Here is a 70,820-nt window from a genome sequence, read left to right on the forward strand (position 1 = left end):
ACTAGACTAGAATTCATATACGTTCCCTGATGAAGTTGGTTTTTGGTGATTATCATATGTGAGCTATGACTGCACAAATATTTACTGCAACTGCATGTCACATTTAATTACAGGGAGAAAATACACAATCAGGCAGAGGAGGGCGGTTTCACCCTCATGATTACTGAAGGACAAGTGGATTTTATGAGCTGAGCAGCAGCCAGTTTGCAAAAACTCATTGACCACAAGTGAATTGGCAAGCCAGTAAAGAATAATTGCTTGTTTTTCAGGAGGTTGCATTTCTTTGTTCAGTTTTATCACCTTCAAGTCTGCACGCGTAGCAGCTCTACCTGCACAGCCTTTGGGGTGGTGCTCGCCTCTCACATACGACTGGCCTATGTGTAACTGCTGCTCACATGGACCCTGCAGGACCGAGGAGTATTTGGCTGTGAAAATTCTGTCTTTTGCTAGTCACTGTCACAGTGCAGACTTCCTAAAGGTCACGTTCCCAACGGCATCACAGAGGCTCCCAGGCTTGGTCCTCTGGAGGAGCATGAGAACTGCAACAGAGACCTTGAAGTAAGGGTAGGGAGCAGGGTGCCAGGGTGGCGCGCCATAGTGGCACACCACAGTGCCCGTGATACTGCTTAATTAGTTGCAATAGTTCTCATTAACTGGAGGTTTTACAGGGTTTTGGTGAGATCCTTCTGCTGTGGAAGAGGGTTCCCTGTATTGACCCACTGACTCCAGCGTGCACAAAGAACTGTAAAAGCAGAACAATCCTGAGATCCCATTAACTGACTGATGTTGAATTTAGAGCAGGCAGTGAGAACCTCGCCGGCAGCGGTAATCTGCCCAAAAGGTGATGAGGCAGAGAGCTGCTGTGAACCTCAGAGCTGAGGTTCTGCAGAGTAAGTACGTGCCCCCACACAGGAGGGTCTGGTTGCTCTTGGCTCAGCCTGTTTGCACGATCTTGGTCCCATCAGCTCTCACCTCTTACTCCAGTATGAAAAGTAACACGGATTAGCATCACGTGGGCAGTTTTTCTAAGGACAGCCCCTCTGCTTCCAGGGCTGCACACCAGGACTTACGGAGGGCTTTGCTGGAGAAGAACATTCCCAAACGAGACAGTCTCCATCTCTCTCAAAGAGGTCTCCTGTGGGCTGCTGGCAGGAGGGGGTGCTGTGCAACCATCTGTGTAGGGGTCCTTGCTTGCCAGGAGAAGCCAGTGGCTGGGGTTCCTCTGTAAGGCTGCTGCTCCTGTGCCTGTACCTTCTGGCTCTGAAGAGCAGGGTGGTTTGGAGAGGTGCTTTGCTGCCTAAGGGCAGTTTGTTTAAGGAAGCCAACTGATCTCCTGCAGCAGTAGTTTGCTGGATGACTTTGGGTGGTCACCCAGCTTCCCCATTCAGCTGCTTTTGTGTGAGGTGGTGATGACAGCACCCAGCTAGTGATGGAGGGCTGTGCAAGGTGATGACTGTTGACTGATGGTAACAGTGGGGTGTGATACTACCAGCATTTTGTTGTTGTTTGATTTCTCACCATATCGTTTGAGATGATTCCAGCGGTGCGGTGTGTTGTACTGTCCACTGTAGCCCGATTACAGGCCACTGTGCCCTGGCAGAACTGCCTTCCCCTCTCGTAGTTCACGATTTATAGCTGCTGCCATGCGTGCTTCAGTGCGTGGGGCACGGGTGGGGTGGAATGGCTGCAGTCACCTGCTCCCGGTAACACTCACCTCTTCTTTAGGGAGGAAAGCTTGTGCTGCAAAGGCCTCAGGTGGGCCAGGATAGCTGCTCTTTTGAGGTGAAATTCTGTTTAGCGCACGCAGCATAAAGCTACTGAGACCCAGTATGTCCATATTTCTTTCAGATGACAGCAATTTGATGGTTGCAACCCAACAGTGGTTAGCATGCCTTTTCTCCCTTTCGGTTGGTTTATAGGGAATTAGTGTTACAAAACTCACTGAAAGATCTTATGGAAGGGGATTGTGTTATTCAAAGTCATTAAGTAAATTGATTTTACACAGCCATACTCTCATAGCATACCTGCTCAAACGGTCTGACCGGGATTGCTTGTGCACAACATGGAGGACAAGTCAAATCCTCGCTTCATCTCCTGGGTTCTTCTTGATTATCAATGATGAACTAAGTTTCTGGACAAATCCTTTATATCCTTTAGGATATCTTTTATATTCTGTTGCTATTGTCTTGCTGTTAGCCCGTTGGGCTATCAGAAGGAGGACTGGCATATGTGATTTGCTGCAACCGCTGCCACTGTCCTGCTGTCAGTGCGGGACCTTCTGTTCAGGAGCCGATTGTGCTGTGGTCTCGCCAGTGTGGGGCCTCCAGGGCTCGACAGCAGCAACGCATTCCTCCATTTGATGAAATTGCATCCCCCGCTATTCATGTAGGCCTCTCTTAATTGTTGTTCTGGTGCTTTCACACACACATATTTCCAGTCATACAGCATTTATACCAATCTTAATATTTCTGTTAAAAACTATGCAGATTCATGTGGAAATTCAATTTTTCCATTTTTTCCTCATAGTGTTGCAGCAGCTCCCGTAGTGCTTACAGGCAGACTCAGGGGTTTAATCCTACATAGCTGCAGTGACAGGACCTGCTAAGCTCAGTCTCCACCAGCAGTTTAGCAGCACCAGTGCAGCCAGAGGATGTAAAAGCAATGCATTTTTTTCCCCAGAGTTAAAGCTCTTACGGAGAAAACAATAGCTTCTTAAAAAGGCTGTCATTGCTTGACCAGCTGATGTATAACTCCAGACTAATTGAATAGCAGACTTTCAGCTGGGTTGGAAAGCTTTTAAAAAACCGAAGGCCTTTGCATTGGAGTGAACTAAAGCTATTAGCCCCTAATTAAAACATGAGGTTTCATCTTTACCTTTCTAGAGATCACAGAAATCTATGTATTTTTCAGGCTGTAAGCCAGAAATCAAACATTCATCACGTAATTGCAGTAAGTGTGTGCTAATACTTCTCATTAAGTGTGATTTATGAATTCCAGAAGAGCCTAAGAGGTAAATATATAAAATTATTCTGAAGTCTGCAAAAATGAAGGCATTCATTTCTTTGGATGACTGTTCAGCAGGAAGGATTTAGGCAAACATGAACATTACAGCTTTCAACATTCAGTAAAGACACTGTGTTTGAACATCTGTACCTTTGCAATTCCCTCAAATGGTGTGGTTTCATCTAGTGTCACTGTTGATCTTCCAACAAAGACAACGCTTCAGCTGTCAGCAGGTACAGCAGCATGCCTTGGTGGAAGGCCCGTTTTGCTGGGCCTCGGAAGAGGTATCACCTTCACTGGCTCTTCTGCTTGTTTGCTGGGTGACCTTGAGTAACTTCCCATCTCGTTCCTGAATGCGTTTTTTGTTAAACACTTTGCAATCTATCCGTAGGAAATGGTGTGTTACAAAAATGTAATACCGCTATTATGCAGCTAACCACTCTCCGATCCTGCAGTCAGGACATGAGCATCGAAGAAGGAGGAATGTAATAAATGTTAGTAGAGGCTCACAGCAATGGGGATGAAGAGGAAACTGCTAGGTTGTGAAATGTAGCTACTTACTTTGTTGCAGGGGAATGAAAGATTTACACTGGTGTTTGACCTTAACGAATTATACCCCGCATAGGAGTGTCTAACAGGATGCAAATGTTTTGTATTCCTTATTTCCTGCTCAGCCTCAGTGAGCAGGAGTGATTTAGGGTGAAATTAAATCTTTCCCGTGCTCTGGCATGCTGCTTTGGAGTAGAGCACTCTCAGATATTCCCTTGTACGTGTAATCTGAAGACAGCATGAAGGGTTTGCTATTTTTGTATCAGTCAATAAGATATGATGAATAATCTATGTAATTTGGGGTCAAAACTGATTTAACAATACAAAAGCTTTGAAGGTCTTATTTTTACCTCGCCCCGCTGCAGCTCCCTGAGCAGCTCCATGTATTGAGACGTTATTACAAAGTAATCGGACAATCACGCAGCTGAGTCAGAATCAGCCCCTGAACACTTACAGAGGTAGGAGGGTTCCCAATGAGAGAGATCATGGAGCCGGGGCAGGGGTGTGTGTAGCTCTGACCGTACCTCCCCAGGCACCAGCGTTCCCTTGGAGCTGGAGGAGATGCGCCTCTCCTGCTGAAGCATGTGAGCCAGTGGTAAAGCCTATCCTGGCTGCAGAACTGTAGGTAAGCACATTCTCCTTATATTTGTATGTGTTTCCAACTTAATTTTTTGTTCTCGCCCAGCTAACTGTGCCAATGGACAGTTTTCGGCCCTCTCCCTGGCAGGCAATTATATTTGATAGTAATGGAAGCTTTCTGCAAGAATAAAGGCAGGCCCGGGCAGCTCTGAGTTTTAACTGCCGTCTGCATTTACTCAAACCTCTCTGGCTCTAAGAATCCTACTCTTTCAGGCCAAAATGAGGGGGGCATCTAATTTCTCTACCTTGCCCTTCCAGGTTAATTTTAAGTCCTACATAACCAGATTTTCCAAAATCCTAAATTAAAGACTTGCTCCTTTTAAAGCAGTGAAGGATACAAAAGATGCAACAGCTGGGCTTGGGAGAGATGGAGTGCAAGAGCAAATGTTTCACAGTACTCAGGAAAGCAGGGGACAGGGCAAAACAGTTCAGCAAATACTGTGTTAAAGTGGAAGACTTCCTGGAGTATCAGTAGGAATCAGCTGCCTGCTCTGTGCCTGTCCACAAGCTAAAGTTCACGCAGCAGACTTTCGACCAAACTGCAGTTTATTAATTGCTTATGCAGGAACAAAGTCAGTAACAAAATGCTAAATAGGGTGCTGGCGAGGCAGGCCTTTGGATCTGATTTTGTTCCAAGCCCCATAAAAGGGACTTGCTTGCTTTTTCCCAGCCATTCTCTCCAGGAATCTGTGTATAAAAATATTTGTTCCATAACCACAGCGAACAGCCTCCCATCGCCTGGCAGCTGCCTGCATACTTGAGGCTTTCTGCCGTCTCTGAAGTTCAACTCTGCAGGAGCCTGTGCTGCTGCTGGGTCTAATCCTAATTTTGGGCTTTCATGTCCCCAGCCCAGCCCCGTGGGACTGGGGCTGCTGACAATGGCAGCAGCACATCCCCCATGAGTATAGGGCGAAGATTAGCCTTCACATTGTGCAACTAATGATAAGTAGCAATGAGGATAATAAGGAGCACTCTTGTAGTGCTTTACGTCTTCAAAGTGCTCTGCTGATACCAACTAATTAAGCTGCCACGCAGCCTTGTGACAAAGGTATGGATTTCTACCGTGCATAATTTAACTGTACTGTATTGTTATGCAATAAAACAAAATTGGATGGTGTCTTCAGATAGCAATCAGGAAATCAATTACTAGCTGCTTACACCCCAACAACTGAGCCAGCTTCAAAGCTGCCCCGTCTTTTGGTTAGCCTTGGTGCATCTTTGGGAACCTCAAACATTCATGCAAAGCAGCACGGCGCCAAGCGTTTAACAAAGTGGCTCCAGTGTTTTGCAGCAGCTCAGTTTCCATCCGTGCATACGGCCTCCACCATCTCCTAACCCTGCCCAGAGGACGCAGTCCCAGTGCCATCGAGTTAAATGCGGGCACTGCTGTGCTTAACTGAAGAGCCCCAGTTTCTGTGCTGCTGGCACCGTGTTGTACTTACAGTATCGTACTGGTGTATACTGGTCGCAAAGGAAGACAAGGTCACACTGGGTGCATGTGCTGTGCTGACATGTCAAGGAACAGAGCGGATGCTCTGCTTTAACTGCAAGGTTTCAAAGCCTTTCCAGGCAGTGAAGCCACCTGCCTGCAGCACTGCAGCGCCTGCCATCAGCTGCTAGCATTGATGTGAGCCAGCGGCCAGTAGAACGGTAGGTATTAGTTAGTATTGGTAAATGCCCCCAGAAGAAAGATAAACCTGATTATATGGTCACAGTGCTGGGCTCCGAGTGACCTATCTTCTCTCAGCAAAGAGCTTGAGGTCACTGTGGACAGATTTCTGACAATACAAGCTCAGTGCTCAGCAGCAAGTCGGAAGGCAACGAGAAGGTTAGGACGAACGGGGAAGGAAACTGAGAAGGCAGCAGTAAACGTTGTTATGTCACTGAATGAATCCAGGTCGCAACCACATGTGGAATAGTCTGTGCAGTCTGCTCGATCCACTCTGGTTAGTCCTTTTTGAGCCAAAAAGGGCATTGTAGACCTAGGAAGGATACAGAGAAGGATAACACGGTATGGGAGGGCATCTGTGTAAAGAGAGATGGGCTAGTTTAAAACTGGTCAACCAAGAAAAGACACTAATGGGGAGAGCTTTGGTCGTGGCTGTAAACGGCACAGAGATGAACAGGAGGAACAATACCGTGGCTGAGAAGGCAGGGTGCACCCACTGGACTGGCGGAGGTGAAGGGAAGTGCTTGTTCACGCAGTGTAACAGTGAATTGTGGAGCTAATTGGCACAGGGTGCTTTAGGTGCCAAAACAAAAATGTGTTCAGAAAGCGATTGGGCAGGTTGATGGTAGTGAGGACTATTAAACACACCGGTCCAGAATCAGCCACTGCCTAGAGAAGTTTCTCACCATGGGCTGACAAGAGACTAAACCAGTGGAAGTATCGCTCCATACATGCCTCTTACACGCTGTCCCTCATGATTTTGGGGTAGGTGAACTCTGGCTCTGGTTTATTAAGACTGCTTTCATATGTCACCCCAAACATATGCAGCACACAGTTTCTGCAGTGTTGTGCCAAAATATTTACTGCTATTGCAAGTAAAATGTGTCGTATGTGCTGCCAAAGCAATCGCGTTCTGAAAACAGCGCAGCACACTTCGTATTGTAGAAAAGGGTTTTCCTGTGACAGGGGAAGACCTGCCCATTTGCCTTTGTGCCTCTTATCCCGCTCAGGAGTGGAGCCTTCCTCCCTGAACACTTTCCCGTGTTCAAACAAGTGATTAAGCAGAGGTAGGAAACCTAACCTCTCTCGGTCAGTCAGTTGCAATCAGTTATTTCATAGTCTCGAAATTGCAGTATCAGCTTAAAAATCAAACCAAATGTCTTTATTGCTTGCACCAAGCAGAAAACGTCTCCATGCCACCAGAATCCAAATCACTAGACAGTATTTTTAAAGCAGGAAAGCTCCTTTATTCACACTCACATACAGTGGCAGTTGTATTAAGATACGGTCATGAAAGTGCTTTGTTTTGCAAAAGGGAAAGTTGTTTTACAGAGAGATTACATGGGTCATATGCTGATTGAAAAGTTCTTCACGTTTTCTTTTTGCATGTTTAAGTTCTCACAGAACTAATTTAAAGTTTATCTAAAAAAAAAAAAAAAAAGCTCCTCCTCTTCCCCTGTCTTGCTGTTCCTCCCGAACTGCAGCCAGCAAACCCTCGGCTCGCAGAGGTACCTGTTGTGCCGGGCTGGTTCAGCTGGGAGGGACGCCCTGCCCTCTGCACTGTGCGTCAGGCAGCTCCGGTGTGCTCCACATCGCAGCGTGCATCCCACCGGCATAGCTGGGCGAGCCGGGCCCAGGAAAACCCAGCCTCCAAAACACAGGAGACAAATTCTGGTGGGGGAGGATGGGCAGGGAGGAGAAAGCTCAAGTGCTGCTGGGTGGGAGGCAGAGCTGTACTGGAGATGGATATGCCTGCAGTGCTCCAAACAGCTGTTAACACCACATCTGGTTCTGGAGCTGCCTGTGAAAGCTTGCATCTGGGGAGCTGCATCGCTGGTGCTTGGGTAATAACCGGCTCCTCTGCCTGCTTCCAGCACAGGACCCTTCCCCCATCTCCCAAGGGGAAGAAGAGTTGCAATCCTGGGAGCTCCCCCTGTGCTTCATGGATTACCCAGATGGTTCTCCTGAGTGGTGAGGGTGCTGAAATGGGGCGGGGGTGGGGGTGGGGGGTGGGGTGGAAGCTGTATGGAGGAGTAACCCTATTTTTACCAGTCTGTCTCTAACTTGTAAGGTTTAAACCAACAAACATATCCTTTAGAATCCCTTCTGTGACACAACCATACGCTGGGCTTTGGCTATGGCATATCCCTGAGGAGAGAGAGGATGTCAGCTGGCATGAGGGATGCTTGCTTAGTGATGGCCAGGGTGCTTGCAGCGCTGCTGCTCCAGAAAGGGCTCTCTTTGGGCTCCAGGGCCGTGCTGTGAGGGGCTGCCCTTGCGCGGGGGCTACACCAGCTGCATTACAGACCCCATTTTTATGAAGGTAACATACCTCTCTAACTGCTGTGTTACAGGGACAGCAGTGGTACTGCTGAAGTCTTGAAATAGTAAAGTGTGACAGTCTCCATTTGTCATCCTCCCCAGATTAACACTGTAGCTCTTTACCAGTGGATTTTGTAGAACCGCTCATTGTTAAGGCTGTTTCCTTGCAAACAGATGGCTGCAGGGTGTGACGTCCCGAATGCCTGTTGGGACCCAGCACAGATACAGGGGCTTGCTCAGCCTGCTGGCTTGCGGGTGTTGTATCTGTCTTGAACGTGGTACTAGGAGAATGAACAAATGTGGCTGCAGCCTGACACCCTGTGGGACAAGTCCTCCCCTGGCCACGGGACGGGTATGACTGACACCAGCCTGCTTCTGTTGAGGTTTGGGGGGTAAGGCGTATCCCCTGCCTGAACAGCAGCAGAAAGCTCTGCAGCAGAGGCCTTTGCATGGTTAATGCACAGCGTTGCTCCTCCCTCTGTTCCGCTGGGGTGATTCGGTAAAGTCAGCTGTGTTAGGAGTGTGTCAGGGAGAGCAGCTGGATCCTGCTAAGCCAGTGAAAAACAGCCTCTCCTCTGAGAGGAGACACCCCTGCAACTGGTGTGAGGCTCCCTCCTGCTGCCAGAGCTGTGCAGGGGGAAGATGCTTGGGCAGCTCCCCCACTTCTGTGGCTCCAGCCATAGAGGCTGGACTGCAGTGCTTGCTCTGGGTACCGCTGGGGAGCAGGGCTGGGCTGCAAAGGGCGTGCAAAATCTTACAGGAGTGTATGAAAACCCTTTGGACTAAGAAAGCCACGCACAGTGAAACCTCGCTGGGCTGCCTGGCTCTTAGAGGCTGGTCAGTAAACAAGCGTGCTCAAGGCCATTTTTTGGAAGGAGCTAGAGACTCAGTTTGGTTTGCTTGAAACTTGCTGCTGAGCAAACGCTCGTCGAGTCAGAGACTTTGATGGAAACCAGGTAGTTGTGACCTGGGTGCTGGTGGCTCTGGTTTGTGGGTTTGGTTTGCTGGCTCACACCACGGTATCTGAGCCAGTTGTGCCACTTGAGCTGTCAGGACAGTTGAGGACGACTGTAAGGGGCGCTCCCGTAAGTGCTGCTCTCCTGGCGTGCACTCCCAGGCACAGAGCTCGTTCCGCGGCAGTGTGCCGCACACAGGGTGATGGAACAGACGAGAGGAAACGGCACCTTCTCAAGTTGCACCAGGGGAGGTTTAAGCTTGGATATTAGGAAAAATTCCTTCACCAAAAGGGTTATCAAGCGCTGGAACAGGCTGCCCTGGGAAGTGGTGGAGTCACCATCCCTAGGGGTATTTAAAAGACGTGTAAATGTGGCACTTAGGGACATGGTTTAGTGGTGGACTTGGCAGTGTTAGGTTTGAAGTTGGACTCAATGATCTTAAAGGTCTTTTCCAACCTAAATGATTCTATGATTCTGTGTGCAGCTCAGGCAGGCTGTCGAGAGGTTTCCCCCAGCACAGATGCTCGCACTTGCTGCCTTCTCGCAGCTGGACCATGCTCTGTAAGGTGGTCATCGCAGGCTAATGGCTATGTGGGGATGTGATGTGTGTTAGGGGACATGGTTCCTCCTGCAGGCTTCAACGGGAGGGGGAACAAATCCGCGGAGAGGCCTCGGTGTCACACATACTTTTCCCTCTGGTGTCTCTGGAAGTTCCTTTGTATATGAAACCATTAAGGGTCTGGTTTTACCTCATGTGTAACTCTTCTGATAAAAACCACATGTGACTTTTTTTTCTTGTTGCTGTCTGTGAGAGGAAAAGAGGCCTGTCTGGCCTTGAGTTAATGCTTTTCCCTTCTCAAAGGGCCCTCTCCAGAACAAAACTGGAGACCTGGTTACCTAGGACATGGAGAAGGGCCATAATATTCTGTAATATTCTGAGCGGGTCCAGAAGAGGGCCACAAAAATGATCAGGGGGTTGGAACACCTCTCCTATGAAGAAAGGCTGAGAGAGTTGGGGTTGTTCAGCCTAGAGAAGAGAAGGCTTCGGGGACACCTTATTGCAGCCTGTCAGTACTTAAAGGGGGCTTATAAAAAAGATGGCAGCAAACTTTTTAGCAGGGCCTGTTGTGACAGGACAAGGGGGAATGGCTTTAAACTAAAGGGGGGTAGATGTAGACTAGATATAAGGAAGAAATTTTCTACGCTGAGGGTGGTGGAGCACTGGCACAGGTTGCCCCGAGAGGTGGTGGGTGCCCCATCCCTGGAAACATTCAAGGTCAGGTTGGATGGGGCTCTGAGCAACCCGATCTAGTTGAAGATGTCCCTGCCCACGGCAGGGGGGTTGGACTAGATGGCCTTTAGAGGTCCCTTCCAACCCAAACTATTCTATTATTCAAATCCTGTTTTTTCTAAGGTTCTCACGAAAACACATTGGGTTTAGGACAAAAAAGGCGAGGCTAGACAAAGCTCAAACAGGGGTGCAGCGCTCCCTTGCTGCGTGGGGCAACAGCATCACTGCTGGACAGCAAGATCATGGGCAGCAGGATCGCTGCCAGCAGTGGATGCTCTGCCCCAGGGTGGTTTGACCATGCAAGAGAGGGCAGTGCACAAGAGCGCTCTGCTAAAGCAAAACCTCGTTATCTGGCTCCCCTCCTCTTTTTTCTCTGCCCTTCCTACAATAGCAAACTGCAGAGGTTGTGTAACTTGCTCTGGGCCGTGAACCTCTCGATAAGAGGTTTACGGAAAACCTGCCTATGGTTTATTTTCATTTCTGGGCCTTACTGGAAATGAAGTCAAATGCCAACTTCAAAGGGCATTTGAACGCTCAGTGTTCGTCCGTACTCGATACCGCCTCCCTGCCTGCCTCGTCTCCTCCAGCTCCCGCCTCAGGACTGCAGCACTGACTGCTGTGTCTGTTCAGAGGTTTTACGAACAAGTGCACGGGCAGGAGAGGCGCTTTCCTATACATGTGCACGGCACTGGGATGTCTCCTGCCTGTGACATGCAATGTAAAGCAGACCTGGCTGTGTGTTGCCCCCCCCCCCAGTGCTTTATGCCATAGTGTGTAGCCTGTGCTTCCCTGGAGCACAGCGCACCTCCCCAGGTGCTCTGGAGAGCATCTCCAGCTCTTGGGTCTCAGGCAAGGGTTTCTTGGAGCTGTTTTGCCATATTGTGTCCACCATGGAAGTGACAGTAGTGTAACGTTCTTCCTGCCAACACGGCCTGGAGCAGAAAGAGTCAGAAACAGAAGCCTGTATTTTTCATTGGAGATGCATTGCTTTAAAGCTCAGCAGTAGTCGGGACCATCTGTGCTCCTCAGTTCCTCCTGCTAACCAAAAATCCCAGGCTGAGGAACATGAGAACTGCCTTGCAGCAGTAGTGAGCCGGAAGAGGCTGTGGGCTGTGGCAGAGCCAGAACTCCTGCTTGGATAAAAACTAAGTGTTTGAGTAACTGGGAGCAAGAATCTGACCGTGAAGCTGGCTCGTTTCACCCTGCTGCCTCCGAATGCTTGTGAACTGCTCAGTCAGCACCATGCTCTGGAGTTGGTGGCGTGCCTTGGCTGTGCCTCAGGACAGCGGAGCACACATGTTTCTTTGAACCTCTTTGATCCTTTCTTTTCAGTGTATTCACAGAGCAAATCTCCCTGTTACCTTTCCTTTGGCTTTTGTGACTGGCTGCTACAGTAGTGCTGTCTTCTTCCTCACCTTCCTACTGACTTTGGAGAGCAGAAGAGGATTGCCTCACTGCATGGCCCTTAACTCTGTTTTCCTGTCTCTTTGCTGGAGAATCCCCAGCAGTTTCAGCAGGTCTGATGCTAACATTCAAGTTTTGCTTTCCGTGTTCGATGCACTAGTGTTCTTGCTCCTGACAGCTACGGGGGCTGTCCTCTCGTTCTTGTGTGCCCAGCTGAAAAGGAACCATGTTGCCGAGGGCCAAAAAAACTCTTGCGTTTTTCTGAAAGTGCCTGGGCTCCAGTTTCTGCTCGAGGGAGCAGAAGGAGCAATTTTCAGCCAGTCTGATTTCCTGAACCGGTGCACCCCGGGGTCAGGTAGTGCCAAGGCTGGTGTGCAGCAGGGGTGGCTGCACGGTGCTGTGCCCTTTGGGCCATCACACCTTCAGGCAGGGGCTGAGCAAGGAACCCCTTCTGGCAATTGATCCCCACACATCATGTCTGGGAGCCTTTCAGGAGGAGGATGTGACCCCACAAAATCCCCAGCCTGCAGATGTTTTTCCAAAGTGAGCATTCAAGCTACCGCTCTTCCTAGTAGCACGGGTTTGCAAACTTTAATGAATCCCTGGTAAGGCATTTGTTTAGCTCAAAAAAGAAAAAACCCAAACCATCAGGAAATGCCCCATTAATGCACTGGAGATAGAATCAGGCTGGAAAACTCCAGGCTGGACTGTAACAGCACAGCCTGTGATGTAAAACCCATGTGTTCAGCAGGCCAGAAGCCAGGAGCCCCAGGCTCTAATCCCAGTGCTGAGCTCCCCAGCTCGGCTAATAAAACTACAGGAAGGGGGGGGAAAGGCTTTGTTTAAATTTCCCCATGTTTTCCTGGGCAGGCTCATTTTACCGTATGCATTAACAGTTTAAGGGTCACTAGGTTACTTGGGGCTTCCATGTGAAATGTCTTCTCGAACCTGTGACAGCCCCAGCCTTTCTGGGTCTCCCCGTTTGGCTGCAGCCGCGGCACAATACCCTGACGCTGCCTGCATGGCTGCAGAGCTGGGAGCAACACCGAGCGACTGGCTAGCAACAGGGAAAGCTCTGGGGGAAGGCACTGTAACGCACACAAGGCAGCGTGCATGTAAGAAGCCTCTGGAAGTGCAAGCGCTCATGTGCACCTCCTCAGCTCCAAAACGCCACGTTTCAAAATAGCAGTGTGTGTATGTGATGCAAGTCGCCCTTATTCTCAGTTATTCACAAGTGTCGCAGCTTTTCCAGCCTTGACTCTTCTCCATACCTACCTCCTGTAAGGAACGGGGATGTACCAGTTACTGGAAGGTGTGTGCGTTTCCAGAAAGGCCATCAGCTACAGCATGCACAGAAAAAAGGGGCTGGGTTGTTTTTGGTGGAGTTTGTTTGGTTTTTGTGTTGGTTTTTTTCCTGCTGTGATTAAGAAAAGCTCTTGCTCAACAAGAAGGCATTTGTTAGAGATAGGCCTGTCCTTCATTAGTGGATAAAACCAGTTTAAAGCTCTTTCGGGGCTGATAATAGTAAGAAAGACCTTTGGACACATAAGAGAAAGAAAAGCTGATCTCTCAGAGAACTAAGGAGTAGGTTCAAAACTGGAATACATTTCTGGAGCCAGTTACTAGGAAGAAACCGGGAGTTTTGCCTCGAGCAGGGAACTGGAACGCCAGCTATGGACACAGATTCAGCGCTGGGCTATTTTTGGCTTGTGAACTGTTCTAATGGCTGTTTATTTTTAAGGTCATTTTCTGTTTGCATAGCATGTACACCCTTCTGGTGGGTGGGAGGCATTATAAAAACAATCACTGCTGCACAGAGTTATGAACTAACCTTGGAGAGGGATGGAAAAAACAGAACTCAGTGTACTTATTGCTTTAAAACCCAAAACCATCTGCTTAGGTCATAAGGTTTGTTGAGCCACTCTAAGCTGTGCCCCCACCGGAAAAATACCGTTTCAATTAATACAGACTACTGCAGGGGATTGCAAAAGACTTGGGAAAACTCAGTCGGATGATAACACGGTATAAATAGAAAGGAAGTATCAGATTTGGCAATTTTTTTTTCACTTGTGCTTACCTTCAAGCAGTAAATAGAAACCCAGGGCATTCACCCCACGGCTGAGGAGTCAGAACTCATGCTGGCCAGCCGGGCCTGAATCCCAGCTCTTGTTTAAGACTCTTGTTAAATAACAACACGCTTTATTGTCATATTTTCCTGGCTTCTTCCTGTTGGCCATATCTTTATTCACACACAGTCAAGTGATACAAATTCATTGGAACAGTGGCAGTTTACAGAAGACAGTAAGAATGATTACTTTGAACTGAAATTTAAAAAACCCTAAGTCTGGCTATCTGGCAGGCAATGCACTGTTTGGAACAGGTCATGGTAAGGAAACGGTTTATAACATTGGCAGTGTACTCCCAGCCATGTTCCTTTTCAAGAGCATAAGATACACAATACAAAAATATACTAAAAGTAATAACGGCGTTTGTAGAAATGTCTGCTGCAAAACTATTGCTGTTGTCTGATTTTCAGTATATTTACTCCCACGCTATATTATGATAGAATACTTGAATAAACATGGTTTATTTCTAACTTAATTTGAACTTTAAAGTTGATCTCAAGTTAACTGTAAAGTCTTGGGCTCCAATCCTGGAAGTACATAAAGGAACTTAACTTTGGACTCGTGAGACTGATTGATAGACATGAGGTGAGCCCACAAGTCAGTATTCAATGCCTTGGGCTCCTGCTCGGGAGGGAAGTGGAAGTTGAAGTGCTGTACTTCATAGGATCTTAATTTGGGGCACTGTCCTGCACTTTTCAAGACTTTTAACAAGTCTTCCCTGGGCTATCCTTTTACCTCATAGGCTTGAGTTCATCAGGTTGCTGGTAATCTGGTGGAACTGCCTGTTTTTGAGATCTGGGGCTCTGCAGTTAGTTAACTGCAGTTAGTTAACTGCAGTAAGTCTCTCCCTCCTTATCTCACTCCTCTGTATAATTTTACCTGTCCCTTTCCCCTCTCCTTCCTCCCTCCTGGCCCGGTACTACCAAAGTGGCCTCTTTCCATGCGAGAGAACTGGATGCTCCAGCGCTTTGCTAAGGCTGCTCACGCCAAGCCTCATATGAGCTGCCTGCAATCGGAACATCATTTCCTTAGTGTTTCCAAAGTTGAGAGACCTGGGTGTAGAAACGGAAACCCGTGCTGACCTTACCGTGCAGGGATGAGTGGCTATCCCCTCCGGCTGGCATGCTTGCAATGAGAATCTCTGACGTAGATGCAATGCTCATGGAAAACGGCATCCGGAGTGCCCCTCGCCATGACAGAGGAATGCACCACTAGCAGGCAAGCATGTTTAACGCCAGGATTTCTTGCTCCTTTTTCTCCCAAGAGCCGATCTCAAAGCATTTGAGAAAAGAAGTTAGTATTGCTCTGTTTTTGCAGACGGGAAGACTAAGGCATCGAAGGGTGAGCTCATTTGGCCAAGGCTGATCCGCAGGTCTCTGCCCCAGTCCGTGCTCTTCACTGAGCTGTTGCTCTCTGTGCTCTCATCGTATGAGACATTCTCAGAGGGGTAACACCATCTCTGCTCCCCACGCAGACGCCACACACAGGGGCCAAGATCCACCTTCCTAGGCACGGCCTCCAGAGAAAACATCAAGAGGACATGCATTGGAGGCCAGAAATTGGCTTCCCAATGTCTAAATGCCACCGACTCCCAAGGAGGTCAGCTATGGAAAGATGACCAGGATACTTCTGAGGTATAAAACTCTGTGTCTGCTGGCCACTGGTCAGCTTTGTCGTCGTCAGACTTGTCGCTGTCATCGCCGCTGGAGGGTTCGTAGCCTGGGATGGCAGAGCGTATCGGCTCCGGCTGTCTGCAATCTGCCTCCACCTCCTTCTTCTTTTCTGCCAGCAGCTGCCTGTAGCACAGGTTGCAGACCCTCAGGGGCTTGGGGGACAGCCGGGGCATCAGGAACCTCTGCCTGGAGCAGTCTGCGCAGACGACAAAGCCGCACTTGCGGCAGTGGTGCCTTCGGGTGAGCGTGGAGAACTTGGTCTGCGTGCAGCGCATGCAGATGTCTGTCGCCTTGTCTGGGATCCAGGGGGCCGCATGCTCCGTGGAGGGCTGCCGGCCCGTCTTTGTCAGCAGGTGCCTGATGCACTCCTCCAGATGGCTGATCCACTCCTTCCTCTCCGTGAGGGAGGCCGCGGAAACCACAAAGGACTTCTTGGAGGTTTTAATCATCCAGCGGTTCTTCATCTGCAAGGTGTCTGGCAGCATCTCCAAAGTGACATCTTCAAGGGGAATGATGTGCTGGGAATTGTACTTCCTTTTGTTGATGACTATGCTGCCGTAGACGAGGATGTCGTTGAAAAGGAAGAATATGCGAGGCTTTGGTTTCTTGCGGCATTCTTTGGTTAAAATCCCTTCTCCTAGAAGGACCCTTCCCGGCACGGCTAAGGGCTGTCCAGAAGCCCCAAAGCAGTTTTCCACAGCAGCAATGCGCTGGCTGTTGATCTCAGTGTTTGCAAGATGGTCCACCATCTCCAGCTCGCTCTGAAGAGAGGAAAATAAAGAGGGAAATGGTGAAGCTGCAAACATCTGCACCAGGGTGAGGCTGAGTAGCAAATGTATGCACAGGCGAGACATTCCTAACGCAACCTGAGGTTACAAGTAATCTCTTTACCACTCCTCACTTTAGTTTGTTACCTTTTTAAATTAAATTTTCAAACTTTCTGACCCCACTTTGCAACAGCTGGGTCTGTACTGGGATAGTTCAGTTTGCAGCAATGGAAGCCCTTGAAGGCAGAGCCAGCTCTTCCGTTACAGCTGTGCTTTTTACCTGTATAACTGCCTTCCCATAGTAAAGGAAGCCAGTTGGTCTGAGCCCGCTCTTACGCCGGTGTAAGTACTTGCTCAGGAGCTACCATACTGTGACAGCTGAAGGGTACCGGGACCCCCCCTTTCTGTCTCTCTTGGTACTGGCAGCCTGGAGTGCAGCTGCAGCAGGGAGCTGACTGATGCTGGGCTGGATGCAGGCTCAGGGAGGAGATCTGTGGTCTTGGGAGCAAGCCTGCTGTTTCTGACTGCACACCCGCTTTCTTGAGGATTAGTTACAGACACACGCACCCCACAATGCCATTTTCAGCCAGAGCTGAGGCAGGAATAAAACAGAGTGTGGTACTGCCTGTTCCTGCTGGTCCTGTGTGACAAAAAGGGGGGGAAAAAAAAAAAGAAAAAAGCACCTGCTCTGTGAATAAACCCACAAAAGCCAAGCCCTTCCTCCATTACCCCAGCTACGCCGGGGCTGCCAGTGCTTCCAGTTACAAGACACATCATTCTGAAAATAGTCTGATCTCTGCTGAAAGGGAGGTGGAAGGCAGCACGCTCATCCCTCCCCACACCTCCGTGCCCTCCTTCTCATACAAGCTGGGGTTTCGATAGTCTGTTGGGGTTTTTTTTAATAGAAAAACCTAGATAAGGGTAACTCTGAAGCAAAAGCAAATCTTTTGCTATTGGTAGTTTGCAGTAAGGAAAGCGCTCCATGCTGTGAGTTCAACTTTTCATTGCACCTCGCCGCTCCTGCGCTGAAGGGTGCTGCCCGAGGCCGGCCGGCCACAGGAACGTGAGTCATTTCCTCCTCCAGCGAGGTAGCTCAGCCATCACGAGGCAGCTCTGAGATCACAGGGATGTGTGTCGCCCTGGTTGCTGTTAGCGGTTCATCGAATCACTAATGCAGAACCGCTCTTCACCATTTTCCCTGTCTTCCTTGTCCAGAGTCCCTGTAGCCATGGAGGCTGGAGGGGAAAGGGAAGAGGAGGAGGACAACATGCCTGGTCCTGTGTGTTTGGGACAACGATGATTTACATTATTCCCTTGCCCTTCACCCCAAATCACCCCTTTGGTTTGCTAGAAGGGAAACCACAGAGCTGCTGCTCAAGGCTGCTGCATGCTGTTTATATCTCTCCTGAGCTATTTAACAAAAACTGGTCAATTCCTCTGAGTCCCCAGAATTTTCTAATCTAGAGTAGGCCAGGGTGTCCTGCACAAAGCTAAGATGCTGGTTTAGTCCTGGGAGACCTGAACGAAGCGACCTACCCTGCAGAAATAGCTTTCACCAAGAAGCGTTGCATGGCCAGTGCTCCTGAAGAGCTGGTTTCTGTGACAGCAGGTATGGGGATTTCCTGCTCACCATGAAGACAGCACCTTCAGCAGCTGGGGCCTTGCCTGAGCCTGCAAGAATGCCAGCATGGCGTCCACCAGCCCTGTCTGCTCCATGGCAAGAGTTACCTCCCAAGAGTTGTTGGGATCATCTCGATGCTAATGTGGTAAGGTGAACACAAGCTGACAAGGTACTACAAGAGGACAAACCCAGGGTCTCTTTCAAATTAGAGGGAGGATCCCAAGACCTCCAACTTCCTTCTGGAAGGATGTGTATCTTCAGGGCCTCGAAGCACCGGAATGGATTTGATGGAGTTGGACAGTGTTAAGCATATCCACTCGTGTGTGTTCTCAAGCGTGGAGGGCAATTTACAATTAACTGCCATACTCCGACTGGGGGCCATGGTGCAGCCAGACAGGGGGAATCCAGGGGCCTGACGCCATCAGCAGTGGCTGAACTAATGCCCGAACCAACCTGCCATTTCAGTACGGACACGCAGAAGTTGTGCGAAGGGATTTATTACTTGTCCTCAGGAGAGGAGAAAGACTCTGTTCCCCTCCTTGATCTGTCAGCCCGAGTGAACCTATGCATGGAAGGGAGCTGCTCTGCTGCAGGACATACATTCAAATATATTCTGAATTACAACAATGCAGCATGTGTTTTTTTCTCTCCCTCTTACATACACAAATTAGGCTGAAGAACAAACAGGCAGGGCAAACCATGGTCCACAACTGAACTCCAAACTCCCTGACTATGAATACCCGGAGTCTCACCTATCCTGGGATGTGATCTCTCAGGGTTTCCTACAAACAAATCCTTGGATGAGGAGCTTTTGAGTGAAAGAGCAAGATGAGCACACAAAATAATAAAGGAAAAAGAAAAACTGAAATTACAGCTTGGGAAGTTTGGTGTGGAAAGACTGTGAATGCAACAAAATACTGTGAAGAATTTTTGGCACCAGCAACACCAAGTGGGATAAACCAAAGCAGTTAATTCTGCTCCCACCAGTCTCGCTTCCTCATGCTTCTGGGTTATGGAGCCCCAGCTCTTAGCCTGCTTCTTTTATTTTACGTATTTTAGAAGCATGGTCCAACCTCTCAAGCGAGTATAGTACTTGACACAACTCTACTTCTAGGGATCTCCGTGTACCAGATCCCAGTGGACATGAAAATGTTTTGTCAGATATAAAGACCGTGCCTGTAAAGAGCCAGGAAACACAAGCCCATTTTCAAAGAGAAGTGCAAGCCCTGCTGCCATGAAAGCTTTAGCTGTTGTATTGATTTGGGCCTCTGCATAGGCCAGAAAGTTCTTGGACTTGCTGCGTGGAGCAAAGGGAGAAGGACAGGGGATGGGCACAATCCTGCAACATGAAAGAAATGAAAGTGAGCTCTCATTTCACATCACACTTCCACCTGCAGGGTATGTCCTTATTCCTCCACCCTCTCGTTTGTTACCTAGTTAAAATGCCATGAAATATACCAAATACCAAAGAAAAGCTAACTCTGTTCTGGGAAAACTTCCCTGCTAAGACTAAAAGTGTCATCTGCTGCTCTACCCCAGGGTATTTCCCGAAGGAGTTTTCCCGGGGAAGCAAAAGCAGAGCGTTTTTCTTCCATCTCTCTCCCCCCTCAGGTGTAAATGACTGGAGAACAGCACATACACATACTAAGCAGTAAAAAAATAGTAGGGCTGGGATTCACATTGCCTACCTTTAGACTTGGACAACTAACTCTATCCCTCTACGCACCCCCTTTTCAGTTAGGGGGGGGAGAAACAGCCATCTGCAGAGGGTGACTTGTCTCATCCCACCACATGCGAGATCAATCCTGCCCTGAGCTCTAGATAGCGCTCAGCTTGAGTAACCACATACAAACCAATTTCATGTTAATATCGTGACTTAATTATCGCAAATAATACTCAATTGGGCTTTGGAATGGAAGTACTATATGAATTTGGTAAATAAAGATAGCTGCTGAGTGTTATTATGGTCTCTTACTGGGAGCCTCTCCCTTGGGAACAACAGTGATGAGATATAAAAATGAGGCTATAAATTCTAATCTATTTCATTCATTTTGGTAAATATTTTTTTTCCTGTTTGTTCAAATTCGCTCTGTCAGGTCAGCAGGGTGACAGTGCTTATTGCTAAGTGATATGTATGCACGTGTACCGCGTGCAGCAGAAGCTTACACAGTTGAAACGAGGGGGGAAGATGCACTTTACTGGCATGATACTTTTCACGGGAGTTTTTGGTATGGCAAAGTTTGGACTTGTTTTGGTGAAGATCTGTTTGCTCTGCATGTGATCAAATATTATGCAGTGAATATATAACTCAGTGAATACGACTGATACTGAAAAGAAAAATAAACCTATTTTTTTTTCTGCACTCAGCTCCAGAAGTAAGCAAGCCACATCTTTTAACAATGAGTGCTTGTTCACTTGTGATTATAAACAGCCATGTTGATGCATGCCAGGCAGAGCATTTCAACTTAAGCTTCTGGGTCAGCGAGTCTGGGGTATGTTTTTCAAGTCTGTATGTATCTATGGCTTAGGCGTAGCTATGTAATGAGCTGTTCTACCAGATTCTTCCATTCTTGCTGTCAAACGGAACTGACAGTCTTGGTATCCATTGCATACCTCATGCATACCACATGCAAGGGATGGTCCATGAGTATTGGCATGCTGAGAGCGGATCTGACTGCTGGGGTCTGCCAGCAGAAAATGCCCTGAGCCTCATCTCTCTGCAGCTCTCTCTTACTCCCTCTTTCTGCTTTGCTCAGCTGAGAAGTCTCTCCTGGAGTTAGGGCTGGCATAAACTCTTCCTCACCAAGCAGAGTAAGCAGGACGCAGCCACCTTTTATCCAGAGCAGGCATTTAGAGCAAGAAAAACATAGTTCCTCTCCTTTTCTTGCCCGAGGGGATTTCAGCTTGCCTCTCCCTCCTTCCCAGCATGCTGTAACTACTGGGCGACTGGGGGCAAGGAGGGCAGGCTCTGGCAACCCCCCTCCAGCTGTGCCCATGAGGAACCTGATTCAGTACATGCATGTTTTGGAAATGACTGTCACATTAGGCCTTTGACTGAGAAATGCCACCAGTGCCTGTGGTATATGGACTAGCTGAGTTACTGAGCTGCTTGTTTCTGTTGCTTGGCATGCCCAGGACTTTCGGCGTGTAGGGCCAGAGCGAGGGGACAGCTGAGAGGTGGCTTTTGAGGAGCTCAGACTGATGCTACCAAAACCAGCAGCTGGTAGCCTGAGCTCAGTTGTGGCTCTTGCACATGCCACCCCAGCTCAGAGGCACCCAAGCAGCTTTGTACGGAAGGAAGGAAAACTTGAAACTCAAGGAAGAGCCTCACCCCCTCCCTCTCCCCCGCTCTCTGTCCACGCACACATCCTCAGGCAGTGCAGCAAGGCAGTGCTCCACGGGCACCTCCTGCTCCCCACTCTGCCGCTCATCAGCATCAACCTGGTGAGTGGCCATAAGGAAGAGACCTCCATAAGGAACTCTCAGGTGTTGGAGCTGGAGGCGATAGGACTAACTAGGACCAGCATTTGGTTAGGCCACCCATTACAGGCTCAGGCTGGACAAGTACTCGTGACAAATGACATACACAGGCTTGCCAGTGAGGGTGGATCACCAAAGAAAAGGATCACCAAACCACCGAGGAAAGAGATGAATTCTCCGTCCCTCCCAAAGCCTGAAAGCCCAAGTGCCTTTTAGAAGAGATGTATGGCAAAGGTGGGGGATTCCTCCTACAACCCCACAATGGGATCAGTTTCTGTGGTTTTGGTACACAGTCAAACTTGGTAACTTAAGAGTCCCTTCTGAAAAAAATAAATAAATCGTCACTCTAACCGGCGCTTAGGCCATGCACAGACATCAGGGTGCTGCAGAGCAGCAGGCGGTGATTCGGTCCAGACCGGCTCCCCCGTGAGCAGGGCACCACGCACGCGTGACGGGAGACCCGCGGGTGGGCGCAGGTCCCAGGCGGGCAGGGCACACCGCGGGCCCCGCAGGGCCGAGCCCTCCCGGCGGCGAGCACGGCCTCCCCCACCCCTCTCTCCTACAGCGGGCGGAGCAGCGGAGCGCAGCCGCCGGACCGCTCCCCTCCCGCCGGCACCTCCCGCCGCACCGGCCCGGCCCGGCGGCAGAAACCTTCGACTCTTCCAAAACTCTCCCCCTCCGCACAAGCTGCCGGCCCAGCAGCCGCGCCGAGCCGCCCCGCCACGCCGCTCGGCCCCATACCTCCGTCGGAAGGGCCTCGACCGCCTCCGGCGAACGCTCCGGCGAACGCTCCCCCGCCGCCCCGCGCCAGGCGGCTCCGCTCCGCCGCCGGGCCGGGCCGGGTCGGGCTGCGCTCCCGCGGCCCCGCCCGCCCCCGCGCCCGACGGCCAATGGGCACCGCTCGGGCTCAGCGCGCCGCGGGGGGCCGCGCCCCCTCGCTGGGCAGCGGCCAATGGCGGAGCGGAGCAGGCGGCCAAGGGCGGGGGCGGGGCGGGGCGCCGCCAGGGGCGCCAGAGCGCGGCTCCTCGCTGCGGTGTTGGGCGGGGCGGGGCGGGCGGCTGCGCGGAGGAAGGGCCGGAGCGGGCGGGAGCTGCCGCCGCTCCTCGCGCCGTTCCCCGTTAGCCGTTCCCCGTTAGCCGTTCCCCGGGGCTGCTTCGCGGCTGCCTCGCGGCGCCCGCGGCCTTCAGCGTTTGTGAGCGGGCTGGTCCGGGCCATGCGGCCCTTCAGGCGCCTTCGGGCCTTTCCTGCCGCCTCTCCTCAGGCGATGCCCTGTCAGCGCCGGGGCTGGGCCCCCTGGGGATGCTCCAGGGGCGCCTTTTTGCCGTGGCTGTGCCTCCCCGGCGGCTGCGTGTGCCAGGGGCCGCTGAGCACCCCTCGCCTGTGCCGCTGCCGTGAGGGTGGTGGGACGGGTGAGCTGAGGCCGTCGGCGCCCCTCGGCACCTGCTGCGGGCGCCCCGGGCCGGAGGCGTGGGTGAGCTGAGCTTTGGCCCTTGCCTGGCACTGTAAAACAACCCTGAGCTACCCGGGCCTGCGCTGATCTATAATTCAGGTGCTTGCTCACTTTCTGTAATAGCTTTTCTATTTTTAATGGGAACTGATGGACCTGTCAGGGTATTAGAAATGTTTTTTTTTTCCAGGTTTTCGTTTTCTTTGGTAATAATAATGTGGGCTGGGAAGCTCGTGGTGCGCTTTAGAGCTAAAGTGCTTGGGCAGTCATGAGAGTTTCCACAAGACCTTATTTCTTCATACTTTGTGTCAGATGAGCAGATGAACGAGGACATGGACTAAGTTAATTGTGGTACGTGGCTCCCTGGCAGTGTATGAGAGAGGGTTACAGAGAGGGCTGTTGGGTTGTCAACAGACTTCTGAAAACCTGGGAGAAGAGAGCTCACCACAGAGGGCAGGCTGCTGGGCTGAGCAGTGTTTTTCAGGTTGTCGCTAGGGCTTTAGTGTGGGGTCTTTTCTGTCCTTGTGGGAGAGCAGGAGTGAGTGCTCTGTCAGTGGAAGGAGGGGCAGAGCCTTTGCAGACCAGTTCTCGCAACTGGGAGCTGTTTTGTGTTGAGCCCGGACACTAGCAGTCTCCGTCCTGGCTGCCTCGCAAGCAGTCTTCTAGGTCTGGGGAGATCTGCCTAGCTTAGAAATTCATCCTTGACAAAATGCTTTTTTACGTAAAGCTAACTGTAAATATACAAAGCACTGAACTAAATATGTCAGAGTTTGTCTTAGCTGCCAGAATAATAATCTAACCAGCCATAGATTATTACTCTTAAATTTTTTTTTTTTCCCCCATGTGCTAAAATTATTCTGAATTTGCTCTCATGTTATCCTAATCATAGTCTTTATCACTGAGATGTAGTACTTTGATTTATTTTTCTTGTTGTTTCTCAATACACTCACCTGGGCTGTAATTATTACATGTTGGCCATACGTAGCATTGGGTTATCCAAACAGCCTGGAATTTGAAGGTTGTTTCTACTTTCTCCCTCTTCAGTCAGAAATGGAGGCGTGTTTAGGCAACTGCTGCACGAGGCGAGGGAAGCCTCGAGGTACACACTGGGCGTGCAGTCAGTATTAGCCGGTCGCACTTGAGAGCTGACTTTCGGTTGGTTGGTTGTTTTGGAAGCTGTTACATCCTTGTTTGAATGCCTTATTGAGACACAAACTCAGAGTTTAACCAGTAATCTTCAGATAGGCAGACTCAGGAGCTCTTTTTTCCTGGCTGTGAAAGTGAAACATTTGTGGGACCACTTGAAAAAGCTGCAGCCCAAATAACCAGCTTTTAAAGTCTCTTTACCTTGCTCCAGTTGCTTTATCTGATCTATTGCCTCTGGCATTTTTTCCAGAACCACTTGTTTCTCAGTAGCAGAAATATCTTGCCCAACTGGGATACAATAATTTCAAAGCAAGTAAAGGAAACTGCAGCTGCTCAGCTGAGTCAGCCAAAGGTAAGCTCTGCAGGGGAGAAAATGGCTTTTTATTATCTTCTAGTGGCAGAATTACAACAACAGCCTGCAGGAAAATATTAGATTATAATAGTAACAAAAACCTGTGTTAAATTCTGAGCGCAGTGTATGTTTAGTGCATGTTTAAAAAAACCAAAAAAACAACAGGCATTTGATAAAATTATTTTGAATAAAACTCAATACTCAGTTTGGGATGTTAGGAACCCACTGTGATCATAGGACTGACAGTGGTTTTAACTAATTGACTACCTGGGGTATTTCATCAGTGGACGAGACAGCTTTTAACTGTGGAGATTTTATTGAATTGAGCTTGGAATACTCCTATTACTTAATGAGTGAATAAGTCAACGTGTGTTCATTATACGGGTTACTTGTAAGCATGAATAACCTCTGTCCTATGCTCTGTGAGGGTACGGTGTGCGTGGAGGGATGATCGTTTGTCTGATCTGGCTTCCGGTGGATTCAGTAATCGGCCTATTTTAGAAACGTATGAACTGCTGTGATTGATTTGTGTCTCTGAAGCCCTACCAGCATCATTTGTGTGCTTTAGAAATGAGGTGCTTCCAAGTCTGACAGTGCAGAAATCGGAGCCCTGCTCGGCTCTGTCAGTGCAGACTGAAACTTCAGAATGTCAGTTTCCAAAATAGCCACATGTGTTGAAACCGCTGCCAGACAAACCCATTTCAGAGGGTCATTGTGTCCTTGGGGTTTCTCTTGGCCCACGTGCGGGAAGTTACCCACTTTTTGAATTGTTCCTAGGAGCCTGGCTGCAAAATGATTGTCGGAGTGACAGAAGTATTCCTGAAATCAACCTTGAGACCTGCTGGCTCCTCTGCCTTTCGCTTAAGGAAGCAATACACAGCCAATGTGCTTTTGTTTTTACAACGGCATTGCTGTGCTTTGCATGTGTGCAGCACTTTATTCTAAGGATCTTGAAGTGCAGCATAAATTCTAATAACCGTGTGAGAATTTGTACCCTCCTCACAGAGAGTAAAACTGAAACTTGGAGAGTTACATATGGTCATACGCAGCTTGATCACTGAAATAGGAAGAGTGGGTTATTTGCTATTGTTTTCAGCAGCAACAGGCTCTGTCTCAGAGTGAATCACTTGGGAGGCTGAGGAACAGCCCCCGGAGCTCCTGACTCATAGCCCCGTGTGCCTCACTGCAGGGTCATGTCCCAGCTCAGAAATCTTGGTGATCATTGCAAAAGCTGTCGTGTGCAAGGAAGCACAAAACCACTCACGCTTGCAGATTCTAAAGCTGCAAGTTTGCATCATAAGAGCCTTCGTGTTTGCTGTGCGTTGCCCTTCCCTGCTCAGACCTTCAGCCCTGTTTTCTTGGTTATGTGTGTGCAGTGCTGTGCATGGCCTTTAGGTAGAGTTGGAACTGAAGTCTTGAACAACCAATAATGACCAAGCAGGTAAACAGCAGAGGCTAAATTTAAATGCTGTGTATAAATTCGTAATAATTATTTGCTCTTGGTTGGGCTCTAGGGAAGAGAAAGAAGGGGGTGTGTTCTCCCCAGTAAAAACGACGCGTGTGGTTTTCAGCACTACAAGAAGGGTTTCAAACCCATGTTATCTTCAGGCTGTATGCTGGTGTTTGTGTTAAGCTTTGGCACTTGTCTGTGGACCTCAGTGCTGTGAAGGCATAAGGTATTTTGCTTGTTCCTTCTTAATTTTCAGTGATAAATAGCAGTGGTGAAACATACAGTGGGAGAGAGAAATGCTAGGGCTTTCCCTGCTAAGCCAATTTCGGTTTTAATAACTTGTTCTCTTCACAGTGGTCTGTAACTGTAATCACAGAAGTGGTTAGAAGATCTGATCCAAAGCTTGGTAAGAGTTTTTATTCCTGTTTTGGATCAGCATGTAATATGTAGCTCCATTTGTATCCCTCTTCTTAACTGTAAAATATTCAGGGTCTTTTGTCACTGAAATGTTCTTTACATGATGTCGTCAGTGTGTACCATTCTGCATGATAGAGTATACTGTGAGCAGGAGACATGATGAAACTTAAAACCATGAGCAAACCAGGCACAGTGGACCTCTGGCGCTGGGTGTATGAAGCGGTGAGTGGGAAGCTGCTGCTGCCAGGACTGTGGATGCGCCTCACCTTGCGGTGCAGAAACACCTCCACTGTCCCACACTGGCAGCCCTTTCCCTGCCTCCTGGAGCACCAACACCATGTGCCCTGTGACAGCTCTGTGGCTTCTCCCATATGGGCTGTTGGGTTGAAGGTAGCAAGGGCATTTTGTAGCTGAAAAGTGAGCAGGTCCAAGCAAGGAAGGAGTTGCATTGTTTCAATCAAAAAGTTGTGGTTGGTTGGTTTTTTTAATCCAGGCTACCTAGTCTCAGTTTTTTCAGGTTGTGTCATTAACCCATGCTTTCTTTCATCCTTAACAGCATGAGCTTCATGTTCATTTTCTGAGTGGATTGATCAAATGGGTCGATCGCCCTGAGTCTTCAGGTTGCACCCAAGAGCTGCCCAGTACGGGGACATACAACAGGGAAAGCTCAAAAGAAGTTTGTTCTCTTCAGAGGAGTGGGACAGGTGAGTATGCACTGACAAACAAGCAGTAGGTTTTGGCATGCTGCCAGACCACTATTTCTGAGTAGCATTCCCCAGTAATGGGAGCAGGTTCTAGTCGAAATATGAAAGGGGAAGGTGAGAAAGAGGTGAGGTAAAAGAGTATGAAATGCCAGAACTGTGAGAAGGTGCAGGTATTCAGTGCAGAGAGGGGTGTAATATTAGAGGAAAAACGTATGAAACTAATGTGGAAAAAAGAGATGTGTCTAAAAAAGCTGCTGAAAGCATTTTGCAGCATGCTGTGAGAGAGTACTGCATCTTTTGGGCTCAGCCTTCCTTCCAGAATAACATCATTCTGTGTGTGTTCTTCATCTGAAGTCTTTTCCTACTATTGCTATTCTATTTAAACAGTGATCTCATATTCAGAGTGTGCTTTTATTGCACAAGATAAATCATGGTGAACTATTAGGTATTACAAACACTAAACTTAGGTAGATTAGGCATTTCAAATATTAAAGTGGGGAACAAGAGTGTGATAATCATCAGTTAATTTAAAAAGATGTAAATGTGTTCACCTATGATTGACTGATTAGTCAAAGACACGTAAAAGAGTTTCATTCATAAACCCTGCTTTGCCCATGGATATAGCTTCTATTTATGTGAAGAACATGCTTTGGTCTCTTTCCTTTGGAACTGCTGCCCAGGCTGAGTGTGTGTGTCGCTCAGAAAGGAAAAATTATCTCTTTGTAAGGGACCCGTGCCTTGCCCCACATCAATGCCTTTTGTGCAGGAAGGCATCTGCTGCAATTGCCTGGGGAAGTTTTAGGCATCGAGTGCATATTGCAGAGAGCTCTGTGAAAGGGGAAGGAGGGGGAAAAAAAAAAAGGAAATCCTTGTTTCCTTTCGTGTTCTTCAAAATAAGGGAAAACAGAAAGGTGGTGTGGGTTTTTTTTCAAGGTGTTCTGCTGACATCCTGGAAACCGAGAGCAAACCTCAGCTTGGCTGGGATCCCCATCCATTGGCATGCTGGATCTTTAAATGGAGAGGTGCTGAGCCGAAGGAGGAACCATGGGGATTTCTTACCAGGTGGAAGAGGTTTATTGGCTTTTAGAGAGTGTATTGCTGCCTGGGCTGTGCAGGGTATGAGATGTGACATAGGCTAGGGCGCAGAGGATGTGTGAAGGATCACACCTTAATTTGTGAAGTGTAAAAATTATTGCCTGCTTGAGAAACCAGAGGGATTTTGTGTAATAGGAGGTGTGTGGTGGGCTGTTGAGGGACACCTGGAGGAGGAGGAGTTGAGGATTCTGCTCTGTACTTCAGCTCAAGCTGTGAAAAATTGGGAGTGGAAGGGACCCGCAAGAGTTAATGTTTTCCTGAGATTTCTCTCTTACTGGTATACTGAAATATGCAGGAAGCTTTGTTTTTTGTTTTGTTGTTGGTTTTTTTTCTTTTTTTTGTCTTTTGTTAGAATGAAATATTTCTTTTCTAACCTCAACCCTGAAGAGCAGCTGGGGGGAGGCAGGGGAGGGCACTGCAGTTTGGCTCTGTACCATTTGAGCTGTTTGAATTCATTAGCTTGGGAGCCCCCACAAATGCCTCAGGCCGTGTACCTCCTCATGCACCCAACTTGGGAGAATCTCTTACCGCTACTGCATGCATTAGCCTTCGTTAATACAATTAGCATAATAGTGATTAGGATTCATTATTCCCTACAAAAAGATAAAGCCAGCAATACATATCTCAGAATCAAATTCCTCAGCGCCTTGTCTTGGGATTGCTTTATTTTGGAGTTGTTTGCTCTTTATATCCTTCCATCTCCTAGAAAAAAGAAAGCCACTTAATTGTAAAACTATTTGGGTCAAAGAAATGCACTGAGATGATCTTTCACGCATGCTAAATAGGTGAATTGATCTATGGGACCCACACAGCTCAGCCAGCCACTCAACAGTCGAAACTGCGAACTTCATCTTCTTCAAGCACAAAAGCTACTTAGTTTCCCCCTGTTGAAGACTTTTTATAATAGCAATAAGACAACTCTAGAGAGAACCATCTAATATTAACTCCAGGGAGTAATCATCTAATCACAATCTGGGGGTGATTTGAAGCACTCATCTGGACCAAATGCCTCACAACACCCCAGGAGTGGTTTTATTGCATGATAGCAGTACCCCATTGAGCCTTATTGCTTAATTAAAAACAAATTCCCAAGTAATTTTTTTGCCTTTCCATAAAAACACAGTAGTACATAGCATGTATAAAACATCCATTAAATGATGGTAGATGCAAATTTACATTGTGAGATACGATCCGTTTCTTTACCACTTGGGGTTGAAGTTAAATGTAAAACCATTTCCTATAATCTGTGCACTGCTGTGTTTAGAGAGGAATAAATATGGGAAAGAGAGGTTCATTGTAGGATGCCTTGTTTTTATTAAGTGATATGTTTGGTCTCCTTACAAAAGAGTTCAAGTTCTCGTCCATCTTGCAGACACAATAGTCTATCAACAGCGTGGCCTTTTCTGCTTCCTCCTGGAGATTTCCTCAGCTTGCCGTCGTTTCAGTTCAAGAGGAATCCTGTATTTCTGTCTGGGATTTCCATTTCTCTCTGAGCAGAGAGAGCACGAACAGTGCAGGTGACATATTTGGAATACATCTAGCATACTATACAAGTGCTGCCCGGGTGTCCTTTGTGGGTTTTGTAGTCTAATGTGGATTAAGCCTGGTAGGTGCATGGTACAGCCACTTCTGGTGGTTTTGCTGCACAGTTGACCTCTGCCTGCACTGGGTGCATGGCTGAGATGTCTCCACCTCCTGCAGTTTGACTGGGACCACTGCTACAGCTGTGGCTGCTCTGCAAGGGACCCAGACTATGGATAGGAAGAGTATGCAAGTCCTTTTTGTTCACGTTGAGGGTTTGTCCTGCCTCAGCGTCCCAACCCAGAGCTCCCTTACACCTTTACGGAGTGCTTTCATAGCCCCAAAGTGATTCCCAAACGTAGTGCTCCCCTGAGGACTTTGAGTATTCTTCATATATTACAGGAAAAGGAAGCAAATCCAAGTTTTTAAGTGATTGTCCAAAAATCGTACAGGAAATGCTAGAGACACTGCTCAGAATCCTGGCAACCAAAGCTATAATTGGGCTTTCAGCTGCAGCACTGAAGTAAATGGGGGGGGGGGGGAAAGGATCGCATGACATTTTCTTCAGATTTGTCGCCCGGGGTGCCTTTAATTGGTGGATATAAGCTTGCAAGTACAATATTTTAAATAAAAGCTGAGAATTAGTAGTAACTATTACTCTAGTTGTTCCACATGCTGAAGCCTTCTTGTGGTACCTACAAGCTCTGGATAGAGGATGACACTTGGGTCAATCTCACCTGCTGTGGGCTCCACTCAGTGTTACACACACCCTTCTGGTTTTCCCCATCAAATAGTGGTTCCCCAAGGACTGGTGGGAGCTGAAGCCACATGTGGATATCTACTGCTGATAGCAGGTTGCAGCATTCAGGGTTATAGAGGCAGCATGCTTTGTCCCATAGTTAGATTTTGTAAAAAAATAAATGATTTTTTGTTTGGTGAACCACTTTGCTAGAATGTTTTGCTGATTTCGTTTTTGATGTCCCATTAGAGAGATGTTAAGTGTTGTGGTGGAGGATTTGTTATAAAGAGGTTATGGCATTGTACTAAGGAAATGAATGAGAGTAAAACTAGTCACCTGCTTCTGCTGCCTGAGATCAGTCTGAAAGAGTAGCAAAAAGAATAATTAAGTCTGTATTTAAAACAGTTCTGTAGTAACTTGGGACATTGCCACATCAGGAAAGGACATGAAAGGACCTGATAGTGTTCTTGAACAATAAACATTTTTACCTGAAAGATCTCTGCTGGCTTTATTAGGAATGCCATTATCTTGCTTTGATCTGACTCTCTAGGACTGGCTGCTCATACAGCTGACAAGGAGCAAGTAGCCAACAAAGGAAAGCCCTAATAGGCTTTAATACCTTTAGTGAAGAGTTTCTCTTCCCCTCAGATGTATGTCACTTTACAAAGGCTCTTTTCTTCTTAATGTATCATGGAGGTGGCTGTATGCAGTAGGACAAGCGCACACTCTGTTGGCTAAGGGCCAGGGTTTAGCAGACTTGCTGTCAGACTTGACCGGCCCTGTCCCACCGCTCAGCGTGGAGCTGCGGGGGGTTCAGCAATGCTCCTTGCCTGCCCTGCCTGTGGAGCAGTTGCCACTGACACTGCTACAGCCTGGATGCATCTGCAGGGTAGTGGATGGGAGCTGCCCAGAGCAGGGCCTGAGGGAGCAGCCATGGCATAGCATCTCCCACTGTTTTTTGGGGGTTTGGGTTTGTTTTTTTTTTTTTTTTGGCATGCCTCGGTTGCATCAAATGCGTGGCTTACTCTGAGTGACTGCAGCAGTGCTGAAGGGTTTGCAGTGTACAAACCTAGCCTATTCTCTTATCTGAGCACACATTTTTAAGCTTTAGGACACAGAGTAAACATGATATTATATCTATATTTATTTGGCCTTTTAACAAGATGAGGAGTTAAGAGTCTTACGTTGATGGTTCTGGGACATGTATGATTTTCCTTTAATATCCTTTCATGAAGGAAATGAAAAGTGTGATATTTTAGCAGTTGGAAATGCCTGGCTTATTTTGGTTCTGTTTCCTGATTTCATTTTGACATGGTAGGCAATTCAGAAAATATATTTGCAGTAAGGAAAATTCAGTTGTTATGGAAACATCTGAGAAAGGCAGCTGACATAGGGTAAGGCATGCACCAGATTAGCAGTACGCATAGATGCAGTAAAAAGGCAGGTTCATGTAAGGTAAGAGAGCAGTTTCTAGGCACTGTCTGCTTCATGGGTGTTTTTTCTGGCAGAAGAGGAGAAAAAAAAAATCACTTTAAAACTGTGAGTGTATGGCTCCATCTTCTGGTACCAAAGCAAAATGTGTTGCTCTGGGTATAGAAGGAGGTGAGATTTCTATAGCTTTTTTATGTTAGCTGCAACAAAAGCAACAACAAAAACAACAGCAACAATAATAATAAATTAAAATACCTGTGCCAAGCCACAAGTTACTTAATGTAGTTTTCCTGAAGCTACAAACCATTCTGCTGCATGGGAAGAAAACTGTCTTTTGAAACATTCTCATAGGTGTATAGCCCCAAAAGTGGCTTCTCTTCCAAAGCACGACACCACTCTCCTACACGAAAACAATGTTTGACCAGAGCGTGGACTGTACCAGCGAAGCCTGATGCCTGTGTAGGTGCTAATATTGTCTCCTGCTTGTAGCTGTAGGATGTTTTTTCTTTGTTTCCCCCTTCCCAACAATATCTTTGGCAAAGTAGCTAAAATTCATGATAGATCTTCACGGAAACGCTAGCTGGGTTGAAGTAGGAATGAACGGTTCTTTGAGGTAGACTACCAGAAATCAAAAGAAAATAAAGCTTTTTTATCACTTTGCCAAAGAGTGAATGTTGTTACAGTGCATATTGCGCATGCTTAATTGAGCTTGATTACTCAATCTGTTCACCTTAGTAACTCATTTTGTTTTAAACAGAAGTAATTATCTTGATGCAATGCTGTCCTAACGCTGTTGCTCACAAGTCGTTGCACATAGGAGGTATTGCACTGTAAATGCAAAATTAAAAATATGAATCATGTGTTTTACTTATTTTACTTATGTGTACGTATGTAAGTATGTCTCTTCCCCTCTCCCCCCCCCCCCAATATTGGGCCTAGGATATCAGGGACCCTTTATTCTTTGTACGAAGCATTAGTTTTCAGTCCAAACTACTGCATGGCAGAACTGTGAGAATGAAGGTGAGGGAACATAAATTTAATGGCCCCACTGCTTCTGCCTATACTTGTGCCACTCTTCCACTAACACGAGTGGTGAGTTATTTGCATGCAGCACTTATCCGTGGGGAGGGTTGAGTGGAGACCTGCTTGGAAAGAGTGCGTTCATGTCAGTCCAGCTCCTGAATGGCAGGGAATCATATCACAAAAATCATCCCTAAACTAAGCACTAGCCAGGGTTTCTCATCATGGCCTCAGCAGCAAGGCTGTGGATCGAAACTAGAGGTAGAACTAGCCTTTACTCTTCAGTGCGCTGCTTTTAAGGCCCCACACAGAGGGAAGCATTTTAAATGGCCACAGGCTGTGTTGATATAATAAGATTGCATCCTCCATGGCTTGCATTTAGCATTTCTAACCTGTCCCTGCAGCCAGAGTGCATTGGACTTCCCCTTGGCACTACCTGAGATTTCCTCTTGAGGCTGCCTCCAATTCCTACGATCTTTTTCCTCTCCCTATATTTAACCTTCCGCTTCATCCTGTTTCACTTCACTGGTGGTTCCAAGCTTTGATTCTTAGGGTCTGTGGCTCTCTACGTATCCTGTGGATTATTCTAAAGGGATATACTCGCTTTTCTGAAAGATGTCACAAGGGTAGCGCCTTTCACTGACACTAACGGTAAATAAATACTACAGACCTCTTTTATTAGGAAGTACAAACCCATAACAAATCCTGCCTGGAGTGTGTTTGATAAATCAGATCTTTTGCAGACATCTGGAGATTGTGTTTGCAAATCCCCAGCCAGCTTGTTTTGTAGTCATTGTTACCATAATTCAGGTTAATGTTGTTGCCACTTTTTACTTGCTAAAACACATGTGGTGCTTTATTGCTGAAAAAAGTGGCTGCCTTGGAACAGAAGTTCTTTTAAAACCCTTCTTGGAAGTTTGCTGTTTGGAGAAATAAATGTCAAATCAATTGTCCTAGCTCCGAACTGCCATTCTGAAAATGCAGCTGTGAAAAGAGATTACTTGGGTACTGTGATGAGGAGCGCGTAATAATCTAGATTGAGAATTATGTAGCAATAGAGACCTAAAATAACAAGTGGAACAAGTAAACTTTTAGCTTTTCCTGCAAAGATTTGCTTAAAAAGTACTAGATCCCAAGCGAGAATGCTCATGCCAAGTTTTAAATCTCATTTGAATTTTTATAGCTGTTATAATTTCTGATATATAACCTTGGAAATAGGGTCTCGTAACAGAAATGCCGAGTCCCTTGACTACTGCCTCGCAAAAGAGAGTTGCTGTAATAGGCTACAATTCTGAGACAAGTTTGCAAGGCTGGCTTATGTCTGCATATCATCACTCAAATGGGTCTAAGCTGGGCTCTTCACATTATTTGAGGGTATTTGTGTGTACGTGATCAGCTGTATGCAGCTGTTCCAGTAACGTCAGCCTTCTAAGTTTAACAGGCACAATCCAGCATGTCCTCATCTGCTGAAATGTTGCCACAGGGAGAGGCTTGGAGCTTGGGCATGCTGTCATGAAAAGTAAAGAAGAGCTTATTTTCTTTTTTTCTGTCCTTATTCTTCTATGTTTCTGTACAGAAGAAATGGAAGTTCCCAAGGAGCCTGGGCTGCAGAAGGATTCCACATGCCAGTGCTCTTTTCCCTCTCATTATCATACGCTTGCAATCAAACTCTAATTTTTGAAATAAAAAACCTGCAGGATTCTTTATTGGGACTATTAAACCTTCAATCTTCATTATTTAGGACGGCTACTTACCTTTTACTCAATGAAGCCATAATGCAACTGCTCCTATAAAAACTATCGAAATGGCTACTGTGGCAGTGAGTAGATTTTCCTCTGTGTAAAATAATCCTCTGTGAGTGAGACATAACTATCATTTACATTAATTAGGCAGCCATATAATGGGGTGTTCAATAGCTATTACATCATTTAAATTCTTCAGTGAGCACCTCAGCCACGCAAGAACTATCCAGCTGAACATTTCTGAGTCCATAATTTTGAAATAATCCTTTAGAGGAACAATATGCATGGCAGAGTGTTGCAGACAATTTCACCAAAAAAAATTCATTTTATTCAGATTTATGGGATTATTTTAACATTTACAAGAAGTGCATAATCCTATTTTTCCCTCCCCCCCAGAATAACAGTGCTATTAAGTGGAGTCCATTTTGGGGCTGATTCTGTGTATACACTAGAGTATGGCCAAGGAGCTTGTAGTCAGAGGTCTGTGCTGGCAGCTGGACCCACGTACACAGCGAGCACGTTTCCCTAAGCATTCTGTTATAAGGCTGGGGCCCCGGAGCCACGTGGCTCAGCTGAGAAGCCCTGACTCACAGACAAGTGAGTGCAGTCACGCTTGAGGTTTTGTTTTTGAAGTCTTAGCTTTTGCCTTTAACAAGAATATGAGGACTTTAGCATTTATATTCAATTTTGGTTATTGATTTAAAATTTGTGAGGTCAAGCCAAAATCCTTTGGCATTTCTGGTAATATTATACTTCCCAGAAACTATTATATGAATATTATAATTAATGTACTAACTATATTATTATATATTTTTGAATATTTTAAGTTTAGTGTCTCAGTCAGAAGTATGCACATATGTCATGAGGCTAGGAGCTCATTCTGAGAGCTGAAAGAAATGAGGCTGAATTTATTAATACACCAGGAAGAGATTTCTATTAACAAGCCTGTACTGCAAATCTTTTAACATGCTGTTCAGCTGCCTGTAGAAGGTGATGGTTATTAGAAGATTGGTCGGTGCCATGTTTTAAATCAGTGGTGTTTGGCAATAGTTAGGTGCTATGGGAATAGTTCCTAGCAGAATGATGAAAAGTGATAGCCTAAAAATAGGCTGGGGAGCAGGGCAGGATAGACCGTAAAGTTTAGGTTGTGCCTTTTCCTTCAGCATCCTGGTTCAAAGCTATCAGTTATGTTATTTTAGTCAATTGTATACTCAATTTTTTCCTCTTCTTAATGGTTATAAGGTACTGTACCTTATCTGACTAAGTACACACAAATACAATAATAGAAAGTAGCAGAGAGTTCTCTTAACAGGGAGAGCTCTTAATTCAGTATTAAATGTTGCTGGGTTCTCTGTAGTTCTCCGTAATTCCTATCCAACAGGCAGAGTGTGCAGAGCTAGGTGTCAAAACCCGTCTGTAGGTAGAGCACCAGGTATTTTTTGTCCTGCAGCCCAGGAGGTTTGTGTTTGCCTGGTGTAACTGCTCCTCTCAGCAGCAGTGGATGCTTGATCCTCTATTTTTCACATTTGCTCGTTAATTTAATTAAACCAGTACACTGAGGGAGATTTCTGCCTTACCAAAAGAGTACATTTGCATCACATGCTTTAGGGAAGGTGACTCAGAATTGGAGTTAGTTACCATAGGAATGACAGAATTAAGAAAGGGGAGTGTGAGACAAAGGTGGGTCAAACCTCTGTGAAATTCCATGGAATTGGCCGTTGTTGACATATAATTTGACCTGATATGTAGGACCATGTTCTGGTGAATGTTGTAGCATGACAAGCTTTGTAAATCCAGTTTTTATTTGTCTAACAAGATGAATGAAGGTGAGCATTTGTTATATAGGTCAACTAACGTGCTTTACGCACCAAGGCCCCACACACTAATGAGCTCACCTTGGGTGCAAGAAGGCAGTACAGCTGGGGTGAGAGGCACAGCTGACAAGGGTTAGTCTTTCAAAGTACTCAGGTGTTTTCCATATCAAGAGTACTTGTTTGGAGTTTTGGTGTTGCCAAAGAGGCCAGCTGGGCATTTGCTTCAGCTGTGATGGTGCAGGAGACTGGCCTGATATAGCTGTTAGTGGCTATTGGAGACCTTCTGTCCTGCCAGTACTGCTCAAACCTCACATGGTGTGTAGGCTGAAGAAGATGGGGCTGTTGGAGCCAGAAAGGAGAGCTCACGGATTGCTGAAGCTTTGTACTTGCATCACCTATGGTAAGGTCGCTGTGGAGGCAGAGGGAGATTAATTAGGGAAATTGTAGTGTGCGCTGAGGGAGGAGTACGAACCGTAGGAGCTAGGGATTAGCCATCCAGTAGTCTTCAGTCTCAAGGTGTCAGTGACTGCAGCAGGAGTGATAAGGTGACCAGAACTTTTTGTTAGTTAGAAAACCTGTCTGTGTATGGGTTTGGGACTTGTAACTGGGAAATGGGTACATGTAACTGATCTGGTAAGGGGCTGAGGAATTGCCCTGTTTAGATAAAAGTAGTGCCGCCCTGGTTTTGAGAAGACACTGCTCCTGTTTCCTGAAAACATGGTGTTGATGCAGAGGAGAAAGATGGTGTCTCAGGTCTAATGCAGTACAGTGGGTCCTGCCCAACATCACAGCTGTGTTTTAAGTGAATTTTAGGAGTAGAAGGAGGTGTAGGGGGGAAAAAAAAAAGTTACCTGTTCTGGTTATATGAGGCAAAGGATGCTATTTAAGAAAGGAGTTATAAGCAAAGATGTAAGTTGTTTGATGGCAAACCTGTCAGTAGCTCCACGGTGTGTGCTGGTTCTTTGGTACGTGCACACCAACACAAACACCTGGCAGAGTGTGGGCCTGGGCTGTTGTAAGAGCACTGTCGCAAGCTCAGCGTTTCCCAGTCATGCTGTCTAATGCCCAAGGACACCATTTTCCTTGGAAAGTGAAAAATTTTGATAGTTTTTAGATGGTATGCTGTGGCTTTTGCTCACTTCTTAAGGAATGCTTCATATTTGTGGAATGTTAGAGGTTATCTCTCAATCTTTTATAAAAGCTTTATAAATACCAGAAGTAAAGAAAAAGTGCCGATGTGTAGAAGGACCAATAGCCCCCAGTTGGTTAGTGTGACACGTGCAGCCTTTAGCAAAATTGGAGTATCTTTTTCTCTAGAAAAGTGGAAGCCTGCAGACGACGCACAGAATTACCAGTGTCACGCCGATGAATACCTGCAGCTTTTCTCTGCAGGATTTGTTTCCCCTGCCAAACAGATTCTCCTTCCCTTTATGATACAGTCTGAACTCCAATTCACTCTGTTTTTTCTTCTGTACTCTTTCTCACCCCATGCCATTTTTTTGTCTCTTCCTATTAGAAAACACCACCAGTGTTTCCAGACAAGATTTCTAAACCTACGATTTGCAAATTATGGTGAAAATAGCTAAGCCAGGTTTGCCTTCCTTTTATGTACGCACCTCAGAACAAGAAGTTTCCTTTTCCAGATCATATCAGCCTGGCTTAGCTATATCCTCTCCTTTTCTTTTGCAGTACAATAGGAGCATTGTTCTAGTAAAAAATACTAGTTGCCCTTGCCAGGACTTCTCCTTTGCAAAATGCAGCTACTTATTAAGGACTGTGTGTTACTATTCCAAATTATTTTAAGGTTTGTTTAACAAGAGTTGCTTAGTCAAAGGTTGTAAGAGGCTTAGAAATTATTTCTAACCTCTTGCATTGACACAAGTCCTCCCAGATGTGAAATACTAAAATGGACAAAGAGAGTCTGCCAGAGGGACAAACTTGTCCAAGACTTGAGAATTCAATAAAAAGGCTCTGGTCTGTATCAGAATTTTATGCTCTCTCTTATGCTTCTCTAAAACATTGGGTGGCTTGAATATATAGAGTTAATGTCAGCTACATGCTGCTGTGATTTCAGTGATTTAATATCACAGAATCATAGAATAGTTTGCGTTGGAAGGGACCTCTAAAGGTCATCTAGTCCAACCCCCCTGCCGTGGGCAGGGACATCTTCAACTAGATCAGGTTGCTCAGAGCCCCATCCAACCTGACCTGGAATGTTTCCAGGGATGGGGCATCCACCACCTCTCGGGGCAACCTGTGCCAGTGCTCCACCACCCTCAGCGTAAAAAATTTCTTCCTTATATCTAGTCTACATCTACCCCCCTTTAGTTTAAAGCCATTCCCCCTTGTCCTGTCACAACAGGCCCTGCTAAAAAGTTTGCTGCCATCTTTTTTATAAGCCCCCTTTAAGTACTGATAGGCTGCAATAAGGTGTCCCCGAAGCCTTCTCTTCTCCAGGCTGAACAACCCCAACTCTCTCAGCCTTTCTTCATAGGAGAGGTGTTCCAACCCCCTGATCATTTTTGTGGCCCTCTTCTGGACCCGCTCCAACAGGTCCATGTCTTTCCTGTGCTGAGGGCTCCAGAGCTGGACGCAGCACTCCAGGTGGGGCCTCACCAGAGCAGAGCAGAGGGGCAGAATCACCTCCCTCGCCCTGCTGGCCACGCTTCTTTTGGTGCAGCCCAGGATACGATTGGCCTTCTGGGCTGTGAGTGCACATTGCTGGCCCATGTCCAGCTTTTCATCCACCAGTACCCCCAAGTCCTTCTCGGCAGGGCTGCTCTCAATCCCTTCATCCCCCAGCCTGTATTGATACTGGGGATTGCCCTGACCCAGGTGCAGGACCTTGCACTTGGCCTTGTTGAACCTCATGAGGTTCACACAGGCCCACTTCTCAAGCTTGTCCAGGTCCCTCTGGATGGCATCCCATCCCTCTGGCATGTCGACTGCACCACTCAGCTTGGTGTCATCTGCAAACTTGCTGAGGGTGCACTCAATCTCACTATGTCATTGATGAAGATTAATTAAACAGTACCAGTCCCAGTACGGACCCCTGCAGGACGCCACTTGTCACCAACCTCCATCTGGACATCGAGCCGTTGACCACTACCCTCTGGATGCGACCATCCAACCAATTCCTCACCCACCGGACAGTCCACCCATCAAATCCATAGCTCTCCAGTTTAGAGAGAAGGATGTTGTGGGGGACCGTGTGAAAGGCCTTACAGAGGTCCAGACAGACCACATCTGTAGCCCTTCCCATGTCCACTGCTGTAGTCACTCCATCATAGAAGGCCACTAGGTTGGTCAGGCAGGACTTGCCCTTGGTGAAGCCATGCTGGCTGTCTCGAAGCACCTCCCTGTCCTCCATGTGCCTTAGCATAGCTTCCAGGAGGATCTGTTCCATGATCTTCCCAGGCACAGAGGTGAGACTGACCGGCCTGTAGTTCCCCAGGTCCTCCTTTTTTCCCTTTTTAAAAATGGGGGTTATGTTTCCCCTTTTCCTGTCAGTGGGAACTTCACCGGACTGCCACGACTTCTCAAATATGATGGATAGTGGCTTAGCAACTTGAGTTTCCCAAGGAGAGTCCCAAGAGGTTTTTGGGAGTTTCCATTGTATTGCTGTGTAATCCATCTTTTAGAGGAAATATTAAAAAACCCTCAAATAGAAAATTGTCTGTGTTTTCTTGGATGTGACTCAGCTTTAATTTCAAGCATTTCCTACAATGAATTATTTCGAGGTTTCAAACAGAAATTACTGGGGTTTTTTGTTTGTTTTCCCATTCTTGCTTAAATGTTCAAAATTCAGTAACTGGATTGTTTACAATTGCTTCAGTTCAGATTGGTTATAAATATATGTGACTTTGTATATATTATATATACGTAGTAATAGGAAAGTAGAGATGTGTGTAACATAGTGAGACAGTATATTGTTCATTGTTCGTTATTCCCTGGTTAGCCTTTTCTTTAGTGAGAGTTTAGGTATAAAAATCATTACAAAAAACGTGTCTCTACTGCATGCAATTCAGAGTTGAACATAAGAAGGAAGAGGCATATTAGAGACAGCTGTGATTAGTTCTCCAATTTTCTAATATTAAATCCATTAAGTATTTACTGTCTCAGCTAATGAAGAGATGGGGAATGGTCATGAATCAGCAGGGGAGGACTGGTGAGCAGTCATTTTCACGTTACCCAGTTTCTAAGGAGGTTCCTTCACAAGCAATGGGGAGTTTAACGTGTTCTAGTGAAAGATGAACACAGATCCGTGTTCTGGAGAAAGCAGATGGGATGGGGGTTTGGTTCAAGGAGCTGATGGGTAGATGGTGATACCAGCGGTCTGCAGGAGCGATTTAGCTTAAGTGATTTATGGGAGCTGTTTGGAACACTTCACTGAGTCATTACAAAAAGGCCTCTTCAGGTGATTTACCAACTGCAGTAAAGGTGTCTTGAATGCCTTGGCTGTTCAGCTCTCTTCTTATTCTTCATTTGTCATCTGTCTTTATGTGCTACTAGCATGTGATTACCTTGAGGAGGAGACCTTTGAACATCTCTTCAGCACTCTTCACTGTAAATAATGAATACCTTGCTATTATTTATCGAAAGGGACTGCTAGGCAGCGTTTGTCTTTTTTGGTCACTGAAATAGTTTAAAAAATGGAAATGCCAGTGGCTATGGGAAGTTGTATCATGTTCATCTATGTGTCCATATGGTAGAATATGGTATGTCCTTCACAGCACAATGAAACATGATTGTGCCTAATTCCAATTTGTATGGCATTCCCATTAATGATGTCTATGTAAGACATCCATTAAAAGCCCTTAATGTTAATTAACCGGACTATGCCAATGAAGTGCTGTTAGCTGCCCCCTATTAATTTAATATTAGAGGTATTTAACAGGTGTCTTAATTAGATGTTACACTGAAGGCTATGAGCAAAATTAAAATTAGGTGATTGTCCTGAAAAGAAAGTTTCTGCTATGATTTATGCTTTCAACCTCTTTGTTATTCCTTCTGGCCTCTCACAGGAAACCAAGGGATTTAATTTCGGAGAATGCTGAGAGGAATAATAGGTACTAGGTAGAATAGTAACTTGGGTCTAACAGCTTTAACACATCTTGTTCTTACTTCACAGATATATAAAGTTGGGCGGGAGTATTGATCTGCTTGAGGGTAGGAAGGCTCTGCAGAGGGACCTGGACAGGCTGGATCGATGGGCCGAGGCCAACTGTATGAGGTTCAACAAGGCCAAGTGCCAGGTCCTGCACTTCGGCCACAACAATCCCATGCAGCGCTACAGGCTTGGGGAAGAGTGGCTGGAAAGCTGCCCAGCGGAAAAGGACCTGGGGGTGTTGGTCGACAGCCGGCTGAACACGAGCCAGCAGTGTGCCCAGGTGGCCAAGAAGGCCAATAGCATCCTGGCTCGTATCAGAAATAGCATGGCCAGCAGGACTAGGGAAGTGATTGTCCCCCTCTACCTCAAATACTGTGTTCAGTTTTGGGCCCCTCACTACAAGAAGGACGTCGAGGTGCTGGAGCGTGTCCAGAGAAGGGCAACGAGGCTGGTGAGGGGTCTGGAGAACAAGTCTTATGAGGAGCAGCTGAGGGAACTGGGGTTGTTTAGCCTGGAGAAAAGGAGGCTGAGGGGAGACCTTATCGCTCTCTACAACTACCTGCAAGGAGGTTGTAGCGATGTGGGGGTTGGGCTTTTCTCCCTAGTAACAAGCGATAGGACAAAAGGAAACAGCCTCAAGTTGCACCAGGGGAGGTTTAGATTGGGTATTAGGAAAAATTTCTTCACCGAAAGGGTTGTCAAGCACTGGAACAGGCTGCCCAGGGAAGTGGTGGAGTCACCATCCCTGGAGGTATTTAAAAGACGTGTAGATGTGGTGCTTAGGGACATGGTTTAGTGGTGGACTTGGCAGTGGTAGGTTAACAGTTGGACTCGATGACCTTAAAGGTCTTTTGCAACATAAATGATTCTATGATTTCCCTGTATAAAATATATGTACCTAGCAAAAACACTGTTTTCCCCATCTCTGTCTTCAAAGGGGGCAGAGAAGCAGTCTGTTCTTGAAAACCAGTATTGCCCATGCTGCAATTTCAGAGTCTGGTTCAGCGAAGCTGAATCTGGTCTTGAGGGATTGTGCCAGAGAGATGCAGCTCTCCCATAACCTCTCCCAGCAACAGGTCCAGAAGGGAAGTAGGTGCTTTGGAGGCCAACTGACTGAGGGTGACTGGCACAGTCAGTGTTTTCATCGGGCTGGGGAGGGTTGGAGGTGGTGATGCCCTTTGGCTTTCTCATGGCAGATAAATGGCTTGTGTGTTCTGCAGTGCAGTTAAGAGCTCTAGCTGGAGCTGCCCTCCTAACCCCAGTACTAGGCTTTGGTGTGTAGTGTATGTGAGAGAACAGCTATGTTCTCTTTAAAGAAATGACCCTGGCTGGCTATGAACATTTGAATGGTGGCAGGGGAAAAACCTCCTCTTCCTACATATGGGTCTTTCATTTGATTCTGAAATTGAATCAATAATTTAAATTGAAAGCTTCTGAAAGCTACCTTTATAACATAAACACCATAGAGGCTCTTTTATAATAGAAAAATGTTAAGTGATCTAAATACAGGGGTCACTTCCATCTCCCAAACAAGTCAAATGTGCCTAGTTGATGAGATTGTAATCTGGGCAGTCAAAAAAGTATCCTGGAAGTATATAGTAAAACAAAAAAAAAAATTGAAAAAAGGAGATAAAGAGGGACTGTGGATACATGAAGCACATGCACTCAGCTGAACAAGTCTCCACTGGTGCAAGTATGGGGTCTCCATTACAACCACTGTTGCAGACTGCTACAAAAAGCAAATATTTATAAAAGGTTTAAATACTGGAAGCTTCTTCACAAGTGGTGCTGTATTAAGGGTGGTTGGTAAGTTTAGAAGACTTGCGTTACAAAACTACCCGACTTCCTTGTGTTCCAGTGATGTAGTGCTCACAAACAAGTGATGTAACAAGTGCCATCCATGCTAGCCTTTTTAAAAATTGCATATGTAACATTAAGAGTAAAGGTATTTTTTTAAATGTGTAACAAATATATATAAAAATAGGCTAGAGTAAAGCTCTATGAATACAGGTTAAATATTCATAAAGCAATTTTGTAGGTAATTGAAATACAAGGTTGAATGGGGGTCACTTCCATCTTTGAATTTCTAGATTCAAGTGCTTCTCTCTTACGTGATGTGTTCCCTGCACTCTGGCATTGACAATATGTATTTACTAATATAGACGTATCTGATTTAACCTTGAAGTAGTATGTTATCAGTAAGCACCTGATAAGCAAACAGCTTGCAGGGCTGCATTACCTGTTTAGTATTTATATTTTCACTCATATACATGTTATCTGTAACGATATTAACTACAGGGAAGGAGATATTCAAGGTAGAACCTATCAGTTGAAACAACTGACTTGCATATACTTGCACCAGGCAAAGATGTTGATGTTGGCCCAGGAACAATGAACTGCTCTTCTATAGAGCAGTTGTCATCACCTATAAGCTTATAATAGGCAGATGGAGCCCAATGTATACAGAAGGCAACAATAACATTCATCACAGTTACATGATATAATTTTCATTGTGCAAATTCATGATTATAAATTGAAACAAGTCAGGTAATCAATACTAATCATGTAAGTTTAATAAAAGCCAGAATGTTATATACAAATAACAAAAGAAACAGATACAACAAACTGCAGCAGTCTGAGAGACTGCTTAAAAGACAACAGATACTAGTAATTCTTCAGTGAGAAGAAACGCTTTAGCAAAGATTTCATATGGCTATTTAATCTGCCAGCAAACCTGGTCTTGAAACTGCAGGAAAACAGCAGACACTTCTATTAATACTTCTGATTTTCCATGAAATCATAGGTCAATAGTTCCTTTCAACTTGAACTTCTTTGCAGATCGCTCACTTGCTCTAAGCTGGAACTTGCTTCCATAGATGTAGGAAATGAATCCATCAATCTCCAAGCTAAATACATTGTTAAGTTTGGGAACAACTGAAAATGCAAGAGGAAAGAAATGAACGAAAGTTATGAAAAGATACTGATGTACCAGGGCATATTATTCACATGTAGACTTGAGGTTTGCTACACTTCAAGGTTTTTACGCTTTAGCAAGAGAAAAAAAATAACCAAAACTTTAAAATTTTAAACTTGAATTACTACAGTTAGTCCTCTTTCAGGAGCATGCAGTAAGTGTTCCAGAGAACATCTAATGTGAATCAGATGAATGAGCCATGCGCATAATCATGTTGGGTTCATTGGAAATGCATTTTTTTAATTGCTCATTTCTAATGAGACACTTTTTCAGCAAGATATTGGGCTGTTACATGGTCAGTAAAGACATTGACTTCTGCCACTCTGTGCAAAGAACTAAAAGCACTGATATAAAACAACGTACTCGCACATGTAAGATGAATAGTGTGTTTAGGAAATTTCTGATTATTCAAATTGTGAAAAGCACTGAAAAAAACCTGTCTTATACCTTTTAATTTGTCCTCTTTAGTGATAATTTTGAAGACATGTTTAAATTCCTGTAGAATGATTCCTGTTATCCCAACGTAAGAGGGGCACTTTGATTTTGTGACTGAAAGAGCAGAAGTATGTGTGTATTAGAAGGTTTCAGATGCAGGCAGTTTATTTGCTCTTCTACAGTTGCCTCATGATTTTAAAAACTGGTTTGCAATATTCTGAAATGCAATTACAGTAATAGCTGGTAAAACTTGCAGTTAATCTTTGCAACTAACACCAGGATTTTCAAGAACAGTTGAAAAGTAATTAGCAGAAAGAATCCATTAGCATATGATCTCAACTACGTGGTTCTAGACTTAACGACACTAAAAGGCATTTAAAAATAAGCACCTGAAATATAGGAGCGTCTACTGAACTTCAGATGATTTTGTAAGAGAAAACAAACAGAATACCTGTAACAATAGCTCCATGGAGATCAGCTTTTAGCAGTTTGCCCTGAACCATATGTGGTTGCCTTGAGGAAGAGGGTGGGATCAGAGAAGAGGGAAAGAAAATTATAGGGAAAGTTAGGTTTACAAAAAGTGACCATGACTATTGAAATCGTGGCCGAAGCTTACAGAAATAGTACATATCCTTATCGAGTAACTACGATGTTTGAAGCAGTAACTTAGTAAACCTGGAAATATCTACTAAATCAAAACCACACTAATTTTAAAATATCTCAACTTACGCATCTGGCTTAAGTCCGTGACAGAGGTCTCTGATATACTGTTTCCAGAGTTCATGTAGTGGTAGAAAGATTGTGTATCTGTAGTTAAAAAGACAAGAAGTATTATGCGAGAACTTAATTATCAAAAAATCTATTGCTTGATTACAGAAGTAATCCGTATTTACAATGGAGTTAAGACTAACATTTACAATTTTGTAATCTGCTCTCATAAGCCACTCCGAGCAACAGGCTTGCTTTTATAAAAAAAAAAAAGCACAAACTAAATATGCCCCTCTCTATCAACCCAAAAGGGTGGTGTGTTTTAGAGAGCGTGGCTACATCTAAGACTGAAGAGACTTCTATGCCTGCACCTCCCCACTTCATGTTAGCAGCAGCAGGGGCTTTATTCAACATGCGTTAGTTTGAGGAACCTGATGCAGAATCTTGGCCCTGGTCACAGGCAGTCTAACTTTAAAAACTGAAATCAGATATGTTTGTATTTGGGTTTAATTTCTTCTTATATTTAGCTATACAAAAGGAAAGAGAATCGGTAACGAACAGAAATGAATTTTCCAACTATACAGACAAAAGAATTGTTTTCTTATGGTGAAATGCCGCAAAGAGAGTCTTAGACCGACTGTACGTACTGAAGGGTTAGTGTCCACATGTATGTGCTCCTGCTTTTACATACTTTTGATGTACTTCCCACTTCCACTACACAAAGAAAATACTTAAGATCTTACCTTTGCTGTTCGGGTTCAATTTCAAAAAGATGCATTTCTCGCCTTTGCTTGGCAGTAAAACCTTTTGTTTTCTTCCTCTTTCGCTTTGTCTTTTTTTTTGAATAATGCTCAAGAACTACAGCTTTCCGAGTCAGTATATCCTGGATAGCTTCATCTTTCATTTTTGGCATACTACGCTTCAGGAAGGCATTTACAAACGCTTTGGCCTCTTCCGACCCTTGAGGCTAAAGGTATTTTAAAAGATACTTTAAGATATTAAATTTAATTAGATTAAGAACTTGCCCCGGACTAGTACTTTTATCAGGTTGGCGGAATCACGGTAGCAATGAGACCCCTGCACGACGCCAGCAGCAAACGGAAAGCCTTCGCGCGCTGAAACCCGCCGGGACGCGGCCGCCGCCGGCAGCCGAGGAGGGCCGGCCGGCTCTGCGCTCGCCTCCGCCCGCCCCGTTCGGACGCTAAAGCCGAACGGGGCGTGCGGGGGAAACCAGGGCCGGCGCCCCCGCCCGGGGGGCGCGCCCCCGCCCCTTCCTCCGGTTCCTGAGGGGGTTTTTGTAAGACCGCCACGCAGCTCCCGACAACAACGCTCCCGGGCGGGGCTTGCGGGCGAGGGGCGCTGCTCCCGAGAGCCCCTCGGGCGGGCGGCGGTACCTGGAGGCGCAGCTCCCCCGTCTCCTCCGGCGGCAGGCGGCGGTACAGCTCCCCTGCAAGGCAGAGCGGGGCCGGGCGTCAGGCGGGGCCGCGGCGGCGCGGGCCGCCCCGGCCCACCGGCGCTCACCCTCCATCGCGGCGGCCGCCGGCGCGGGTGGATGACGACAGCGGGGGCGACGCGCGCCTGCGCGGAGAGGCGGCTCCCAGGGCCGGCCGCGAGGCGGCGCCTGCGCCTGGCCGCCTTTTGACGCCGCGGGGGGCGGCGTCCGCGCCCGGTGCGCCTCGCCGACGGGATTACCGTCGTGGGGAGGGAGCTCCGGCACCCAGCCGCGAGCGGCTCTCCCCCGGAATTGCTACGTGCCGAAAACGCCTCCCAGCCCTCCCCGGGCCGCGGAAAGCTCGCGGGGCCGCGCGGAGGTGCCGAAGCCGGACGCAGGCCTGCGAGGACGGCGCCGCGAGGGCCTGTCCGCCCGCGGGGAACAGGAGCTCGGGCCCTGGGCGCCGCTTGAGCCCGGGCTGAGTTCAGACTTAAAGAAGCGTTGGCGCAAGTCACGTACCCGAGAGAGCAGCCGTGGCTCCCCGTGCGAGCCGCGTGGGCGCCCGGGCAGCTGCCGGCAGCGCGGCGGCCCTGGGCGGGGGGGGGGGGGGGCTCAGCCCTCTCCCTCTGGCCTCGCCTGACGTCTGCACAGCAAAGTCATAAGGGACGGAGGGGAAGGGGCGTCAAAACCTTTTCTGCAAACGGGAGCCAAAAAAAGGGGGGGAAATTGTTGGATTTTGCTTGCTAAGAAGCTTTTGTAGAGAGTTTGTACTACTCAGCATATCGAAAGAAACGCCACCTTGTTACCATCTCCCCCGCTGCTAGTTAGGGTAGTAAATCCCAGCCTGAACCCCAGGTTTCAGAGGCTGCAGTGCTAGAGGTAACCAAGACCACTCTGTGTCCCGGGAAGAGGAGCCTCCCTGCATATACCAGCGTTCCTGGGTTATTGCCTAACATGGCTGGCACTGGGGTCTGCACACTCGAGGGTCCCAAAGAGCTCAGCGTCCCTCATAAATCACAAACCGTGCTAGGCTCTGCTTTAGAGGGAAGCCATCGCTAAGGTCAAAATGCAAAGAAAAGAACGTAGAACAGGAAAGTGACGTTGCTTATCGCAACCATGAGGTTCTACAAAGGGGGAAGCTGTGGCCAGGGTAGATTGTTAGATTAGCCACTCAGATTAAGCCAGACAGGGACCATTTAATAGCTTTAACTTCTGTTAGGTGTCTGAACAGTCACGTTACTATTATTACGCAAGTCACAGGTTTATTTCAGGAGAGATCAGAATGCAGAATTAACATTTCTAGCCAGAGTTAAAGAAACAGTCTTACAAAATGAAATCTGGCTATTATTTATCTCTGTTTTATACTAAGAAATCCTCTGACTTGGGAGAGTAAGTTGAGCACCAGGTATTTCAGTTACTATCATGGGGCAATTTCTTTAAAAAAAAAGTCTTGTCAATCATACCTTCTGTAACGCAGGCCACCTCATTTTCTCTAGTCATCCACCACTTCAGTATGATCATGTACACTTGGCGTAGGTAAGTCAGTTGTTCGAGTATTGATTTGTTAGTGTCCTTCCCATAGTAACAGCATTGCTTTAGAGTCTGGACACTCGTTGTGACGGGCAGCCTGGACACATCAACCCTCACCGCTTCTCCTTCATCCTGCAATTGCTCCCACCAGGAATGCTGGGACATCCATTTCCACTTTCCATCCTGCAGCCCCCTCCCCTTCCACCTTTTGTTGCCTCGTTTGTTCTGAAGATCTCCCCTGCCCAGGATTTACAAATGCAGTGCTGGAGCCAGCTGCTGCCCGAGCTCCCCGGGCCGTGGGCAGGCGCAGGCCCTCTCTGCCCCCCGCCAAGGTTCTTCCCATCCCACTTCTCTTGGTAGGAGAGAGAGTTTCTTTCCTAGTCCCGGCCTGTCCTTCAAGGCCTCTCCAGCCATTGCAGGTACCTGGCTCTTGCACGCTCCCGTTCAGCTGTTCCCAGTAGCTAACAGTGTGTCAAATGCTATTGTACTGTGTCTGTGCAGGCAAACAGAGATCTTTGTTTAAAACCTGCCCCCATGTTTCTAGAAATCAAGGTCAAAAATCAGGAGGATGCTGCTCGCTGTGGGGTTTACCGCCTCTGATATGTCGCAGCTTCTGTTCTCCTGGGATAGGACAGCGTCTTGCTCGCTGTACAACACGGAGGTACTTTGAAACCAGAGTAGCCCATTCCTTTTCCTTGCCAGCCTAGTCCCAACTCATGCTGCCCTCTGCTCAGACATGATAGTTCTCCAAATACAGAAGAGGTTTATAGTCTTGTCACGGGGGGGGGGGGGTATTGGCTTAGCAGATAATTAAGCACTGCTTGGTAAAGGATACTTAGGAACAAGTTACTGAGACAGGGTATAGGAAACGCAATGATTCTGTTGAGTGCTGCTGTGGAGCACAAAGGCACTAAAGTGGTCCCTAACAGGGAATGAAATTGCAGATCTCTGTATGTCTGTAAAGAAAAAAGGGCTGGTCTCTGCAGAATATTAAGCGTGAGTGCCAGATTGTATCACAGACCTCCTGGCAGTTAAGTACATTGCCACAGCAAGCAGATCTCTTGGTTTTACAAAGCATGGACTCCTTGAGTTGTCATTGCTACTAAGAAAAGATCAATTTTCATGAATGGAGTACCAGGATAAGCGCTATAGGTCTTTAGGGCCATATGAGTGCTCCTTCACTGGATTTATGCTGCAATTCCTAGGGCACTTCAGGGATTAATAGTCAAATCAGTGTTGGCGGTGCTGGTGTTGTAAATCCAATGATCCAGGCTAAACTGGTGCCTGGGGAAGCCAGTCTCTTCCAACAGCTCTACATCTTCATTTCCCAATTTATCTTCAGATGTAATGTCTGAGGGAGCGAGATCAGCGTGTTAGTATGTGTCCCAGCAAGAAGGCTCCGCGTCCGGAGCCAAGACTCTCATCAAATAAACATGAAAAAGAATAGGCAAAGAACCTGAGAAACCAGAGAATATGTGAAGGCAGTTTGTAGATAAGAAAGGGAAGGCTCAGAGAAATGAGGAAAGGTGGGTAAAATATGAATAGAAAATGAAGTGGAAATATGCAAACAAAGTAATTATAATGCATGTTTCCAAATGTGCAGCATCACCTGCTCCACCTGTCTTAGTGCCTTAGACTTTTGAAGCTTTTTACTTCAAGTAAATCACCTCGGAATAGGTTTATAGTGATAGAAATCCCCAATATATGTTATTAATACCAAGTTATAGGTGCCAACATTGGCATTTCTTATTCTATTAAATCTATGTATGGCTTTATTTATTGCTCTATAATAAAATAATAATAATAATAAACCCTATGCAAAAAACCAACATTGAGGCAATCTAACCGCGTGCACTAGGGGGCCATATTGCTGTACCTGTAGGTACTGTTGAATTACAGTGATGGGGAAAAAAACCGTGTGCAGGCCAGGCTAAGTAACAGCAGCGTCCTGGGGAAAGTTGAGTGAATGTGCGAGCGATTATAGAAAAGCTTTATACTGACAGTCACAGAAAGCTAAAACTTGAGATGCAGAGTGACCAAAGACAGTAATTAAAGATATTTGTGTGACACAAGAATAGAAGATCAGCGTTATTTTAAAAAAGAGTAATTATGAACTGGAGAGATGAGCAGAAGTACGTAACGTTAACTGATGTGTGTAAAAAGTGACTGGGCTATAATCGCTGTTGTACTTTTGCTGATTGTCACTGATGATACAAGAAATAAATACCATAATTCTCTAGAGGGACTGTCTCAGCAAGCATTTGAGATCTCAAGATCAATATAGTTTATTCCTCTTGGCCAAATTGTATTAGTAGCTCCCTAGGGACGTCTGTACTGGTGAAAATAATTTCCATTTAAAACCCTCTGATCTGATTTCCTCTATCTAAATATCAAGCTGCTCATGCAATTTCCACCCCCTTTCCCACGGCTGTGCTGAAGCAGCATGCAGCCAGCCCGGGCGCGTCCCGCGGCTGTCCCGCCACCTCCTGCCTGCGTCTCGCCGCCCCTCTGCAGCTGCCTTTTCCTCCTCCTGCCGACATCTCCTTTTGGCCCAGTGGGGAGTGCAGGGCCGCTCCCTGCCAGCACTTTTACCCTTGGCTGACCGTCCGCTGCATACCCGGCATCCTCCTAGCTCTGGCCGTGCAGTGTCAGGGCGGTGCTGCTGTGCCATGTGCGGTACGTGTCCAGGTATTTGGTACTCATGGTTCCCTGGAAAAACTGCTCTAGGAAAGGGTGAGAACTGCCGTTCAGCCAGGTGGATAGACAGGGTAGTTGATATTAGTAGTCTGAATTTTCATTTCATGTCAGTGTAGGTTTGCTAGAGGAAAGTTTGTGAGTAAGAAGTTTTGTGTGTGGAAGCCCAAACTCTTTTATTACGGGCGTGACTGACCAATTTTAGACAGCTGTAGCTGGTTAATGAGTGTCATCTTTTGATGTACCCTGTATCCCACAAATGTTTCTTTTCCATATATTTTTCCGTAAGTTTTTCTGCTTTATCCGCTCATCTTTAACTCATGGATTAGGATGAGATGTGCTCCCCCCCTCCCCCCTCCCCCGGCTGATAAACTATTCTTTCCAGCTGAAGGTTCATTATTTCTTTACGGTCCTGGCTCCTTGTCATCTGAAATTGCAGATACCACTTCAAGGTGAATAAAAAAGACTGGCTTTTCCGCGTGTGAAGAAAACAAGAAAGCGCTTGGAAACATAATCCAAATATATCTTAGTGGCACAGAAATCAAAAGGCAAATAATAATCCTAAAATGTTTTCAGAAAATGTCAATGATTTAAAAGCCAGGTTTTAAAATGAGAACAAAGAAACAAGCAGGCTTTTTTGGAAGGCTGGTTGCAGGAGCCCAGGCCTTGTCACTGAGGCTGCTCTCACTAGAGGGCAGCCCGAGACCGGGCTCTTCTGCATGACAGTAAAATTATCTGTGGAAAGAGGATTTTGAAGGCGTTCAATTTCACCACATGTTAAGGAGGCCACTTTCTTAAACACCAATATATTCTTATATCAAAATAAGAAGCTATAGCCTTCTTAAAATAGTAAAAATATGAGCGACCCTAGAATACCTGGAGGTAACTACTGCGCGCTAGAACTACCCAGCCTTGCCTCGCAGAGCAACGCTAAAAAAACAACACTTGCTCCCCAAAACAGTAACGAGGAGTCAGTAAGCTGAGGCTTTGGCAGCTGACGTTTGGTTTCCCTGCGTGCTGAGATCATGTATGATCCAAACACACACCAGGATAACAGACACCACTGCTGCTCCTGAACAGCTTGTATGTACTAGTTTATACCCGCCTTCTGCATTCACGTATGATTCCATGACTGTCTTACAGTCACTACTTTTGCTGTTCTGTGAGTCTCGTTTAGATCTCGTTGAATAATTTATTTTAAAGCATAATTAACATTGGGTCATATGTGATAGGGATGTATGATGCAACATGAGTATTAAAAAGGATAAATTATAAAATAATAATAGTCATCGGAGTTATGGCCAATTGAACAGTTTAACGTATTTCATTTGGTTTTGGTTAAACTACATTAAATTAACATAATTCATTAACATTTAAAAAGAATACAAATAAAAAGGTTTGGGGCTCAAAAATCAATTGTGTTGGCTTTTCATCAAAAAATGTTTAGACTTCTTCCTACAAAGGGGTTATCAAATTCTGCGAGCCTGTGTGACATGGTTTGGTTGTCTTGACTTGGCACTTTACCCATGGTAAGTAAGTTTTGGTCAAAAGTATGTTACCGCGTGCTGCCTGTTACTGTTTGTGATAGAGCGCCATGGAAGGATGGTACCACGAAGCGCTGCGCGCTGCGGTGCTGTGGCTGCTGCGGTATTTGTGCATCCCTGTCAGCCAGGGTGCTTCCTCTGGTCACCTCCAAACCTCCTGGCACTGCCAGACCACCCACACGCTCAAGGACCACACACAGCGAGCTCCTGAACATAAACGAGAGTTCTACATATGCTGTGCGTAACTAACTCCGCCTCGGGGCTCTGGAGTGGGACAAAGCACTTTTTACTGGGACGAAGGCGACAGGAAGGAAGAGGCACTTTTCGCACAAGGCTTATGTTAAAATAATTTATGTTTCACCGAAGCATCTTTTGCTGCGTTTCCCAGAAAGTGCTTAAGCGCTAACTGCTTGGGTCAGCGTCTGGGGAGAGGGCACCCTCCCGCTCAGGGGGCTCTCGCTGGGACCACGGGGCTGCTCCTGCTGCCCCGACCCACGAAGGAGCAGGAGGCCCCAGCCGTGCAGGGGAGTGTCTGCAGCGCAGCCGCCTCCTGCACAGCTCACAGTCAGCAGGTGCTTCATGCCAAACAGCCAGCATGCCTGGAGTTAGGAACTGGGATGAAATCCCAAGAAAGTTGAAAAGGTTCATTAATTAAACAGATACAAATTTGTCATTTTTCCTCAGTAATGAGGCATCTTTCTCAAAGGCATTGCTATCAGCAAGGCCCCCTTCCTGCCAGACTCTTTCGAAGTAACACAATTAGACTGCCGGGAGCGAACCATTCTTTTTAATAAAATGAGTCAGCTTGCGCTCGCCTTGTCCAGGAGATGTATTGCTGCATTGCGCACGCATGAAGGTCCCACCTGCCGAGGCACCAGCTAGCTTCAGGTCCCACTGGTTTGAACGTGTCTGTCACAACACGCCAGCTCAGGCGAGTCCTGCCCATGGCACGTGCATCTCCACGAATTCAGGTGGTGCGACCCAGAGAACAACAAGTGGGAACTATTTGTCTGTTGAAACTTCAGCCTGTTGAAGCAGCTCGTCTGCTGAACGAGCCCCGTGATGTCCCTTTTGCCACAGTCAACACCTGAACTAGCAGTGTCCTGAGCTGCTGCCTGGGGCAATAAGAGAGAACAGCTGCTTTACCCAGCTGTAATGGAGTGGTGTGTAGTCACACAGGTTACGTATAACCTGTAACACTGGCTGTGACTGTGCTGGCAATGCATGTAGGCAGCTTTTATCTTCTTTTAATGTTCCTTGTATCTACATTAGCTTTTTATCAACCAGTTATAGAGGCACTGGTGACAATATAAAGTCATTTTGCCCAAAGCATCAGGAGGAATTTAGGCGGATCCCTCTCACTGGACTGCAACGGAGGGCACTGAGCCACGCGCTCAGGAGTCTCTCGGCATTTCCACTTGAAGTTTTCATACATGGGAGGATGAAAAGTAGTCACAGCACCTGAGGGTTTTGGCTCCCACTGCAGGCAAGGTCTTTGTGAGCGGTGGTCAGGGTGGTCAGCTGCTTGCACAGAGCTAGCAGTGAGGCGCTCAGCTCCTTGTCCGTAATCTGATTTCTTCTGAACTGCAGGTGTGTGGTGGGGCAGTGAGGGGGTTAATGCTGCTGGATTGCTTTGATAACTGGGGGGGGGGAAGCCCATCCAAAGCCAACCAAAAAAACCTTCTGTTTGAGGTCAGTGCTCTAGTAAGCGCCTTTTAAAGAAACAATAACCTGGTGCAATAGAAAATATTCCGTCCATCTCTTCAGTAGAAATCTGATAAACCACGGAGAGAGGCAGGTGTCCAAGGAGATAAAAGTAATAAATACAGCTGCAGTTCTGGAGTGAGGTAGCCTGTCAGGCTGGTAATTAAATGAAAGCCCCTCTCAGGAAACGCTGGAAGCTAATAGATATGCATGGAGATGCCAATTCATTTGCCTCAGCAATATATGTTAATTTTAGCATGAGATTAATTTATACGTTTTGCAGTGGGACAAAATGGTGGGGGTGGGAGGGAGAGAGCTTTCATCCTGCCAGTGACGATTTCAGGTGGTAGACATTATTAAGCACCTTATACTTCTTAAAAACAGAACAGTGAGTGAGAATGGGAGAGAGAAAATGTTTAATTTAAGCAGATCCTCTAAACAGAATTAACTAATCACAGACTTACAACTGACCCAAACCACATTTGCAGACGGCTGCCGGGGGAACCTTTGCTTTGCCACAGCCCAGTAAATACAGAGCCCTAGTTAGCAAATAGCTTGAGCTTGAGTCACTCTGTGTTGGTGTGGTTTGAAACGATTTCCGAGAGTTACGTGAGTGTGACATCAGGAGTGCTGCAGTGGTGGATCACACCTACAGGAAGAACAGCGGTTATTCGAGACTACGGTAAGCTCAAAGATGCTTTGGTCGGTGCACAGAGGGGGTGCAGGAAAGGACTGAGTTGTATGTAAAAGTGCACTGGTAATCACTGCCAGAACTGCACGTGCTGTCTGGGCTCGGGGCAACGAGTAAGTCTCTGCTCGGGACCGCGTCAGCTTTAGCGATGTGGCACTGACCACTGACAGAGCTGCCCAGCTCCTTCTGGTTTGTGGATGTCCTGCTCTGGAAGAAAACTAATTCTGACATCGAAGCGGGGCAGATGTTCACCCGATGCGGAAGGCAGTGAGGGGACGGTGACCCCGCTGTGCGCAGAGGCGGGGTGTGTTTTGTGCTACGGTCCCTCTCTGAGGTAATTTTTGACCCTTGTGTCCAGTTTCAATCATATTTGTCGCAGCCATCAAGCTCTCACATAACATCCCTATAGCTCTCATGCACACATTAGAGGCTAGATACGCCGTTAACGTTGCACACTCTTCCCTGTGGTGAATCCGGAGTTGCCGGGGCTTGCTGGTGGTGTGTGCCACTGCACAGGCCCTGCACCACCGCCAGCACGAGGTTCTGCTGGGTGCACAGTGGTTGCAGAAATGAGGCCCTGATTTACACAAGTGTGGCATTAAGGGCATGACTACAGGTGTTTCAGCTCTGAAACACACACTGTAGCACAGCAGGCTTCTTTCTAAAAAATCCTCTAATCTGTAAAATAATCAGCATTGAGGCAGCAGAAGGCAAAGCAGATTTTCCTTTATTTTCTTCTGCCTTAGAGGAGGAATACTCGCTTGCCCTTCAGTGTGATTACAGCCCATTTACCAACACTTCTTTTTGAATTTCAGACCTACATTTTGGAACAGTCACAAGCAAGAAGTGTTTCTTTTCAGAGCCTGGAGCAGTCAGTGCAAGGGTAAAGTTTATTTAACAAAAAGAATAGTTCCAGCTGAATTCACAGTGTGAAATTACAGGTCCATTTAAAGCAAAATAGAAATGGTGGCTGGTTAGGGTCAGGGAGGGAAGATAATGACATCTGCTGCAAAGTGCATCCAACAACCATCTTCTAATTTTTAACAGGCCATTTTTCTTTTCTTTGTATGATTATGCAAAAGAATAGAACTAAAAATAAATGTACTAGATGCTGAAAGCAAGCTCGAGGCTTGCTCAGGGATTGCAGGTGGAGACATTTTAAATGGTGTCTCAAACGCTGACTGATTTCAGAGCTACGGGCTCTGTCCTTGCTGTCACGGCCCAGGATGGAGGTCTGTGACCTTCCTGCCCGCACATGTGTCCCCAGGGGATGTCCTCCCTGCGCAGCTGGCCAGGGCAGGACCCCGCAGGGGTGCGATACCCACGAGGGCTGGCCCTGGCTGCACACTCGTTGCTTTGCAGCCATTGCCCCGATCCCACACAAGTCACCTCAATCCCTTTTGTTCCAGACTGCAGCTGTCAAAATGCACATTCTTCATGGGAACAAGGGTTGCCACCAGCTTTTCATAATAGTACTTTAAATGTAGTTTGCTCTTGTCACTCTTGCTAAAGAGACTGGCTTCTACGTCTCCTCCCAGGCACTGCTGCAGTGTCCTCCTGCCCCTGCTCCGAGGGCTCCCCATTAGTGTTACTGTAACACCAGGCGGCGAGCTAGAAACCAACCTGGGAATATTTTGTAAGTCCTACCTCTATCAGCCCTGTGTGTTTGCCTGTAAGAGCTGTGGGAGACGTGGAGGAGTCAGGAGAGCCCATATCACTACGGGAGGGGCTCCTGTGCCAGGGAGATTGTCTTAATGAAGCCCTCCCTATCGCCTGAGGAGTTACCTATGGCCCTCTGAGATTACCAAAGGGCCTTCCAGAGATTTTAAGAGACTTTGGGGCACGCCTTAGTGTACCTCTGTCTTGACACTACTGAATCCTATTGAGCCCTTCCATAACCCTGGCATTTAAACAGAGATCGTGTTTAGAGTTGTCCTCTTCTTACGAGTTAAAACAACCAAAAAAGATGGAAATAATAATTTCCCACATTGTCTTGCATGTAAAAATACCAGGCTCCACAGTTGCCCCCATTTTCGCTGCCCACACAGACACGTGGGGTCAATTCTGGGGGTAGAAAACAGGGATGTTCAAGTTGCCAGTGAAGATGTATTACCTGCAGATTGCAGTTCAAATTCTGCTCTGGCCTGGTAACACCAAGAAATTTTCCTACTTTGAACGGAGGCGATGAGTGAACAAACCAGCTGGAGCCCCTGTTCTCCCCGAGCGTCAGAGGAGGCGTTTCCACAGGCTGGCTTTGAGCACACCTTCAGACACCACACGGCACTCGCTGCAGGTCCACCCCGAGGTCCTGGTGCTGCCAAGAGCTGTGAGTTTAAAACTAGCTGAGCCTCCCAGGCGGCAGCAAGATTTACTAAACCATTAAGATATTGGGTCAGCCTTGTAAATTATTTTAATTATTTCACTAAACAGGTTGTGGAAATAGATCAATAGAAAATATGGCATTTAGGCTTACAATGCTGTGCATTCATTATGGGAAAGAAATTATATTAACTGATTTAGGAGCTAATAATAACTGGAAATAACAATTTAGTGGAAGCCTTCCAATCCTGCACTTTGAAAGCAGGATACAGCTATACACAGTCCACCCATTTTAATCTCAGTCAAGAATACGTAGCAATTTTTTGACTCTCAGAGAAATGTCAGTCAAGTACAAGTAACGTGCAGACTTTCAGCATCCCATAAATTACATTATAATAAAACAAAACCAAAGAAACTGTCAACAACCATTTTTACGTACTGGCAGGGTCACATGAACCAGGCCCATGAAAAATAAGAAAATACATTGCAATGTAACGAAGTGGAGGTGTCGCACAGCAGGGGTTATTTTCTGTTTGCAATTGCTGTTTCCATGAGACCGTGGTTTGCGCTGCTGGGCTTGAAGGGCACTTACTTCTCTCTAAAATGTTGGGGTTTTGTCTCAAACATCTGAATACTAAATATATGCTATATAAATGAAATATATATCTAAAAAGAGAGGGAGGAGAACAAACCAGAAAACCCTAATCTCTCCTGTGCAGCAAAAGCCAGGTGTCACCATTCAGTAGTTGGGGTCAGCATTGCTCTATTACAATTATTTTACTGTAGCTAAACTAAATTTGGTTCGCTGTGTCCTGGTTTTCTTAATGCACGCACAATAGTCACCTGTGCTGTTAAAATACTTTCTCCCGAAATAAGCTGTACATTGTGACTATTTAATGCCTTATTGGCCATTGAGTAACTACGCTGAACCAAGCAGGCACGACTGTGGGCAGAATTTAAGCTGCAATCAGATAGCGCGCCTATGTCGCCTGCTCGTTTGAAAGCCTGCAGCCTACTGATAGGCAGTTGTCGCATCAGCTATCTCCACTCTGGTTTGCAGGCAGAGTTAAGCTTTTCCTTAAGCCCTCAGGCTAGATAGCATTTGAATTATGCACTTCATCGCACCCCAATTAGCTAGGGATGCATGACGAAAATCATTATCAGTGAGTTTATTTGGGAAAACACCTTATTTTGCTACTTGGTCCAGTGTATGAAGAAAAAACCACACACCCTTTTCCTCCAATGAGAAAAGCTTGTTTTAGAGCCGAGTGGAACTTTGAGCCGTGGCAAATCGTGCTGCTCCTGCTTATTCACCTGTCTCCTTGAGCTCCATCCGGCTGTTTTGGGAACGTTAAGTGTTGCTCAAATAAAAATAAATGGCTTCAGCATGACCACAGAACTGACTGACCATGTTCCCTGTGCAGACTGCGCAGCGTGGCTGTCTCCTATTCCCCGAGACAGCAGGCGAGTTTTACAGTGTCCTCAGGTAAATGGCCCCTGTGGCTTCCCACACCGCCTCCCCTCCTCCCTCACCATTTTGCAATCACACTCCCAGCTATAAACAACAAACTGGATGGATGTTTTGCCCAAGCCCTGTAAATGCCAGCAGCAACACATGAGCACTCAATGAGGGGAAACGCACTGCGTGAACACATGGCGTTTTCATGGCACTGAACATGAGCAGGTGCTGCTCTGCTCCAAAAACCTGCAGTGGCAAGGTTTGAATTACCCTGGGTAATGAGCCTAAACTTGGTTGACTTTTCCATGCGCATTTACGACCAGGTTGACAAATACTTTCTGAACCCTGCAAAGCTCCACGCATTTGCTTTTGAGATGGTTTGCTTTAGTGAAATGCTTTAGTCTAGCATAAAAGTAGCGTAAGACCTCTCTGGTCTCAAAATAATTAACTCTTGCATTAATAAAGAGATTTTATGTTCTTGAAAAATATTGCAAAAAGTTCAACTTCTCACATGTGACACTGTGGCAAGCTGGATTTAGTTCCACTTACTTGGTCTTGATATTAAATCGTGTTACAGTTCAGGTTTTGACAGGTGCCTGCTGTGTGTCGCTAACTACTATTTGCTTGGGTTTGAGCTCCCCCAGTTCTGGCGGCAGCGAGGCGAGCCTTTCTTCTGTCTCTCCCTACATGCTGAAAAACTGCAAGGTGGCCACATCAGCAAACCCGCAACAGGATCAATGCACCGGTATGTACTCAGTTTTGGTTCTCCTGTCTTGTCAAACCCGGCTTACTTCTCTGGAGACTGAAATGCCAGTGGTATGAATTATTAAAAGATTTCACTATATAAGGAGTCTGGCTGCTGACTTCAGTGGGACTCAGCTAGCTCAGATACAAAGTCATTAGCTCAACCAGCGACTTAACCATAAACTGAGGTTCATTTTAACCAGGATTGCAATTAGCACCTTGCTGTGCATTTAACTAACTTGAGACCTTCATACCACTATACTATAAAAGTTGAAATTATATCCAAGCACTCTACAAACGGATTACACTATTATCATTATTTGTGGCACTGAATGACTGTATTTTTACTGTCTTGCAGTGAATTAGCATAAATGAATCACAAACATGAGTGTGTTTGGTAAAGATCATAAAGTAGCTGATGCTTCCTTAATCAAATTGTACATTTTCATCGTCTCATTTGATTTTGTTGCCTTTAGCTTCTCTTGTGCAGTTTCTTGAGTGCTGCATTCCCCTCAGGGTAACAGGTATCACTGACAGACATGGTTCGGTCTAGGTCATCACTCAGTACAGTAATTCCTTGGCCTGACTCAGATTTAGATGTGCACACCATGTCCTTGTCCAAAGATTTATCAATGTTCCCGAGCAAGCACAGCTCCCAAGCTCACGCACTGCTTGGCTTAGTCGCAGCAAGGCACACTGACTAGGTCCTTCCAGCTTTCCAGAGCTCAGAGCAATGTATGTTCAGTATAACAATGATGTGGGGTGTTTTAACAACACCCTAGTTCCTGTCGGAGACACAGGATTAGTTTAACTAGGTAAACCAGGCTTTTAAATCCTGAGGCACTTGAGGGTCCCTTCAGGAACCAACGGGTGGCCTTCCCTTGTGCTCCCGCTGTCCTTGCTGGCTTCAAGCTGGGGGAGAGGTGGTGGCTGTCCTGCTGGAGCAGAGCACACAGGCTGAGCCATGCACTGGGATGCTGGGCAAGAGGTTTCCTGAGCTGCACTGGCCACGGCTCTGGGAGCCTGGCAATATAGCCCCTGCCGTCCTGCTTTCAGTGCTTTTGAGGGGATCCCAGAAAGCAGAGAAGGAAAAATAAAGAGTCCTCACCATGTTGGTGATGCTCCAGAGGCCCCAGAGGACTGATTCTCTGAGCGTTATGTCTCGGAGCACAGACTATCTCCTGGCCCAGGGCTGCCCGATGCCATGAGAGGGCACACGTCCCAAGGGGTAATTTAGTTACCAGACCCTTCGCTAACATTTGGCCAAGCTGCTCCTATCTAGGCCACAGCAACCCACCACGTTGCTCTTCTTGAGAGGGAAGGATGAGGCAAACCAAGGGGGGGTGTCAAAGTCCTGACACTGACCTTCCTCATACCCATCCTAACAGCGCAGAAGCTCTCCCTGTGGGACTGATGACACACTTTTAAAACTGCAAAGACAGTTGATTAATGACATACTGACAGGTATCAGTCACTTGGATCAACTCTGACAACTCTGGAAGCACTGAAATACAACTGTCCAGAACAGTAAGTAAATAAATTACAGCATATACATTAAAAAGATGTTCTGCCATGGGAATTTAGAGCTAGATCTCATGTTTACCATAGACTATGAATACAGAAGCACTCTGTTAAAAAAATGAAATTAAAAACTATTATAAAAAACACAGCACTTGAAAATCAGAAGTATCCCTCTAATTTTTGCCAAAACAGCTGACTTCAGCTGACAGCCTAAATATCAACACCTGCCTAGAAATGAAATGAAACACCCCGAAACCCAAAATGAGTCATGATACTCACTGGCTTGTCAGAGCAACTTACAAGCCTGGAAAATATTTAGTAATGAAGAATTCCTGTTCTAGTTTGTTAAAAAACCGATGACTTCAGATTTTCAAGGAAAATGACAAGAAAATCCAAAAATAAGAGCCCATTTTATGTGGTCATCTCTTTTTTTACCCTGCATAATGCTCCCAAAGTCTTACCTGTGGCTTCCTATTTCAAGGGTATTAACACAGAGATGAATTAAAGTTTTTGACAGATCTGGTCATGGAATAGAAAAAAAATAGCTTGACATTCCCTTTCCCATCTTCCCCAGAGTAAATTCCAAAAATGTCCTATTGGAAAATTATAATCCTCAATTGAACTGTAAGCATTTTTGAGTTATTTATCAAGACCTTGGCCATTTAATTTGTATTAAACTACAGATGATTTTCTGTATGACGTTTAAGAAACATTTTAACAATAACAGGAAACCAAATCTATTGACAACAAATAGGGAAATCCATTAACTAATTCTACAGCACAGCCCTCTTCGATTCGACTCTTAATGTAGCTGTGATTTGCTTGGAATGTCCGTAATTGCTATAATTAAAAGGCTGGCAGTCACCAGAGGAAAAACAGGAGCTATCAATCCATTCATTGACATTAGCACGGATCCTTAAAAAACCCCATCTTGTTCAGTGCTGTATTTTGGATTGTCATTGATGCAGATCTGCACCATGTATTTTCCCCGGCTTGCTCCATTTATAATAATATCTGTCTTTTACTCAGCAGAGACTGCTGGGTTTTAGAAACATGGTCTAAAAACAGCAACAGAACCCCCCCTCCCTTCCTCTTCCCCATCCCCTGTCAAACCACATGGCCATGCCCAGGGAACCGGCGCTGCTGCTGCTTTGGGGCAGGACAGGGTGATGCAGAAATCCCTCACGGCTGCCCTCCTGCCTTGCTGGGATTCTTCCAGCCTTCATCTCGTTTCCTTTGTTTTAGGGCCAGTTAATTTTCCTATGGAATAACTGTAACTGCTCCTGTGTGAACAAAACCCAAACCTGTCCCACACATGCACAGAGTCCTGGGCTCTGCATCAGGGCATCTCGCCAGAGAGCAAAGCCCTCAACCGCCCGGCAGCCCCCTGCATCGCAGCTCAGTGATCTGCAGTACTACAAGGCTGCTGGGGGACAAAACAACACAAGAGCACAAAAACAGTGAAGAAGAAAAAAATCCCGCATATTTTCTATGCTGGAAGCAAATGTTTTACCATCTAAACACTCTATTAATCAGCAATAATTTATGTGTGTTGGTATTTTAGCACTCTCCCATGGCTTGTAGCACTGGTTTTCCCTTACCTGGTGGCAGAGAGCCCCTGGGGTGACACAGGTGGTGTCCCCACGGGCCAGCAGCTCACCAGGCTGCAGGGGCCGAGCTCCCTTGGCAGGGCTGGGAGAGCTCTCCCTGCTCCCAGCAACACCAGGCAGCACACTCGCTCGCTACAAATTAATATTCTCAAAACAACCCCCTCCAATCAGTCTTTGCTAAAAGCATTAATTACGACTTTAACATTTTTGATCCCATCAATTTTCTGTTCTCTTCTTATTAAATAGATGTACTAGGGGAGTTTGAATAATAACTGCCCGAAGTTTGGGGATAATGAATAAATGAACTTTGCCAGCCTCTGGCTAAGCATGAAATTTCCTGTGTAGTAACAAATACAACAGAGGCAGCTCATACATTAACCAACCTAATTTTGACACACAAGTTTGGGAGCACGTTATTTACTTACTTACTAATTCTAAGTGAGACGAGGCTCCAAAATGTTTTATGCAGGAAATGAAAAATGACATGTTCAGACAGTCTTCTGCATTCTCCATCATAGCGTGAAGCTGCTCGCTCGCCTGTCTTCCCTTCGGTGGGTCTCTGGCCCCCTTGCCACGCACAGCGATGGTTTCAGGACTGCATGCTTTATTTTCCTCGGGAGTTTTGCCAGAAAAGGAGCATACCAGGAACTAGGTAATTTTGCTTTTTACTTGCTAGGTCTTGGCACTTTGAAGGTCACCTGTGTGCTATAAAACTACTTTTGTTCCATGTATTTTTACATGTGCATGGCTCTGGCATCAGCTCTCTTACACTGTTGTAAGTCAATTCATTTTTGTAGAAATCCATTAACTCGCAGTGAATTTACAGCAGTATAACTGTGAGCAAACTATGGCTGATGGCACAGACTGGAAATATTACAAGGAAAAGTGCAAAGTTCTATTGATTTTCTCTCAGGAAAAATGTGTGTTTCCTTATGATTATATTATAGATGACTCAGCTCTGGCCCCTAACAGCCATCGCTCATGCTTCCCAGCTTGGCTGCTTGCTGGCTTTGCGAGGAGGAGCCGCTGACTGTGCTGTCCCCCAGTGCAGGGACCAGGGCCTGTCTCCCCAGGTGCCCGGGGACACACAAACCCCACCACCGGCGCTGGAGGACTTTCTGCCCAGCTCTGCATGGCACTGCAGGAGACAGGCCGCCCTTCCACAGCTCTGCAGTCCAAGCACTTACTCCTAATCGATCCTGACAGCAGACACCACGAGGAATGCTGAGATTTATGAAAGAGGAAGATTTGCCACTAGCCTCTGTCCATTAAGGGTACAGCAAAACCTCACTTTGCCCTTTGTAAGTGCAATCAGCAGAAGTGAGGCAGTTGCCCTTTTCAGAAGAAAGAGCACCCTCAAAGGACAGATGTTTTAGCAAAGGTCCTTAACACACTCAAAAGCAGTAAGGCTCCAAATTCTTTACATTTTTCCATCAAAATGTTTCTCATTCCTTTAAGTGCTTTTTAAAGACTAAATACTGTACCAAAAGCTGCAGCCTCCTCTTCAGCCAGTTATTTCCCCTGCACTATGCAAATACTGGCCCAAACATAGGCTGTGTATTTTGCAAAAAAGCTTACCCGAATGTGGAAACCAAGGCCCCAAACCGTGGAGGACTCATTCTGCACATTTTTTGAAGGCAGAAGTATAGCGAAGGTAAAGGTAGAGACAGGTTATCTTGGCAATCTGCTCCCTTGTTGAAGTTATCCTGTGTGCTGGGAATGAGTTATCTGTGCACGTGTGCAGGTCTTCACTGGAAAGAAAAGATGCCTATTGCTCTTGTTAGAAGAGATTTCTCATCAAATCCTCAGGTTATTGTTTAGTAGTTCTGAGGTTTTATAGTGAATTGGAACATAAGAATTGTTATTCCTACTGCAGCACACTTAATTCTGATCTCAGAAAGGATAAAAAAAGTTATTTTTAGTTGCAGATTTAATATTTTTTCACCTTTAATGTGATTAAAGTCTAAAAGACCTTGATAATTCTACTCCTGCCACTGCACACGAAACTTCCAGTTGCTGCCACATCCCTGTGCAGGTAACAGGCTACAATACAAAGGGAAGGACAAATGCAAGATGGTGTATTTCCTCCCATGTTTTCTGTAAACCACACCGTATGCAATTCAAGACATAATGTACTCCGTAAGTGATGAAACAAAAGTATCAGAGCAAAGCAGATGATCTATTTACTAAGAGACCATGCTGAGGTACAGCTGAAGTTGAAATAGAAGCATAACTACTCCTAGATAGACATGGTTCACTGCTTCAAGCGTCAGCTATTTATTTAGATAAATTTAGGCAGATTTTCTTCTTCCTCTTGTGGAAAAATTTGTTTTGGTTCTCTCCCTTAGAAGGAAGATGAGTCACTGAGAAATATTTACTGCCCTTGAGAAAAAGCAGCAATGATGATGAGCTTGCCAGAGGACCCACAATTCAAACCCAGGCAGGTTTCACTTTCATGACCAGCCACTACTTGAAGGATTAGAGCTCTCGTGACATTACAGACTCCACACATACCTCTGCATTGAATAACTGTCCTTGAACAAGTTCCCAGACATGAATGCCGGTATTAATTTAGGCATGGTCTGACATGCAAATCTTTTTTTCCACCTGTCTTTTCCTTGCAGGTTATAAAAGACTCGCCCTCCTGTGTGCATATGGAAGCCAGGGACTGTGCTCTTCAGCGTCTCACGCTCTGATGCACTTCAAGGCTTCCAACAACCACCTTCCCCAAGTCCTTCCGAAGAGCACTTCTGCTTTTTGTGGGATGATTATGGACTGATTATTCCCCAATCCACAGGATACTACAGCTGGCATTAAGGGGATGAACATTCTTACAAAGATTTTATCACCTTTAGATCCCCCAGTACAAGAGGGCTTTTATTACCACAACGTAGTAGCATGTATGAAACACAGATGTGTTTTGGTCTCACACCTAGTGAGATGTGAGTGGCACAAATCTCTCACTATTACTGGCAGTCCTAGAAAAAGCAAATTCTGACCATCTGAGAAATTGAAAATCCCTTCCTACCCTCCTTCTAGAAGAGGACTCGGGTACGAGGTGAGGCAACGGCACGTCCTGCTTTTGCTCCGCAGCTTCCGCCGACAGAGTCCTGCTGGCGCTGTAGCTGTCACTTTACCACTTCCACAATTAAGGTCCTTTCTAAAATGCTACGCAAATGAAAGGATAAGAATCACAGTCAGACATAGGAAATTTCAAAGTACTTCACTAAATTTAGCTAAAGAAGGTCGTGTTTCTTTACCAAGTCATCCTATTATCTCACTTAAAAACCAAGCATTTTGGAACAGAAAAGTAACTGCTGTATTTACTGTAAAAAAGCCTTTTGTTTCATTAGAGGAAAGCTCACTTGGTGAGACAAGTGACACAATTATATAATTTTAAAAATCTGAATATATTTTAAACAAATATTGGAACCAGGTCTGGGGAAAACAACACTCCAGGTTGATTCATTTTTATTTTCCACTGGTTAATTCATCTTTTTTCAAAGAGGCCTGGAGAAAACCAAAGCAACTTACCTTGAATGTTCCACACTCTCACACTGTCCATCTGACCAGATCTTGCTTTAACTGCCCAGAGATAACTGCTGTCACCACAGGAAAATGCAGCTGTAGCTAGTGACTAGCTGTCAGCACATTGCGCTGTGGGGTTTGGCAATACGTGGGGGTGTGTCGTAAGTAACAGATTTCAATTTTATTTTGTTTGTGATGCACCTTTCCTCAATTCTCTGTGCTGTGACAAGGTAGGGAACAGACATAGCCATGAAGCCTTCTCAGGGAGCTTCAGGACACAGGGAAAGGCACACAGACCTGTAAAAACTTTATTTCAAAATCTTTTTATTCAACTGTTATTCAGCAATATACAATACAGCTTATAAACAAATGTCTTACCTTGTTTCCAATCTTCATTTAAAAATAAATATTATTGACAGTGAATATTAATTATGGTAAGATGTACCTTTTTAATTAAAATGTCTCCAAAAGAAATAATTTAATTAAAAAAGAAAAAGGAAATCCAAAAAACCTAAACACAATAATCTACTAAAAATATTTCCTTTCTTAGGAAGGGCTTTGACCCAACATCTTTACATATTGTCATAAAGATAACTGCTCAACAGTTCGTGCAAAATGAAGAGTCAGAGGAAAGGTTTAGAAAAGAAAAAATTACATTAAAATAGAGAAATCGTAAGTGCCATGCATAGAGCAGGGCTTTACACCATAGAGTCTGGAAACTAGATGCATTATTCTATGCGGTTTACTTTCTGTGGCATCCCCAAAAATATGTTTTTCCCCCCACGTAGAATTTATCATGCTTCTTTCAGTCTCTTTCTGTCCATCTTTAAAACTGTAGGTATTTTTTTGTCAGGGGTTTGTTCTGTTTTTAAATAGGTTCCTTTTTGTTTGGCTGAGGAGGAGTGGAGGAAGTAGTCCGTCAGTGGTTTACTAATAAATGTACAAGCTTATGCAGTATTAACAGGAACACATATAGGAGTGGGTCTGTAGCATAAATAGGTCCTGTACCTAGAAAAGAGAAAGACAAGGGAGAGAAGGAGATTTTATTCTTTATCTTTTCCAATATAGAAGACTAAATGCAGAAGAGAAATATAGGAAGATTTATTTTTATCACTTCAGAGCCAGGGGTCAGAAGCTTAATTTTAATAGTAAAACAGCATCCTCAAGCTATCCAACTCAAATAGCTTTCTCTTCCCCCTCCCAAATCTAACTCCACTTAGGTCATTTCATTATGCATTACTAATGGTATGCCTAAACTTGGCTTCAGCCAAGTTACCAGCAATTGAGATTTCTATAAATACACCTTAATCTGGTATATAGTTTCTTGAGAAATGACAGGTATCAACCACCCATTACTTTAAAGGGAAATGACAAATGCTGTGGCTGTACTCCTTGATTAACAGGACATGAATCCATTTCATTTGGAATGGGAACAGCAAGACCTTGACATCTTCTTTACCTTTTATAGGAAAGAGCAGAATTTTAAATTAAAAATGTGCACAGGAGCTATAGAAAAACAGAGGTCAGATGTGGAACACATCTGTTACAGTCATTTCTTCCAAACCCAGGGAGGGCAAGACCGCTCCCGCTTCTATGAGGTAAGCTTATGCGGCACGATGTAGGGCTGCAGGGGTAGTTATGTACGTGCCATCATAGGAAAGCAGGTGCCTGCGACCTTACGGCTGTAGAGGGAGGACGCAGCTCTCCCTGGGCAGGGGCAGACACCGATACCTTTGCTCACAGCAAGAAGTGACATCCATGTCCATACTGCAGCTAACAAGGCTGTCCTGGCCTCGTATCCACTTACACTGAGATACTCGTTCAGTTTTTTTATTTTCTAGTTACCTGCGCCAAAAAGAGAGGAATTGACTGTATGCCACCATGGTCCGGCCCTTCTCCCTTGTGTGGGAGGGCTGAGCTGTGGGGCCGAGGTCCGTTGGCCACGCTCTGCCAGGAGAGCGGGACACGCAGGCATGGCGTGGGGCGCTGGGGCTGCTCCATCTCTGAAACAGGTCACTGCTCTGCTGCCAGGCAAGGGCAAGAATAGTCCCTTCCTACGGAGAAGTTCTGCTGTCCTGGTGCAGCCTACGGCATTGCTGCCTTTTACTCCCCAAGCCCCTGCTGAGCCCACACAAACAAGGCTGGACTGGTCCGCAGCAGCATCTGTTTGGGTCTCAAGTGCCAATGGGTGACACCTTTCCAAAGCCATGACATGGACTAGTGCGTGCAGTTGTCACCAACACTGTAACATGACAATACAGGGCTGCACACCCGTGACTGGTGTCTCACGTGGCCGTGGGACATTTCCACAGGGGTGAATGCAAAAGCAGGAGCCCAGCTGGAGCTTTGCCCTGCAGCTGGAGTGCACAGAGGCACTTGCGGAGAGGCTTCACCAGTGCTGAACACCCTACATACAGGAGTAATCAATACCCAAAATACTGACAGCCACCCAGAAAAGTGACTGTCAGAGCCACTTTGCAAAGCGTGAAAACTTTAAAAAAAAAAGTTTTTTGTGTTCAGTATCTCTGAAAGAGGAATCGGGCCACTTCTATTTAGGAAACTCACTTCAGGCACCCTAACGCACATACTTTAGTCTTGGTCTCTAGGAGATGTGAGTCTCTCAGCTGTGGCATGATCAAAGGAAATACCTCAAACAGAACACTGCTCTTGGGCTCGCTGTTCAGGCTACCTCATAATCTATATATACCTCACCAGCAAAGCTAGAGTATTATTATCCAATATCAAAATCTAGTTGATAGTAATGTGGTGTGCAATTGAGGAACTCAAGAAATGTCCCCACAGTGCTATCTCGTAGACGCCTAGACTATGTGGAGATTACTTAGTTATTAAGGTTTTAATTAAATCCTTGCATGCACAAACACGTGGCCAAGGACTGCCTACGTAGCAACAGCAAGGCATTAAGATGAATACAGGATTTTTAAAACTGAAAATCATTAACAAACACAATTAACTCAAGTAACTAAAGAACTAATGAATTAAATTCTTGCAAAAAGACACTAGAAGTGTGTGCAGGAAAGTGTACAACAGCTGCTAAAGCTCAGGTTCCCAGCCAGCACATGGGACAAACAATCACCAGCCCCAAATGTTCTTGCTGCTCTGAGGCAGTAACACAGGAGCTCACAAGCTCGGACTTGCCTTCCCTGACCCAGGAACCAGCCCTGCAGAGCCGAGGTGCAAGGAGGGTCTGCCCCTGGAGACCTGCAGGCAGGATAACCAATCTCCCTTCCTCTGCCTAGAGGGTGAGGGCAGCGGGAGCCCTGCCTGTGCTGATGCCAACCCTGCCAGACTGCCCAGCCTCTGTGCCAGCCTGAAACAGGGCTGTCACAGCCATTCCCCAGCCTCAGGGACCTCCCTCCTCCAGCAGGTCCCGCTGTTCCCTTAAAAACATACAGTCAATTCACAAATATATACCCTACAGTTTTAGTAAGGATAAAACACTAACAACCTACATCAGCAAGAGAAAACAGCTTGCTGACTGGGAAGGCTGAAGGTAAACCCCCATTTTCTGTCCGTCTCTGCACCTGACATGCTATATGGTATCTGAAGACAGACTGCTTATTCGCAAATTGCAGTCACTGGCACACAGACCCATACTTCCAGTCAGCACATCCCCATTTCCAAGCTGTCAAATAGCTCTTCTCACTTCTGGGGCATTGCACAGCTGCAAGAATGCCAGCCCAGGATGGTCCCCATGTGCTATTCCCCTGTGCTTGGGGATGGCAAGGGCAGCCCAGCAGCAGCCAACACTCCTGGCAGCTGCAACGCAGCTCACAGGTGCTGAATTTGTGCCAGTTTCACACCTGCCCACCACTGCAGTGAAGATCTGGCCTTGGGTATTTATTATGCTCAAACCTGAGGGTAGTGAGAACCCATTTTTCCCTGCCAGAGCTGAAATTGTTCTTTCAATGAACAGGACTCAAGTTTGAGGAGATGCTGCCAGTTACTCAAAAAAGCAAGCTGCACTTCTGTAAGGGGGGAATCCCTCTGGAAACACTGAGGAACTTAACCTGGAGAAACGGGCTCTTGTAGCCCAGGTGCTCTTACAACCACTGCACTGAAGGGCTGCAAAGGACACCAGGTTAGGATTGTTTCTGTTTTGAATGGAAAGCAGTATTTGTCACAACTCCATGCAGTAGCTGTGTCCCTGCTTACTAAAATCATTCCTACACCAGTTTTACCTTTATGTACTGGTTTTAGTTTAAATCTCAATGCAGGACTGTGAATTAATGCAACAAGTCCAAATTTTTTGTCTTTTCCTCTTGTAGAAATTGCATTGTTTTTAACCTACATTCGCCATCTTCTTAATTTAACAGCAGAACGTGAGTTCAGGCTCTGTTAACAGAATCTTAGCAGTTAAATAAAATATATTTAAAAAAATATTTGCAAGCAATTATTCTTACTGAACACCAAATACAAGC

General features: G+C 46.2%; 3 protein-coding genes across 4 annotated transcripts in view; all 3 read right to left on the minus strand.

The window, feature by feature from the left end:
* Positions 1 to 14,041: 14,041 nt before the first annotated feature.
* Positions 14,042 to 22,275, minus strand: PLEKHF1 (pleckstrin homology and FYVE domain containing 1). 2 transcript variants are annotated; one of them, XM_076349205.1, is made up of 2 exons: positions 22,242 to 22,275; positions 14,042 to 16,393 (listed from the first exon to the last, which is right to left on the minus strand). In XM_076349205.1, the coding sequence occupies exon 2, from the start codon at positions 16,379 to 16,381 to the stop codon at positions 15,560 to 15,562; it is 822 nt and encodes a 273-aa protein (XP_076205320.1). In that variant the 5' UTR covers positions 16,382 to 16,393; positions 22,242 to 22,275; the 3' UTR covers positions 14,042 to 15,559. The 2 variants fall into 2 exon arrangements, with proteins under 2 accessions (XP_076205320.1, XP_076205321.1); XM_076349206.1 differs by lacking the exon at positions 22,242 to 22,275 and adding an exon at positions 17,410 to 17,473.
* A 21,763-nt stretch (positions 22,276 to 44,038) lies between these two features.
* Positions 44,039 to 47,184, minus strand: POP4 (POP4 ribonuclease P/MRP subunit). Its single transcript, XM_076349208.1, has 7 exons — positions 47,127 to 47,184; positions 47,000 to 47,052; positions 46,349 to 46,572; positions 45,627 to 45,704; positions 45,349 to 45,410; positions 44,910 to 45,011; positions 44,039 to 44,422 (listed from the first exon to the last, which is right to left on the minus strand). The coding sequence occupies exons 1-7, from the start codon at positions 47,131 to 47,133 to the stop codon at positions 44,286 to 44,288; spliced, it is 663 nt and encodes a 220-aa protein (XP_076205323.1). The 5' UTR covers positions 47,134 to 47,184; the 3' UTR covers positions 44,039 to 44,285.
* Positions 47,185 to 66,693: 19,509 nt separating this feature from the next.
* VSTM2B (V-set and transmembrane domain containing 2B) overlaps positions 66,694 to 70,820 on the minus strand; it is a 25,458-nt gene continuing 21,331 nt past the window's right edge. Inside the window, exon 5 of the mRNA XM_076349213.1 lies at positions 66,694 to 67,389. Within this exon, the coding sequence (XP_076205328.1) occupies positions 67,301 to 67,389 (89 nt within the window). The 3' untranslated portion in view covers positions 66,694 to 67,300. The remainder of the gene's footprint in view (positions 67,390 to 70,820) is intronic.

Source organism: Aptenodytes patagonicus, chromosome 11 (genome assembly GCF_965638725.1).
Source record: "Aptenodytes patagonicus chromosome 11, bAptPat1.pri.cur, whole genome shotgun sequence".
Classification (NCBI taxonomy): Eukaryota; Metazoa; Chordata; class Aves; order Sphenisciformes; family Spheniscidae; genus Aptenodytes; species Aptenodytes patagonicus.

What these genes read in the sequence shown, in the direction of transcription:
- PLEKHF1 (XM_076349205.1), bottom strand. Translation starts at nt 16,381, where the DNA reads ATGGTGGACCATCTTGCAAACACTGAGATCAACAGCCAGCGCATTGCT.
- POP4 (XM_076349208.1), bottom strand. An exon ending in CACGGACTTAAGCCAGATGC is followed by an intron (nt 45,411 to 45,626) that starts GTAAGTTGAGAT and finishes CTCTTCCTCAAG; the next exon opens with GCAACCACATATGGTTCAGG. An exon ending in TAAAGAGGACAAATTAAAAG is followed by an intron (nt 44,423 to 44,909) that starts GTATAAGACAGG and finishes TTGCATTTTCAG; the next exon opens with TTGTTCCCAAACTTAACAAT.